The following is a 67,205-nucleotide window of genomic DNA, read 5'->3' as shown; positions in this document are numbered from 1 at the left end:
AACGGACCACTACAGCGGAAGAGCAGCAGGAAGGATCAGGGAACTCTGAAGGTGATCACTTGGTGGGTCAGGAGGAGAACAGAATACACCACACTCTGTTGGAGGGTGAATCTGAACTCCATTTTTATTCAGCCAGTGAGAACTTATATATCTTTCAGCCTTACATAAACAATATCTGAAACAGAAAGTAAAGCTCATTTCTTGATTAGATGGCCTTGCAGTTTTACACAGTAATGTCGTACTTCATGGGGTGATGCATTTCTGATTAACAGGCTTAGCAGATAGTATTTTACGTAGAGTTTTAACATATTTCATAAGAGGAGGTGAGTAAGTATTATTAAGAATTTTTCCTAAAACTTTCTGTATTTGATGACCCATAACTTTGTCCACCTCATTTCTTGTTCATCTGTATCTAATCTGGGAACAAGGGCTGTTTGTCCCCGATTACACAGCATCATTACCATGTACATAATGAAAACAATAATCAGAGTTTCCAATTTAGATTTGCTCAGGATGCTAAAACCCACTCCCAGAATTCTTCTTCCTTGAAGAGAGTTTTCCTGGGTGCTGACCCTGTCAGACCCATCATTCTGGAGTTGAGTGGGGCATGGCATTGCCTCCTTTTTTATTTAATTTATTTGATAATAATTTAATGAGATGAATTTTTGTCTAGAGTTGTTTGAGGGATCTCAACAGGAATTTGAAGATGACTGGTGAACAGAGAACAAGAATTAGCACTAGAGTAACAGTTCCAATCATGATAAAATAATCCAATTTATAGGATTAAGTGAAATGATTTTATCTTAATCCATCTAAAGAAATCCTCTGCTGCAAAGCATGGGGACTCCTCTCTGGCCAACTCCCGCACATATGAAAGTTCACCAACCCCCAGCCAACGAGTTCACTTACTCTTACCACACAATCACTTACTCTTGCCCACACAAGTTCACTTACTCTTACCCACACATCTTATTTACATCAAACCTCATTTATCAGAGCCTCTTTCTAATTTCACTTTAGTTTTCTTTTTACTTTCACCTTACTGTAACATTCTTTTAGTTTTATCTACACACTCTCAAGTATGATTATCTCTCTTAAAAACTTAGTACAAGGAGGAAAGGAATAACAGAAAATTTACTCTAAGCATCATTAAATCTTTTGTATCTCAACATCATCAATTTTAAAATCTAAAAAATCTTTTGTTACTATTTAAATTAGAGGGAGTTGATGAAGTCTTTTGTTGGATCAGCTGTTGTATCTGTCAAGTGAGCTGCTTTGTGGCAGGGGTGGAGGTCTCCTCAGGTCCTTTGAAGTTCCAAACACCCAGTAACATTAGTTTCATTGTTGGTATGAAGGCAGATGGGCACATCGGAGCTAATCTCTTCAAAATCAAAATGATTGTTCTGTTCCCATCTTATGTGTTTAGCATAATGTCATCTTTTCTATGCTGGTCACCATCTCTCTCAGGTTCTTCCGTTCTCAGGCATTCTGAATCCTTTTCTTTTCCACTTGCTGGACGCACCTTTCTGGTAGCCAGCGGGCTTCATTATCTGGTCGGTCTTCCTTCATGTCCCTGTTTGGGCACCACCCAAGATCAGCAGAATCATACCAACACCAAGTCCAACAATAACGTTGGTCACAAAAAATATAAGAAATAAAATAAAGTGGTCCGGGAGGTGGCGCAGTGGATAAAGCATCGGACTCTCAGGCAGTAGATCCTGAGTTCAGTCCCCGGCAGCACAGGTACTAGAGTGATGTCTGGTTCTTTCTCTCTCTCCTCTTACCTTTCTCATTAATGAATAAATAAAATCTTTTAAAAAAGAAGAAAGAAGGTACTCTTAAAAAAAAGAAAAGAAACAAAGAAAGAAAGCAGGGCCAGGTGGTGGCACACCTGGTTGAGCGCACATGTTGCAATGTACAAGGACCCAGGTTCGAGCTCCCAGTCCCCACCTGCAGAGGGAAAGCTTTGTGAGTGGTAAAGCAGGGCTGCAGGTGTCTCTCTTTGTCTCTCTCCTTCTCTATCTCCCCCTTCTCTCTCAATTTCTGACTGTCTCTATCCAATAAATAAATAAAGATTAAAAATTAAAATAAAATAAATAAAATAAAGCCACACATACAAGTTAGAGAATTTAACCTGGGCCACATTTTCTATTTTTCTCTATATTTCATTTATTTATTTTTAATGAGAGAGAGATACAGAAAGAAACACACAAAGAGCTAACAGAGCTTTGCTCAGCTCTGATTTATGGTGGTGCTGGGGATTGAACCTGGGCCTTTGGAGCCTCATTCATGAACATCTTTTTCATAACCATTATTGCTGTCTCCCCAGCCCTTCACCTTCTTCATTGATGACTATAGTTCAGCAAAGCAACGTTATTCATCAGTGTAAATGAGCAATAATGTGAATTGTCTTTAAATTTTTGGTTATTTAATTTTAAACTTACTCCCGTTTTGTTTTATAAACACTATAAACAATGAGTTTATAAATCATCTATGCATGCAGGTGACATTTTGATAAAAATAACTTGTCAATGTTGAGAAGGGACTATTTTTCTGTTCAAAACAGGATAAACAAAATGAAAACATAAATGTTACTTACAAATTAGGACTGAACATTCCTCTGTTAACTTATTTTGAGTCATGTCTTCTCTGAGGCTTCGTACCTGATTCCCCTTTGTTTCTGTCTCTTTAATTCCCTTTTTAAAAATATTTCTTTATTCCCTTTTGTTGACCTTCTTGTTTTATTGTTGTAGTTATTATTGTTGTTGTTATTGATGTCATCGTTGTTGGATAGGACAGAGAGAAATAGAGAGAGGAGGGAAAGACAGAGAGGGGGAGAGAAAGAGAGACACCTGCAGACCTGCTTCACCACTTTTGAAGCGACTTCCCTGCTGGTGGGGAGTGGGGGGCTCGAACCAGGATTCTAACACCGTCCTCTCATATGGTGAGCAGTGACTCAAACCTGGGTCCTCTTGCATGGTAAATGTGCACTTTATCAGGTGAGTTATCTCCCATAACTTCCCAGGCATTTTTTTTAAATGCTAATATACCAAAATCTTCTTTATGCCCCAATTAGAATAAATTGGGCTTGCTATCTGAGTCCCATAATTTTGGATAGAATTGTGAGAAACAGATTCAAACCATAAAGTACAAAATGGATGTGAGACACTTGCGAGTGACTTCTTGAAAACTGGAAATTCTAGAAGTCTCTTTTGATCAGGGCCTTAAAATTGACATTGTCTAAAAAAAGAAAAAAGAAAAAAAATGGGTGAGGGTAGATAGCATAATGATTATGCAAAGAGACTCATTTCTGAGGCTTCAAAGTCCCAGGTTCAATCCCCTACCATAAGCCACCGCTGAGCAGTGCACTGGTTTAAAAAAAAAAAAAAAAGGAGTTGGGTGGTAGGGCAGCCAGCTAAGCACAGGTGTCGCAAAACGCAAGGATCTGTGTTAAGGATGTAAGGTCTAGGCCCTGGCTCGGCACCTACAGGGGTGTCGCTTCACAAGCAGTGAAGCAGGTCTGCAGGTGTCTTTCTTTCTCTTCCCCTCCTCTCTCCATTTCTCTCTGTCCTATCCAACAATGATGATATCAATAACCACAACAATAAAACAACAAGGGCAAGAAAGGGAATAAATAAAGATTAAAAAAAAATTTTTTTTAATTGACATCGTCTGAACAACTCTTGTGTGTCAAGTTCTGGGGAGCAATAGAAAAAGAGACAAAATGTCTACCATACACAAACACACATATAAATACATCTATAGAATATATATTTTAGAAATAAGAGTATATACATGATGTTTATACAAATATACAGCTACAGGAGCCAAGTGATGGTGTGCCTGGTTAAGCACTCATATCACAGTGCACAAGAACCCAGGTTCAAGCCCCTAGCCCCCACCTGCAGGGGAAAAACTTCACGAGTGGTGAAGCGGGACTGCAGGTGTCTCTCTGTCTCCCTCCCTTTCAATCTCCCCCTTCCCTCTCAATTTCTCTCTATCTCTGTCCAATAATAAATAAATAAAATATTTTTAAAAGCTTACATTACAAATATACATCTACATAGTTGTTTAGGTCCAACTCTTGGAACTGTCCTAGAAATATATTCTCTCACCTGACAGAAAAAAACACCAGCCCAGTCATAACAACCAAAAACAGCTCCAGAAATTGCCAAGTGTTCCCTGGGAGGCAAAATAAACAAATCGTACCCATTTGAGAACTACTAAGCCATAATACAAGAGGGGAGATAGTATCAGAGCTTGATAACACAAGTACTCAATATATGAAATGATAAGACAAAGCAGATTGCATTACTCACAAGAGACAGTGAGAGCTATCCTGGGCACATATAGGCATCAGGCAAATAAGGCAGCTAATCTTCTATTGGATTAAAAAAAAAAAACAGGTTGTTTAGGGATTGAAGAACTTTTAAAAAAAGAGACAGAGAGAAATTGAGAGGGGAGGGGAGATAGAAAGGGAGAGAGATACCTACAGCCCTGCTTCATCACTTATGAAGCTTTCTCCGTGCAGGTGCAGAATAGGGGCTTGAACCCAGATCTTTATGCACTGTAATGTGAGTGCTTAACCAGGTGCACCACCACCTGGCCCCCGGAATGGAGACCTTTTAGAATGAATCTGAGGCTCCAGAGTGCTGCTCAGCTCTGGTTTATGGTGATGTGGTATGGAGGGCTGAATCTGGAACTTTGGATTCTAAGGCATGAAAGTCTTTATTTTTTAATTTTTTTATTTTCCCTTTTGTTGCCCTTGTTGTTTTTTAATTATTGTTGTAGTTATTATTGTTGTTGTTTTTGATGTTATTGTTGTTGGATAGGACAGAGAGAAATGGAGAGAGGAGAGGAAGACAGAGAGGGGGAGAGAAAGATAGACACCTGCAGACCTGCTTCACCACCTGTGAAGCGACTCCCCTGTAGGTGGGGAGCCGGGTTCGAACTTGGACCCAGTCCTTGCGCTTCGTGCCATGTGGCTTAACCTGCTGCGCTACCACCAGACTCTCGAATGTCTTTTTGCATAATTATTATACTATCTTCCCTACCAACCTACTTTTTAATTTTTTTAAATATCTATTTGTGGTCCAGGAGGTGACACAGAAGATAAAGCACTGGACTCTCAAGCATGAGGCCTTCAGTTCAGTTGTTGGCATTGCATGTGCTAGAATGATGCTATAATTCTCTTTCTGTGTGTGATTCTCTTTTAAGTTAATGACTAAATAAATATATTTTTAAAAGTGGATTCAGGAAATAAAAGGATAGCATCAGAGACTTACATCTCTGTTCCTTTTTTATTTTTATTTATTTATTATTAAGATTTTATTTTATTTATTCTTGAAGAAGATAGGTTGTGAGAAAGAGAAAGAACCAGACATCACTCTGATACATGTGCTGCCGGGGATTTAATGTGGGACCTCATGCTTGAGAGTCCAATGAGTTATCCACTGTGTCACCTCCCAGACCACTTATTATTTTTATTTTTAGATTTAAAAAAATTTTTAATTATCTTTATTTTCTTACTGGATAGAGACAGCCAGAAATCAAGAAGGAAGGGGGTAATAGGAAGAAGGAGAGAGACAGAGAGACACCTGCAGCCCTTCTTCACCACTCGTGAAGCTTTTTCCCCTGCAGATGGGGACTGTGGGCTCGAACCCAGGTCCTTGCGCACTGTAACATGTGCGCTCAGCCAGGTGCGTCACAACCAGGCCCAAGACCACTTATTACTTATTTTTTTGACAGAGACAGATAGGTAGAGAAGGATCACCGCATCAAAGTTTCTTTCACTGTGGTGGGGGCTGGACTTGAACCTACTTTACAAACAGGGTAAAGGAGAGAACGATCCAGGTGAGCTCTGTTACTGGCCCCCTCACCCTCTTCCTGATAAGCTTTGTCCCTTGAAATAACAAAGAATAAAAGATTGATTGTAAGTTTTGTTTTAGAAGCAAGTGCAATCAAGCCATGATCCAAGAGGCAGAAAGATTTGGAGCCCTCCAGCCCCACCCTCTTTGCCCAGAAACCAGCACCTGCTTTCCCAGCCGCTCCCCACTGCTATCCACAGGTATAATTATCCTGTTTAGAGGGCGAGAGGCTGATTTGAGTAAAAACTCTTTCCTCTACTGCATATTTGAAATGACTATAAAGTTTTTTTCCCTTTGTTGGGGTTACTTCGTTTGGTTTTCTGTGGTACTAAGCCATAGGTCTTAAGTATGTCATTATAACCTATTGTTAGCTTTTACAAGCGTGTTAACATCACTTGTAGCAACGATAGTTTGGTGAGACTATTGTTGGTTGGTTAGCAATCAGAGAAGTGTTTGTTGAATGAGTCTCTGTGATTGACTGATTCTCAGAACCATAGACTGAACCTGCAAAATAATGTTCACTGTGGGGACCGGGTGGTGGTGCACCTGGTTAAGTGCACAAAGTACTAAGTGCAAGGATCTGCACAAGGACCTGGGTTCAATCCCTCGCCCTCACCTATAGTAGGGATCCTTTGTGAGTGGCCAAACAGGTCTGCAGGTACTTTTTTTCTCTCTCTCCCTTTATCCACCCTCCTGTCTCAATTTTCTTTGTCTTGTTGAGTAAAATGGAAAAGGAGAGAAGAAAAAGGAGAAGGAGAAGAAAAAGAAGTAGAAGGAGGAGGAGGAAGAGGAGGAAGAGAAGGAAGAGGAGGAGGAAAAATGGCCCCTGGGAGCAGTGGATTCGCAGTGCTGGCACCAAGCCCCATCAATAATCCTGGAGGCAAAATAACAATAATAATGTTGAAATTGGCTCTGACTTCTGACTGTTACCATAGGGATAAGGGGACTTTAAAAATCCTTAGTATTCTATATGCAAGTGTGTAGATGGGATAGTAGAAATTTGTGGTTCTTTTCTATTTTGTTTTATTTATTTACTAATTTTGAGATAGAGAGGAAAGAGATTGAGAGACACCTGAAGCCCTCCCTCACCACTTGTGAAGCTTCCCCCCTGCAGATGGGGAGCAGGGGCTTGCACACTGTAATGTGTGCATTTAACCAGATGTGCCACTGCCTGGCCCCTTTACTTTTTTTTAATGTAGTACTAGGGCTTTGCATGCTCAGTGACCTTCCTTGAGTCAATTTTCCCATTCTTCTATTTTAGATAAAGAGGGAGGGAGGTAGAGAAAAAGAAGGGAGAGGGAAAGCCAGAGAGGAGAGATATCTTTTTTTTAAATTATTTTATATTTATTTATTTATTTATTTATTTTCCCTTTTGTTGCTATTGTTGTTGTATTTATTATTGTTGTTGTTATTGATGTCATCATTGTTGGATAGGACAGAGAGGGGGAGAGAAAGACACCTGCAGACCTGCTTCAATGCTTATGAAGGGACTCTCCTGCAGGTGGGGAGCTGGGGCTTGAACCGGGATCCTTATGCCAGTCCTTGTGCTTTGTGCCACCTGCACTTAACCCGCTGTGCTACCACCCGACTCCCGAGGAGAGATATCTTAGCATTGCTTCACCATCCAGTGCCAGGCTTCAACCCAGAGCCTCACTCACTGTAAGGCCCATGGTGAGGTATGTCCTAACCACCACCAGCCCCTACCCACTTTTTGGTTTTGATAAGGGAGATACTAAAGCCTAACTCCATCATCATGGAGTTTTACTTGTTTCTATCCTTGGTATTTTCAAGTGGTGCTGTGGATCAGACTCAGGGCCTCACACGTGGAAGTCATGGTTGTCTAGCCGCTGAACCACTTTACCCCACACATATGTGACATAGGAAACAAGATCATCAGTAGATAGGGAAGTTGGATGGGTGGAGGGATTGAAAGTCTGAGAGAGAGATAAAGTAGACATCCATGAAAGTGGAAGGATTAGGGTAATGAATATGATTATTGGGCATAATTTAGAGTCTTCTTGGAGGTCAATAGTATAATTAACAACTCAGCATATCCTGCCTTTTTCTTTAACTACATCTAGCTGAATGGATGCAGGAGCAGCAAGGTGGATAGTTGAATTCAATTGTAATTAAGTTTTTACCACATGAATACCATAACATATGAAGGGTTTAAGGAAATTGAGAGGCTATTCAGGAAGATGTATTATTATTTTTAGCATATTTTTTCTGTGACATTGCCAAACATCCTCAGTAGTAGAAATATAATAAACTCCCAAGTCTATCACCCAAATACAACAACTACAGACGTTTTGTAATCTTCTTTATATTTTTTACTTATTTTCTTTTCCTGGAGAAAATTTTTTTTAATTTTATTTTTTAACATTTATTTATTATTGGGTAGAATCAGAGAAATTGAGAGGAGGGAGGGGGAGGTAGAAAGGGAGAGAGACAGAGAGACACCTGCAGCCTTATTTCACCACTCACGAAGCTTTCCCCCTGCAGGTGGGCACCTGGGGCTTGAACCTGCGTCTTTGAGCACCGTAATGTGAGCTCTTAACCAGGTGCGCCACCACATGGCCACCTTTCTGGAGGATTTTTTAAAAATTTCTTTATTGAGGAATTAATGTTTTACATTTAACAGTAAATTCAATAGTTTGTACATACATAACATTTCTTCCTGGCGGATTTTATTTATTTATTTTTATTTAAGAAAGGATTAATTAAAAAAACCATAGGGTAGGAGGGGTACAACTCCACACAATTCCCACCGCCCAATCTCCATATCCCCTCCCCTCCCCTGATAGCTTTCCCATTCTCTATCCCTCTGGGAGCATGGACCCAGGGTCATTGTGGGTTGCAGAAGGTAGAAGGTCTGGCTTCTGTAATTGCTTCCCCGCTGAACATGGGCGTTGACTGGTCGGTCCATACTCCCAGTCTACCTTCCTGGAGGATTTTAAAGAAAACCTCAGACATCATACTAGCTCACTCATAAATGCTCAAAATGGTCTCTACTATATAACGACTTCGATTTGGTTTCTTTTTAAAAAAAAAAAATATTGGGAGTCTGGCGGTGGCATAGCAGGTTAAGCGCACGTGGTGCAAAGCACAAGGACCGGTCAGGTATAAGGATCCCAGTTCGAGCCCCCTGGCTCCCCACATGCAGGGGAGTTGCTTCACAGGCGGTGAAGCAGGTCTGCAGGTGTGTATCTTTCTCTCCCCTTCTGTCTTCTCCTCTCTCCATTTCTCTCTGTCCTATCCAACAACGACAATAATAATAATAACTACAATAAAAAAACAAGGGCAACAAAAGGGAATAAATAAATATTTAAAAATATATTTATTTATATAAAATAAATATTTTAAAATATTTATTTATACTTATTTATTTGGGTAATACATTCAAGGCCTTGTGTATCCAAGATACTGCTTAACCACCTCCTAGCTCAGTTTTTCTTTTCTTTCTTTCTTCCTTTCTTTCTTCCTTTCACCTCCAGGGTTAGAGGATCGGTGCCAGCACTACGAATCCACGGCTACGGAAGACCATTTTTCCATATTTGACATGAAATTGAAAGGAGGGGGAGATAGAGATGAGATGTATATAGAGAGAGCCCTGCAGACTTGCTTTGCCACATGTGAAGCTTACCCTCTTTCGGTGGAAGAGTGGTGAGGAAGAGGGGCTTGAATCCCATTACTTGCACTTAGTACTATATACACCACCGTCTGGCCCCTTAACTTGGTCTCTAAGGTTTCTCAACTATTTACTCTTAGATGACACCATCACTGCCTCATTTGTAAAGAGACAGAATTTAGCAGAGCCATAAGAGTTAACTAATTTAAGACTGAAGTGGGCCTCTCATTACTGCTGGTTTTGGAGAGATAGCATTAAATAACAACTCTGGCCCTTAAAGGTGGCATAAGGGATTAAAGCATTGAGCTTTTGAGCATGAGGTCCATGGTTCAGATTTCCACATCCCATGAACCAAAGTGGTGCTCTAGTTCTCCCTCCCACTAGCAATAAATACATCTTAAAAAAAAAAAAAAAAGGAGTCAGGTGGTAGCCCAGCCTGTTAGGTGCACGTGGCGCAAAGCACAAGGACCAGCGCAAGGATCCTGGTTGGAGCTCCCAACTCCCCACCTGTAGGGGGTCGCTTCACAAGTAGTGAAGCAGGTCTGTAGGTGTCTTTCTCTCCCCCTACCCCGTCTTCCCCTCCTCTCTTCATTTCTCTCTGTCCTAACAACGACTACATCAATAACAACAACAATAATACTACAACAACAATAAAAGTCTTTTTAAAAAAAAAAAAAAAAAAAGGCAACAACAACAACAAAAATTGGCGGTCCAGGTAGGTGGTGGCGCACCTGGTTGAGCGCACATGTTACAGTGCGCAAGAACCCAGGTTTGAGCCCCCGTCCCCACCTGCAAGGGGAAAACTTCACAAGCGGTGAAGCAGTGTCTCGCTGAACAAGTGTCTCGCTGCCTCTCTCCCTCTCTATCACCCTCTTCTCTCTCAATTTCTGACTGTCTCTATCCACCAAATAAAAAAAAAAATCGGTAAGGAGGAGAAGGGGGTGGGGTTCCAGGTCCTGGTACAGGATAATGGAACTAATTTAGGAGTAAGAATGTTTTGTAGAGGGAGTCGGGCGGTAGCGCAGCGGGTTAAGCGCAGGCGGAAGGATCCCAGTTCGAGCCCCCGGCTCCCCACCTGCAGGGGAGTCACTTCACAGGCGGTGAAGCAAGTCTGCAGGTGTCTGTCTTTCTCTCCCCTTCTCTGTCTTCCCCTCCTCTCTCTATTTCTCTCTGTCCTATCCAACAACAATGACATCCATAATAACTACAACAACAAAACAACAAAGGCAACAAAAGGAATAAATTAATTAATTAATAAAAAAAAGAATGTTTTGTAGACATCTATGTTGATGAGGTGAGAACTTGTACCCATGTGCCAACAACTGCTACCACAAACCTACCAATAAAAAAAAAAAAAGGAAAAATAAAATAACATAAATTGGGGTTGGGGAGATAGCATAAAGATTAAAAGCTTTTACAGCAGAGGCAACAGATTCAATATCCCTTCCCTGGCCCCCACCACCACCAAAAGCCAGAGTTAAGTAGTGGGGAAGGGAGGGAAGGGAAAAGGGGAGGGAGGGGGGGAAGGGGAGGGAGGTAGGAAGGGGCGAGAAGGGATAATGAAAGAGAGGAAGGAAGAAAGGAAGATCCTTATCAGCTCAGATGTACTCATGCACAAAGAAGTTATACATCTAGAGTTAATTCTAAGCACCACAGTTCTGCATTGGTGGTCTGCCTCATTTGCTATTAGGTAACTCAAAGAGAGCAGGTGCCGCCGTCAATCTCCAGATTTTTCCGTCTGACTAGTGGGAGACCCGCTGGCTGGAAGAGGAAGATCTTAACCGCCCAGAACGGAACTTCCTGAGCCTTCAAACCCGCGGGGAAGCAACTCGGCAACGGACCAAGATGGCGGCGCCCAGTGAGGAGCTTGCGTTTGCCCCAGGGTTTGAAAAGAATTGGGGGGCAGTTGTTCGCTCCCCAGAAGGAACTCCGCAGAAAATCCGGCAGCTGATAGATGAAGGGATCGCCCCGGAAGAAGGAGGCGCAGAAGAGTGAGTTCGCGAGTCCACGCTGAGTCTGGCGCTGGCAGAGTGGAGAGGGTTTGGGGGCCGCAGGCCTGATGGGGGATGCCCGGAATCGGCGACCCGGGCTGTGGGGAGGACTTCTCCCTGGGAGCTGACACAGACTGGGGTTGCACACTTCATTCGATTTTAATCTCCTCGGGACAAAGTCGTGAGTCTGCACCAGTGGTGGAATTTTGCCTTAAGAAAGGTTGGGGGGGGGGAGAAAAAGCAAACCCACCGACCGTGTATACCTGACTTCTCTTAGATCGAGCTTCTTAACCCTTTTGAGCTTTCCATACCTTTGGCAGTCGGGGAAACACTTAGGCGTCCTTCCTCGTAAGAATACTGCGAGCTTTCACAATATTTCCAAATGCACAGAGTAAGTGACATGGGACTGTAAAGGAAACTCGTTAAGTTGGACTGCACTTAATTTAGGCAGTAAAAGAGATAAGGGATGTCATCCCGTGCGTCAGTGTTAGACTTAAACAATATCTAGAAGTACATCTAATACCTACCATAATTTTGAGATATTGACGAACTTTAATGATATATATATATATATATATATATATATATATTTGCTTTTAAAATAAATACTTTATTTACAGTTCGAGCCCCTGGCTCCCCACCTGCAGGTGTCTTTCTCTCCCCCTGTCTTCCCCCTCCTCTCTCCATTTCTCTCTGTCCTAACAACGAGACGACATCAATAACAACAATAACTACAACAACAATGAAAAACAAGGGCAACACAAGGGAAGATAAATATAAAAAAATTTTAAAAAGAAATACTTTGCGGAGGGTAGATAGTAAATAGACTGTCATGCCTGAGGCTCCTAAATCCCAGGTTAATCCCCCGCATCACCATAAGCCAGAGCTGAATAGTGCTCTAGTATACAAAACTTAAAAAGCAGCAAAAATAGTCTGGGAGTATGGGTCGACCTGTCAACACGCATGTTTAGTGGGGAAGCAATTATGGAAGCCAGACCTTTCACCTTCTGCATTCCACAATGACCTCTTGGGTCCATTCTCCCAGAGGGTTAAAGAATAGGAAAGCTATCAGGGGAGGGGATGGGATACGGAATTCTGGTGGTGGGAATTGTGTGGAGTTGTACCCCTCTTATCCTATGGTTTTGTCAGTGTTTCCTTTTTATAAATAAAATAAATAAAAATAAAAGACCTTTTACAAAAAAAGTAATAAAAGTATTCATAATTTCTTTTGAGTTAGGATTGTTGGTATAATCCTCTTTTTAAAAAAATTTTTTTTTTTGTTTAAATAATAGAGGTACATAGAGAGACCAGACCACAGCTCCACAGCTCAGCTCTGGTTTATTTTGTTGCTGGGGACTGAACCAGAGACCTCAGAGCCTCAGGCATGAAAATATTTTTGCATTATGCTTTCTCCCAGCCCTATAAACTCATTTCTTTAAAACAAACAAAATTCTGCTTGCCTTGAGCAGTTCCTCCCCCTCCTCCCTACATGGCATTGTTGAATGGCTTTTGACTGAAAATGAGACAACTAGTTTGCTGGATTTTTTTTTCTTTCTAAATTTTTTCCATTAAGTTTCCTTTTTTATATTTATATTTTATTTTTTATTATATTTATTTATTTATTGGATAGAGACATCCAACAGTCCAAAGGGAAGGGGAGATAGGGAGAGAGATGGAGAAACATCTGCAACACTGCTTCACGACTTGCAAAGCTTTCCCCCTGCAGGTAGTAAGTAACTGGGGGCTCAATCCTGGTTCCTTTTTTTTTTTTTTTGCCTCCAGGGTTATTGCTGGGGCTAGTTGCCTACACCACTAATCCACTGCTCCTGGAGGCCATTTTTTCCCCTTTTGTTGCCCTAGTTGTTTTATCATTGTTGTGGTTATTATTATTGTTGTTACTAATGTCGTTGTTGTTGTATAGGACAGAGAGAAATCGAGAGAGGAGGAAAAGACAAAGGGGGAGAGAAAGATAGACACCTACAGAACTGCTTCACTTCACCGCTTGCCAGGTACTCCAACCCGGATCCTTACGCGGGTCCTTGCGCGGGTCCTTGCGCTTTGCCACATGCGCTTAACCTACTGCGCTACACCCTACCCCCAAACCTGTTTCCTTTCTATTTGTAACATACATGCTCAACCAGGTGCGCCAGCACCCACCCCTCATTAAATTTCCTTAAAGGCCTAAGAAGTGGCTCAGTGAATAAAATATTGAACTCAAAACCATGAGGGGTTTTTTTGTTTTGTTTTTTACACCTGAGCACTGCTCAACTCTGTTTATAGGGGATTGAGCCTGGGACTTTGGAGCCTCAGGTGTGAGAATCTCTTTGTATAACCATTATGCTGTCTACCCCCACCCCAACCATGAGGTTTTGAGTTCAATCATAGGCATTACATGTGCCCAAGTGATGCTCTGGTTCCTTCTCTCTCTCATTAATTAATTTTGTAGAGGTCTAAAAAACTTCCTAAATATTTTTACTTTCATTTGAGCTTCTAATTAGTTCTTTCTTGAGAGAGCTAATTCAATTAAATTTATCATCAAGGACTGTTCCAGTTACAGATAATAAATTTGTTTCTGCTGTTACGGGTTAAACTTTTTTTTTTTTTTTTTTTTAACCAGAGCAGTGCTTAGCTATGGCTTATGGTGGAACCGGGATTGAATTTGGGACTTTGGAGCCTCAGGGATGAGAGTCCCTTGCATAACCATTATGCTATCTACCTCCGCCCAAGAGTTAAACTCTGTGATAGTTCAAATCTATAATGCACAGAAGCGTTGAGTTTTATTTTGTGTTTACTAAGGTTGAGTGAGACTGATGGGAGACCGGTAAGTGAACTAAAATCATTTGTTAGTATAGAATTACTTGAACACAGTTGTAGAAGTAGTAAGTACTTGAAACTTTAGTATGACCAAACTAGACTGAAGGATTTGGACTCTGTTTAGTAAGTTTTATGACACTATTGAAAATGTCAAACAAGGGAATGACAAGACTGAAATTACTTTTAGAAAAAGTAAAATTCTCTGATCATATGTTTAACAGGGTAGCAACATACAAAATATTTAGAGTAATAAAATGGCAGGTTTACTAACAGTTCTGCTACTTTATTTTAGGAAGGACACATCTGCCACATTCCAGTCAGTTAATGGATCCCCCCAAGCTGAACAACCTCCTTTGGAATCTACAAGGAAAGAAGCCTTCTTTAATAGAGTTGAAACATTTTCTATATCCTTTCTTAATTCATGTAATTGTACTTTTTACCTGCTTTTGAATTTTTTTTTTTTAATCTTTATTTATTGGATAGAAACAGCCATAAATCGAGAGGGTAGGGGGGATAGAGAGGGAGACAGAGACACACCTGCAGCACGGTTTCACCCTTAGCAAAGATTTCCTCCTGTAGGTGGGGGGTGAGGGTCTTGAAATTGTTAATTATTGCTCTAGGGCATTCCATCATTATCACATAAAGCTGATAAGGAATTTTATAGGAAAAATAACATTATACATGGTTATCCTTCGAAGAAGTTATTTTGTTTTGCTTTGCCACCAGAGTTTTTCAGTAGGGCTAGGTACTATTATTATAAAAAGATACTATTATTATACTCATTTGGTAGAAGAGGAAACAGTTTTAGGTAGATTAAATGACTTGTCCGAGGTCAACTACTACCAAATACGTTATATAGACTTACTTATAATCATAATTATACTCTATTTGTATAATCATAGTTATAATTGCTTATATTCCTGCAGGCCAATTATAGCTGAAGATTGAACCCAAATCTAATGTTTTTTGAACATGTACAGCACTTCCTATCTCTTTCTAGACTTTCCTCTATATTGATTATTGTGTAACAGATTATCCTAAAATTTAGTGACTTAAACAGCACTTACTGGGGCAGGTGGCGGCTCACTAAGTTACGCACACCTAGTATGAAGAGGAAGAACCCAGGTTTGAGCCCCTGGCTCCCCTCCTGCAGGAGGGACACTTCACAAGCAGTGAAGCAGATCTTTCTCTCTGTCTCTGCCTCTCCTCTGAATTTCATTTATTTACTTATTTATTTTCCCTTTTGTTGCCTTGTTTTTTGTATTGTTGTAGTTATTTTTGTTGTTGTTATAGATGTTGTTGTTGTTGGGTAGGACAGAGAAATGGAGAGAGGAGGGGAAGACAGCGTGAGAGAAAGACACCTGCAGACCTGTTTCACTGCTTGTGAAGCGACCCCCCTGCAGGTGGGGAGCCAGGGGCTCGAACCAGGATCCTTACGCCAGTCCTTGCGTCCCGCACCACCTGTGCTTAACCTGCTGCGCTACCGCCCAACTCCCTCCTCTCAATTTCTAACTGTCCTATCCAATAAAATGAGAAAAAAATGTGAAGCTTTCCTCCTGCCAGTGGGGACCAGAGGGTTGAACCTGGGTCTTTGCACACTGTAATGTGTGTGCTTAACCAATTTGTCACCACCTGATCTTTGGAATATTAATTTCACTGACTCCTATGGAAAGTAAAAGTGAATGTAGTAAACAGGAGAGCATAGATGGAAGACTGAAAATATTTCTGCTTGTTTGTCACCACCCATTGCTGCTCAGGCAAATCCCAGGCTTTTGCTAGAGTTTTTCAGCCTGTGGTAGTTCAGGCTGAAAAAAAAGTTTAAAAAAAGTTACGGCTTCTCTGTTCTACCCTCTAACCAGTAATGAACACTTTTAAATGTTTAAAAATATAAGGTTTATGAGGTTCAGGAGGTGGCGCAGTGGAAAAAGCAGCAGACTCTCAAGCATGAGGTCCTGAGTTCAATCCCCGGCAGCACATGTACCAGAGTGATGTCTGGTTCTTTCCTCCTATATTTCTCATGAGTAAATAAATTCCTAAAAAAAAATATATATATATATATATATATATATATATATATATATATATATATATATATGGTTTAGTGGTCCAGGAGGTGGTGCAGTGGATAAAGCATCGGATTCTCAAGCATGAGGTCCTGAATTCAATCCCTGGCAGCACATGTACCAGAGTAATGTCTGGCTCTTTCTCTCTCCTCCTAAGTTTCTCATTAATAAATAAAATCTTTTAAAAAATAAAGGGGCCAGGCAGTGGCATACCTGGTGAAGCACACACATTACAGTGCACAAGGTCCCAGGTTCAAGCCCCTGGTCCCCGCCTGTAGGGGGAAAGCTTCACAAGTGGTGAAGCAGGGCTTCAGGTGTCTCTGTCTTCCTCTCCCTCTCTATCTCCCCAACTCCTCTCAATTTCTCTCTATCTCTATCCAATAGTAAGTAAATATTTAAAAAATAAAATAAAAATATAAGGTTTATACATTTTTTAAAATTCTTTATTTTCCCTTTTGTTGCCCTTGTTGTCTTTTTATTGTTGTTGTAGTTATTATTGTTGTTGTTATTGATGTCGTTGTTGTTGGATAAGACAGAAATGGAGAGAGGAGGGGAAGACAGAGAGGGGGAGAGAAAGACACCTGCAGACCTGCTTCACCGCCTGTGAAACGACTCCCCTGCAGATGGGGAACCGGTGGCTCGAACCGGGATCCTTATGCCGGTTCTTGTGCTTTGCGCCACATGTGCTTAACCTGCTGCGCTACCGCCCGACTCCCGGTTTATAAATTTTTATCCTCTACCTTTGACTACTCAGAGGATAGTCATCATTCTATGAAGTGTATACCTGTACTTTTAAAATAGTTTTTAGGGACTGAAAGAGCATATACCTTCCATGCATGAGCCCCTGGGTTCAGTCTTAGCACATTAGGACACTAAGGACAAAAACAGGCAGAACTCCACAGAGGGTCACGTAATGCTTTGTTGTGTCCCTCTCTCTTTCTTTCATAAAAGTACAAAATGAAATTTGACCTGGGAAAGTGTTTCAGTGGTCAGGTTCATGCTCAAGGCCCTGGCTTTGACCCTCATCACTTCATCAGAAATAACAATAAAGGGGCCAGGCCATGGTACAACCAGTAAAACATGCATAAGGACCTGGATTCAGGCCCTCAGACCCCAATTGCAGGTGTCTCTACCTTTGTATCTCTCTTTGTTTCTCACCTTCTGTCAGAAAGAAAGGGAAAAAATGATTATCAAGTATAGCAATGGAGTTGTGCAGAGATAACCCTGGTGGCAGAAAGAAAGAAAAAAAAAAGACAGTAGAAGTAGTTGTTGACACATTTCTTACTGTGTTTTCTCTTAGTGGGCTTACTCCTATATAAGAATGCAGTGCAGTCTTTTTAAAGGTGCTTAGTTTATTATTTTATGTGTTTCTTTTGTTTTTCAATTTGATCAGAAAGAAATTGAAAGGGTGAGGGAGGGAGGGAGGGAAAGAGAGATCTGTAGACCTGCTTTTCCCTCTGTGCATGGGGACTAGAGGTTTGAACCCAGTTCCGTTAGCCTGATAACGTGTGCACTCAGTCGGGTGCGCCATTGCCTGGCTCTGGAGTAAAGTTGTAATTTCTGACTTACCGTCGTAATATTCTTGCAGCGCTGTTTTCCTTAACATGCATACTCTTTGAAATGGGCAGGTAAGCCCCTAGAACTGTCCCCACTCGTCTGTGCCAAGTATGGCTGGGTCACAGTAGAATGTGACATGCTCAAGTGCTCCAGCTGTCAAGCTTTTCTCTGTGCCACCTTACAACCAGCTTTTGATTTTGACAGATGTAAGTATAAAGTACAAACAGCATTGCTCTAAATATTGAAAGATACACTATACTGTTTTCTTTTTTTTTGCAAAGATCCAATACTCTTATGTTTGATCAAAATATGTTTTACTGTTATATGTAGTAAGGTCAATTTGATTATTTTACCCTAATTAATCTCAATCATTGCCTTTTTTTTTTTTTTTTACCAGAGTACTGCTCAGCTCTGGCTTGGGGTGGGTGGTGCAGGGGATTGAATCAGGGACTTTGGAGCCCCAGGCATGAGAATCTTTTTGCATAACTATTATGCTACCTTCCTCCATCTGATCATTACTTATTTTATTTTTGCCTTCAGGGTTATTGCTGGGGCTCAGTGCTTGCACTATGAATCCACTGCTCCTGGAGGCTATTTTTTCCATTTTGTTGCCCTTATTGTTATGCTTGTTGTAGTTGTTATTGTTACTGTTGTCATAGCTGTTGTTGTTGTTGGATAGGACAGAGAGAAATGGAGAGAGGAGGAAAGAAAGAAAGACACCTGCAGACCTGCTTCACCACCTGTGAAGCAACCCCTCTGCTGGTGGGGAGCCGGGGGCTTGAACTGGGATCCTTCACGCTGGCCCTTGTGCTTTGCGCCATAACCTGCTGCGCTATCGCCCAGCCCCCGTCATTACTTTTTTTAAAAACCAACTTTAGAGTGAATTTGACTTAATGCATTTAGGGAAACTAACAGCATTATGTTTATTGTTCCAAAATTTATACTTGGGCAAGGAGACACAGTTATTTTGTGAAAGCTTATCCTTTGAAATGCCCTGTCTTTAAGATACACGCTATCTCCTTTGCTATTCATCTTAGAATGTTGATCTGGAACTTGTTTTGTGGAAATGATAGAGATGGTCATCCGGGGTTGGTGAAATAGTTCGCTTGGATAGTGCTCTGCTTTGCCATGTACACAGCCCAGGTTGAGCCTGGCCAACAGCACATTGAAGGAAGCTTCAGTGCTGTGGTCTCTTTTTCTTTCTGCCTGTCTCTATCTTTAAAAAAAAAGGGGGGGGGTTAGGCGGGGGCACAGCGGGTTAAGCGCACGTGCCGCAAAGTGCAAGGACTCTGTAAGGATCCCGGTTGAAGCCCCCAGCTCCCCACCTGCAGGGGAGTTGCTTCACAGGCGGTGAAGCAGGTCTGCAGGTGTCTATCTTTCTCTCCCCCTCTGCCTTCCCCTCCTCTCTCCATTTCTCTCTGTCCTATCCAACAACAATGGCATCAAGAACAACAATAATAACTACAACAATAAAACAACAAGGGACACAAAGGGGAAAATAAATAAATATAAAAAAAGATAAAGAAAAGAATGCATTTGTTAATATTTTCTTTTTTTAAAGACATCTTTATTATTTATTTATTTATTTTGCCAGCACACTGCTCAGATCTGGCTTATGGTGGTGCAGGGGATTGAACCTGGGCCTTTGAAGCCTCAGGCATGAGAGTTTCTTTGCATAACCATTATGCTGTCTACCCCTGCCTGTTAATATTTTCGTATCATTTTCATTCACTTAGTTATTATGTTCTCTGAAAGGCCACTGGTGTTTGAGTGTACATAATGTATGCTAAGACATTCCTATCTCTCTGGGTTTCAGATAAGGAGCGATGTGCTGAACTGAAGAAAGCCTTGTGTACTGCCCATGAGAAGTTCTGTTTCTGGCCAGACAGCCCGTCTCCAGGTACTTGCCACTCCCTTCCTGGTCACTGCATTTCTTTGTCAGAGGGTTAGTGTGGCAGTAAGCACCAGCGATTAAACCAGGGCCTCCTACCTGCAGAGCGTGTGCTGTGCCCCTGAGCTCTACCCCCTGCCCTCTGCATTTCTAATGTTTTTTCCTTGTGGTATCTTCCCCCCCCCCCCCCCAACCCCCAGCGGTGTTTTTCAAGGAAGTTTATACTCATTATACTTACTTAACTTTATGGAGTACATTCGATGGGACAGCAATTCAGCCATGCATATGTTACCCTGTTTAATCCTTCTAGGGATTCTAGAAAACAGATACTATCAACCAAAACATTTTTTTTATTATTAGTGACTAATGAAATTACAAAATCACAAGGATCCAAGAGGTGGCCTAACATGAGTCAGGCTCTGGGTTCAATTCCCAGCATTACACAGGAGCATTTGTTTTGTAGAAATTATAAAGATGGGAGTCAGGCGGTAGCGCAGCTGGTTAAGCGCAGGTGGCACAAAGTGCAAGGACTGGCGTAAGGATCCCGGTTTAAGCCCCCGGCTCCCCACCTGCAGGGGAGTCGCTTCACAAGCAGGTCTGCAGGTGTCTTATCTTTCTCTCCCCCTCTCTGTCTTCCCCTCCTCTCTCCATTTCTCTCTGTCCTATCCAACAACAGTGACATCAAGAACAACAACAATAATAACTACAACAATAAAACAACAAGGGCAATAAAAGGAAAAATAAATACATATTTAAAAAAAATTATAAAGATGGTCATCTGGGGTTGGTGAAATAGCTCCCTTGGACAGTGAACAGCACCAAGGGAACTCCCTGGCTGTGGAGTGATGCTTTCTCGTCTGCCAAGCCCCAGTGATAACCCTGGTGACAGTAACAAATAAAAAGTCATTGTGCTTCACACTGTGTGCACTTAACTGGGTGCACCAACATCCAGCTCTGTGCATATTTAATTTTTAGCAACAGCAGGATATTCCAAACCCAACTTGATTTTCCCAGTGCTGAGGTGGAATCACCAACTCTCCAAAGAGTTTGATCCTTGAAGATTAGAAATCAACATCTGGTTGCTGGCGATGCAATATGGGGTAGGGGAAGTGTTGTTACTGTATGGTGCTCCTGCTAATAGCATCACTGGAAAAGGATCTTTTTTTTTATTATTCCCTGTTGTTACCCTTGTTGCTCTATTGTTGTAGTTATTGTTGTTGTTGTTGTTGCATAGGACAGAGAGAAATGGAGAGAAGCGGGGAAGACAGAGAGGGGGAGAGAAAGATAGACACCTGCAGACCTGCTTCACCGCCTGTGAAGTGACTCCCCTCCAGGTGGGGAGCTGGGGGCTCGAACGGAGATCCTTATGCCAGTCCTTCCTCTTTGTGCCACCTGCGCTTAACCCACTGTGCTACCGCTGGACTCCCTTTTTTTTTGTCTTGTTTTGTTTTGTTTTTTAATAGTTATTAAAACATACCTGACATGAAATAGCACATATGTAGGTTTATAGTTTGATAAGTTTTGACATATTTATACACTTATGCATTACTGCTGCTAGGTTTCTACTTAACCTTATAAGTTTGTATTCATTTTCTAAATCTAAGGCTGCATATTATTATATCCTATTTTTCATAGGAGGTTTCATTGATCATTAAGAGTCTTAACAACACTGATACTCTTCTTTCTTGGGCCATTGATATATTACAGGGTTTATTACTTTAGATCACTTCAGTTTTCTAAGCTTGTTTCTCTGCACCTAGACTGACCCCTGAATCTCTAAATGCAAGTGATCTATAATATCATTTCCTCATTTAAAAAAAAGAAGAAGAAGAGTGGAGCAAAGCACAAGGACCGGCGTAAGGATCCCGGTTCAAACCCCCGGCTCCCCACCTGCAGGGGAGTCGCTTCACAGGCGGTAAAGCAGGTCTGCAGGTGTCTCTCTTTCTCTCCTCCCTCTCTGTCTTCCCCTCCTCTCTCCATTTCTCTGTCCTATCTAATAACAATGATATCAATAACAACAATAGTAATAACTACAACAACAGTAAAAAAAGAAGAAGATGATGGAAGGATGACAGAGGACCTAGTGGGGGTTGTATTGTTATATGGAAAACTGAGAAGTGTTATACATGTACAAACTATTGTATTTACTGTTGAATGTAAAACATTAATTCCCCAATAAAGAAATTTTAAAAAAAGAAGAAGAAAAAAGGGGGAGAAAAAAACAGGAGGTGGGCAGTAGCATGTATAATAGAACACGTTACTATATACAAGGACCCAGCTTTAAGCCCCTGCTCCCCACCTGCGGCGGGGGGTGGGAATGATGATTCACAAGTGGTGAAACAGGTGTGTCTCTTTCTCTCTCCCTCTCCTCCCATCAGCCCCCAATTTCTCTCTGTCTTACCAAATAATAAATAGAATAATATTGATGATAATAATAATAAATAGAAAGGAGAAAAAGGAGAGGTTAGGGAATGGCTACCTGGATCAGTGGATTCATAGTGGTAACACTGAGCCCCAGCAATAACCCTAGTGGAAATAAAAAATAAATAATTAAAAAGAGACAGCCTCTCAATATTTTCTTATCATACACATTAATAAAATCGTGGTCTAGACTCTCTACACTTTCTCCTTATTTTCTGCTATTGCCCTCCCAGGCAGACTGTTCTAGCCCTGTGAAACTAATTCCTCAAATGCATTTTCCTTTTGAAGTCATCCCATAGGACTCTGTTGTTGTTTTCAGCATCTCTTAATCTCTTTTTGAGATCTCTTACTTCTTCTTTAGTTGTCTCTAATTCATCTTCAATCTTGCTAATTCTGTCTTCAGCCTCATTGATTCTATTCTCTCTGCCCTCTACTGCTTTCTGGAGTTCATCTATTTTGTTGCCCTGCTCTGATACTGTTTGAGCTTGTTCAGCTAGTTGCCTTCTTAGCTCAGCAATTTCAGCTTTCAGCTCTCTAATAACCATGAGATTATTAGAATTTTCTTCCATATTCTCATTTGTTGTTCCTGCAGTTCTGATTACAATTTTTTCAAATTCTTTACTCACTCCTGTTATTATTTCCTTAGCTAATGTTTGGATGTTGAACTCGTTGTTTTGTGCTTCGCCCTCTGGAGGACTTTTAGCTGGACTCTTGTCCTGGTTCGAGTCTCCATTATTTTTTCTTGTTGTTTTAACCATTTTATATAAGTTAAGAGGTTTTTCAATCCCTGAGTTGGAGTTCAGTGGTGTAAAAGCCTTTTTTTTTTTCCCCTGTAGGCTATGGTAGCCTGAAGGCTTTTAAACTATCAATAGGCTTCTTGGCTTAATCAATGACACCTGACCAAGAGATAAAGCAGGGTGTGGCAGAGATAATCCAGTGGTTATGCAAAGAGACTTTCACAGCCCTTCAGCTATGCCACTGAGGTATAGGTCTTCTCCTGAGTTTCCCGGTTAGATCTCTGTGCCCTGGTGTCCCTCCCTGTTGCTGCTCCAGATTCTGAGGGTAGTAGCAATGGAGACTCAGAGTTGTACTTGGTGAGTCTCTGGGGAGTCCTTTCCTCCCTTCAGCTGTCCCCTTGTTGGTGGAGCAGACTGGAGGTGGTGTCTCCACTGACAAACTGTGGAACTGTTAGCAGTCACTTAATCTCTCCTTAGGCCCCTCTCTCCTCTCTGTCACCAGCCACGCGTGTTTGTACTCACGGGTGATTTACTGGGTTTCTGTGGTCATTCTAGTCCTGTCTTATTTTGGTCCGGGTGGTCTCCTTTGGTATTCCTAGTTGATCCCGGAGAGGAGAGGAGAGGAGAGGAGAGAAACTCAAATGCATTTTCCTTCGGCACTTTGCTTTTTATTTTGCATACTATTGTTGGTCTTTTAAATTCAGTTTGAATCATACTACTTCGGAAAAGTCTTTACTGAGGCTGATTTTTAGATATAATCATTAATCTTCCCGTTTACTTGTTCACAGATCGATTCGGAATGTTGCCATTGGATGAGCCGACTGTCCTTGTTAATGAATTCCTAGATCGTTTTCAGAGCCTTTGTCACTTGGACCTCCAACTTCCTTCTCTGAAGCCTGAGGACTTGAAAACTATGGTGTGTTTATTTTGGCCATTCCACAGCTGCTACCAATATTTCTACATGAGGCCTCTCAATCCCAAAAGGATGCAGGTTGAATGCAGAGACCTATTTGTCTCTCAGCCAACCTTTTTCAACCCTTAATAGAAAGGTCAGAGGTTAAGTATATGGGCTCTATTGAAACTTTAGGTGTGATTTTAAAAAATATTAGGGGGCCAGGCGGTAGCGCAACGGGTTAAGCACATGTGGTGCAATGTGCAAGGACCGGCACAAGGATCCTGGTTTGAGCCCCGCCTCCCCTCCCCACCTTTGGGGGGACCCGCCTTACACAAGCAGTGAAGCAGGTCTGCAGGTGTCTTGTCTTTCTGTCCCCCTCTCTGTCTTCCCCATCTCTCTCGATTTCTTTCTGTCCTATCCAACAGTAACGACAGCAATAAGAATAACAATAATAACAACAATAACAAGAGCAACAAAAAGAGAAAAATAGCCTCCAGGAGCACTGGATTCGTAGTGCAGGCACCGAGCCCCAGCAATAACCCTGGAGGCAAAAAAAAAATTCTTTATTATTGGGGGCCAGGTGGTGACACACCTGCTTAAGTGCACACACCCGAGTGCAAGGACCCGAGTTTGAGCCCCCGGTCCCCACCTGCAGAGAGGAAGCTTCACAAGTGGTGAATCAGGGCTGCAGGTGTCTCTGTCTCTCTTCCTCTCTATCATCCCCTTCCCTCTCAATTTCTGGCTGTCTCTATCCAATAAATAAAGACAATAGGAAAATTTTGTAAAGCTTTATTATCAGATAGAGAAATTGAGAGGGGTGGGAGAGATAGAGAGGAAAAGAGACAGAGAGAAACCTGAAGCCCTGCTTCATCACTTGTGAAGCTTTCCTCCTGCAGATGAGGAACCAAGGGCTTGAACCCAGATTTCTGCACACTGTACTGTACACAGCCAAGTACACCACTGCTGGCTCTTTCGATGTGGTCCTTTAAATGATACAAAATCAATTTTATTTTGATTTATTACCCAAACTATTTAGCAAAAAGTATTGAATGTGACTTCATTAGGATCAATTGCACATCATCCAAAGAAAGTATGAGAAACTATAAACTGATTTCTTCCTTTCAAATGGAAATTTTAATACAGCACCAAAGAATGACTTCAGAACTTCAGGCATTTGTGATACCACTGAACAGTCTTTCTGGTCCAATTTTGTATTCCTGTTTTTGTTTGTTTGTTTTTTTAGAGAGGGAGAGAGATAAACAGAAGAGAGAGGGCAGGCAGAGTGGTGGTCCACCAGGTTGAGTGCATTTATTACCAGTCATAAGGACCCAGGTTCAAGCCTCTGCTTCCCACCTGCAGTGTGTCCACTTCACGAACGGTGAAGCAGATCCATGGGTATCTATGTTTCTTTCTCTTTCTTTATCTTGTCCTGGCCTCTCAATTTCTCTTTGTCCTATCTAGTAAAAATTAAGAGAAAGAAAAAGGCCACCAGGAGCAGTGGATTTGTAGTGCTAACAGCAAGCCCCAGCAATAACCCTGGTTATTAACAAAAGAAAAAAAAGAAAGAAAGAAGAAAACAGATTAAGAGAGACACCACAGCACCATTCCACTGTCCATGAAAACCTCTTGCACTATCTGTGATGTTCCCATGTGGTGCCAGGACTCAAACCCAGAGCCTCATGAGTAGAAATGTTGAAATGATCTGGCCCATTTATACTCTGAAACTGAATACTTACTATCCCATTTCATCATTCTCTGGGTACTCAACATAGATCAACTTTATCATAGAAAATAGAAGTTGGGAGTCGGGCAGTGACACAGTGGGTTAAGCGCACGTGGCGCAAAGCTCAAGGACCCGCATAAGGATCCCAGTTTGAGCTGCAGGCTCCCCACCTGCAGGGGAGTCACTTCACAGGCGGTGAAGCAGGTCTGCAGGTGTCTGTCTTTCTCTCTCCCTCTCTGTCTTCCCCTCCTCTCTCCATTTCTCTCTGTCCTATCCAACAACAACCACATCAATAACCACAACAATGTTAAACAATAAGGGCAACAAAAGGGAAAATAAAATAAATATTTTTTTTAAATCTTAAAAAAAAAAAAAGAAAATAGAAGTTAGGGAGTCGGGCATTAGTGCAGAGGGTTAAGCTCATGGGGCGCGAAGTGCAAGGACCAGTGTAAGGATCCCAGTTTGAGCCCCCGGCTCCCCACCTGCAGGGGAGTCACTTCATAAACAGTGAAGCAGGTCTGCAGGTGTCTTATCTTTCTCTTCCCCTCTCTGTCTTCCCCTCCTCTCTCCATTTCTCTCTGTCCTATTCAACAATGACAACAACGATGACAACAACTACAACAATACAAAAAGGAAAAAAAAAACCCAACAACAAAAAAAAGTAAATAGAGGTTATGGGTAGGAGTAGATAGCATAACGGTTATGCAAAGAGACTCTCATGCCTGAGGCTCCAAAGTGCTAGGTTCAATCCCCTGTACTACCATCAACCAAAGCTGAGCAGTGCTCTGGTTTAAAAAAAAGAAAAGAGAATATAAGTTATTATTTTGCTTCTTCAGGTTGAAAAACTTGTAAATTTCAACACCAAACTGTTACCCTTTGATATCTGTTACAAATATCACCCTTTTCCTAGCCAAAGCATATGCTTTTTCACCCTGTCAATTTTTTTATTTTTAAACTAAAAGCAAAGATTGTGGTAAGCTCTGTTCTCTTGAAAAGTAAACTCATTGTCATGCCAAGACATAAACAGCGATCTGTTTTCATTACTTGAGTTTGAAGTTTACTTGTTTCAGGGGAGAAATCTGCAAGTGATAAATTGAAAACAAGTTTAGTGCCGAGAAAAGATTTGGCAATACAGGACACTTTGATGATCAGCTTTTAAAATCAGCAAATCGAAGGCAGTTCAGAAAGCTTCTGTGTAATACCTTAGCTCTGTCCTGGGAGTACAGTTCTTCTCTAATGAAGAGGATTGTCTTCATGCTTTGTCTCTCCTTATTTTTGCCATGTGCCATTTATGTTACACCATTATCATAACTTTTCATTCCATAATAGTTTTAAGTATTTTATCTCGGTTCATTTGCAGTGCTTAACAGAAGACAAGATCAGTCTTCTCCTACACCTGCTTGAAGATGAGCTTGATGGCCAAGGCGATGAGAAACAAACTACAACCAAACTAAGCTCAGATATCCAAGTCCACATCACTGCCTGTATTCTCTCTCTCTGCGGCTGGGCATGCAGGTGAGTCAGTAATTAACCTGGGCGGTGTGAACTGTCACAGAGTCACACGCCCATACACATCAGTGACTCAGAGCGTTGGAGATCCCATGGTGCTTGGTATGAGAGAGACCAAGCGTGAAAAAAGATGGAGGGGAGACATCAGGAATCAGTAATAAAATCAGAATTAGAACTCAACTCTGGTTTTAGCTCTTGAGCACACCTGCACTTTATTTCTTTTACTGTTGCTCCCCAATTGAGACTGGTATTCCCATGAAGCTCCTTTCTATTTTTTAGAAAGAAAGAAGAAACAGTTTAATTGATTAAAAAGTACCAAAGAGGGGGTCGGGCGGTGGCACAGTGGGTTAAGCGCATGTGGTGCAAAGCGCAAGGACCGGCGTAAGGATCCCGGTTCGAGCCCCCGGCTCCCTACCTGCAGGGGAGTCTCTTCACAGGCGGTGAAGCAGGTCTGCAGGTGTCTATCTTTCTCTCCCCCACTCTGTCTTCCCCTCCTCTCTCCATTTCTCTCTGTCCTATCCAATAACGAATAGCGTCAACAAGGGCAATAATAATAACCACAACGAGGCTACAACAACAAGGGCAACAAAAGGGGGAAAAAATGGCCTCCAGGAGCGGTGGATTCATGGTGCAGGCACCGAGCCCAGCAATAACCCTGAAGAAAAAAAAAAAAAAGTACCAAAGAAAATACCAATTGGAGCTTTCTGAGCCCCCTTGTGGGTCTTCCATTACAGCTACTACTCCTGGTCTCTGCTGCCTCTGAGACAGAAGACAGTCAGAACCATTCTTGATTTACTTTATTTTTTTAAAAAAATATTTTGTTTTATTTATTTTATTAAGTCTCCCCCCCTCCCCCCATCAGAGCACTGCTCAGCTCTGGCTTATGATGGTATAGGGGATAGAACCTGGGACTTTGGAGCTTCAGGCAATAGAGTCTGTTAACATAACTGTTATGCTATCTGTCCCTGCCCTTGACTTATCTTACATATGCTTTTTTTTTTGGGGGGGGGGTTAATATCTTGGATATTCACATTCTTTTGGATAATTTTAATTTTTTTTTTAATTTTAGTGTATATGGCAGAGAATAATTGAGAGGGGAGGGTAGAGGAGGAGATACTTACAGTACTGCTTCACCACTTATGAAGTTTCCCCTTGCAGGCAGATGGGGACTAGAACCTGGGTCTTTGTGTACTTTAACCAGTTTTGCCATGACCCAGCCCCTGGAATAATTTTCAGTTAAAAGGTATTTTAGGAGAAATTTATAAAGTAGTCATTTAAAGCAGTTTTGCCAAAGAGAACACACCAACAGCCAAATATATTCTCTCTCTCTTTAACTGAATAAAGACAGAAATTGAGTGACCCAGGAGGTGGTGAAATGAATAAAGCACTGGATTCTCAAGCAAGAGGTACCGAGTTCAGTCCCCAGCAGCACATGTACCAGAATGATATCTGGTTCTTTCTCTCTTTCCTCCTATCTTTCTCATTAATAAAATCTTAAAAAAAAAAAAAAAAAAAGAAATTGAGAGGGAAGGAAGAAAGAAAAATATACCTGCAGCACTACTTCACCACTTGTGAAACCCTCCCTGCAGGTGAGGAGCAGAAGCCTAAACCCAGGCCTTTGTGTGTTGTAAAATGTAGCCTCTACTGAGAGTGCCACTACCTGGCCTCACAAGATAGACTTTTTTTTTTTTCAAATCACTACCAGGGTTATCACTGGAGCTTGTTGCCTGCACACCATTTTTTCCTTTTTAAATTTTATTTATTTTTATTGAGGGGATTAATGATTTACAGTACATACAGATGTTGATACATGTGTAAAATGTCACAGTTTTCTGCAACACACTCTCACCCCCAGGCTAGGTCCTCCTCCACCATCATTCACAAGGACCTAACCACCCCCCCCCCCACCTCTAGTCTTTTCCTTTGGTGCAATACACCACACTCAGTTCATTTCTGTTTTGTGCTTCCCCTTTCTGTTCTTATTTTTCAATTTTTATCCATGAGTGAGATCATCCCATATTCACCCTTTTCTCTATGGCATATCTCACTTGACATGATTCCTTCAAGATCCATCCAAGATGAAGTGAAGAAGTTGAAATTACCATTTTTAAAAGCTGAGGAGTAGTATTCCACTGTGTATATATACCACAACTTTCTCAGCCACTCATCTGTTGTTGGACACCTAGGTTGCTTCCAGGTTTTGACTATTACAAATTGTACTGCTATGAATATAAGTGAAAAGAGATCTTTTTTGGATGAGTGTGTTTAATTCCTTGGGATATATCCCCAAGATATATTGCCAGGTAATAGGGTGGGTTCATTTCTATCCTTCTGAGAGTTCTCCAGACTGCTCTCCACAGGGGTTGGACCTATTTACATTCCCATCAGCAGTGCAGGAGGGTTCCTTTGTCCCCACAAGCTCTCCAGCATTTGCTGCTGTTACCTTTTCTATGTATGACATTCTCACAGGAGTGAAATGGTATCTCATTGTTGTCTTTATTTGCATTTCTCTGACAAAGACTTGGAGCATTTTTTCATGTGTGTTGGCCTTTTGGATCTCTTCTGTGGTGAATATTCTGTTCATAACCTTTCCCCATTGGGTGGGGTCGACCATTTGTTTTTGTATTGCTGAGCTTGGGGAGCTCTTTATATATTTTGGTTGTTAGCCTTTTTGTCTGATATATGGCATGTAAAGATCTTCTCCCAGTCTGTGAGTCCCTTGTTTCTTTTGCTGTGCAGAAATTTATTTTATTTTATTTTTTTATATTTATTTATTCCCTTTTGTTGCCCTTGTTTTATTGTTGTAGATATTATTGATATCATTATTGTTGGATAGGAAAGAAAGAAATAGAGAGAGGAGGAGAAGACAGAGACGGGGAGAGAAAGATAGACACCTGCAGACCTGCGTCACCACTTGTGAAGCTACTTCTCTGCAGGTGGGGAGCCTGAGGCTCTAACCGGGATCCTTCCACCGATCATTGCGCTTTGCACCATGTGCGTTTAACCTGCTGCACTACTGCCCAACTCCCTGTGCAGAAACTTTTTTTTTTTTAATATTTTATTTTTAAGAGAGATTCAGAGAGAGAGAGACATACAGAAACACCAGAGCACTGCTCAGCTCTGGCTTATGGTGGTGCGGGGGATTGAACCTGGGATTTAGGAGCCTCAGGCATGAGAGTCTGTTTGCATAACCATCATCCTATCTCCCCACCCCAGAAACTTTTCAATTTGATATAGTCTCATTGGTTTATTTTTGTCTTTGTCTTCCTTGCAATTGGCCTTGTGTGTCATTGAAGATGCATGTAAAATTTCGATGGAAAAGAGTTCTTCTGCCAGTATTTTCCTCTAAATTAGTTGGTAGTTTCTAGTCTAACATCCAAGCCCTTGATCTCTTTGGAGTTTACTTTTGTGTGTGGTAAAATATGGTTGTTTGGTTTCATGCTTCTGCGTGTTTCAACCCAATTTTTCCAACAACATTAATTGAAGAGACTCTCCCTTCTCTATTTAATAGTTTGGATCCCCTTGTCCAAAATTAGATGTCCATAATTGTGGGGCTTTAAAATTTTTTTGTATTATTTGATAGGACAGAGAGAAATTGAGAGGGGAGGTGAGATAGAGAAGAGGAGAAGGAGCTGGGTGGTGGTGCACCTGGTTGAGCGCATGTATTGCAATGTGCAAGGACCCAGGTTCGAGCCCCTAGTCCCCACCTTGCAGGGGGAAAGCTTTGCGACTGTCGAAGCAGTGCTGCAGGTGTCTCTATCTCTCTCCCTCTCTACCACCCACTTCCCTCTTGATTTCTGGCTATCTCTATCCAATAAATAAAGATAATAATTTTTTTTTTTAATTAAAAGAAAAGAGGGGAAGAGAGAAACAGATGCCTGCAGCCCTGCTTCACTACTCATGAAGCTTCCCCGTCCACAGTGGGGAGTGGGAGCTCAAACATGAGTCCTTGGACGTGGTGACATGTGTACCCAACAGGGTGTGCCACTGTCTACTCCTCTCCCCCAAAATATCCTTATAGGAGATAAGAGATAGTTAACTTGGACTCCTGAGATCAGAGAACAGGGCCCTGAGCAGATGTGACTCCTGGCCCACTGGGCTGTGCCAGACATTCTTTGGATGAGACAGAGCATAGTCACAGATCCTTACACTTACTCCCTGAGAAACTGCGCTTTGAGAAAACTCATGTTCTTTTCGCTTCTTCCCCAGCTCTTCCTTAGAGCCCCTGCAACTCTCCTTGATAACATGTGCACAGTGTACGAGGAAGGTAGGGCTGTGGGGCTTCCAGCAGCTCGAGTCATCCATGACTGACCTGGATGCATCATTTGGCCTGACCAGCTCCCCCAGCTCAGGACCTGATGGGCGCTCAGAGCGCTTCCTTCTGGTGCCTGAGTCTCCTCGGAGGATGATGACGAGGAGCCAGGACACCACATTTTCCCCAGGCTTGGAGCAGGTATCGACTCCGTTGGCTTCATTGAGGTGGACTGTTTGAAAGTGTTGTGGATTGGTAGGCCAGGTGGTAGCGCAGCTGGTTAAGCGCACGTGGCGGTGAAGCAGGTCTGCAGGTGTCTGTCTATCTTTCTCTCCCCCCTCTGTCTTCCCTTCCCCTCTCGATTATTCTCTGTCCTATCCAACAACAATGAGGGCAATAACAACAACAATGATAAACAACAAGGGCAACAAAAGAGAAAAAATAGCCTCCAGGAGCAGTGGATTCATAGTGTAGGCACTGAGCCCCAGCAATAACCCTGGAGGCAAAAAAAAAGTGTTGTGGATGGAGAAGTTGGAGATGAACTTATGTGGGTAGGCTTCACCTCTGTCCACACTGATTAGAATACTGCATAGGGGTAGAGGTAGATAGCGTGATGGTTATGCAAATTGACCCTCATCCCTGAGGCTTCAAAGTCCTAGATTCAATCCCCTGCACCACCATAAGCCAGAGCTGAGCAGTACTTTGGTAAAAATAAAATTATCATCATCATCCTAAAATGATTATTAAAAACAAAAAAGACAAGTCCAAAATCAGTTTTTGCAACCCAGATCTTACCTGAACTGCTCTGCTCTACAATACAGAATTTAAAAAAAAAAAAGGGGGGGGGGGAGTCAGGCAATAGTGCAGTGGGTTAAGCGTAGGTGGAGCAAAGCGCAAGGATCGGCATAAGGATCCTGGTTCAGGCTCCCTGCTCCCCACCTTCAGGGGGCCCCACCTTACACAAACAGTGAAGCAGGTCTGCAGGTGTCTTTCTGACCTCCTCTCTGTCTTCCCCTCCTCTCTCTATTTCTCTCTGTCCTATCCAACAACAATGAATCAGTAACAACAACAATAACTAAAACAATAAAACAACAAGGGCAACAAAAGGGAATAAATAAATATTAAAAAAAAAAAATACCGGGAGTCGGGCGGTAGCGCAGCGGGTTAAGTGCACGTGGCGCAAAGCACAAGGACCGGCATAAGGATCCCAGTTCGAGCCCCTGGCTTCCCACCTGCAGGGGAGTCGCATCACAAGTGGTAAAGCAGGTCTGCAGGTGTCTTTCTCTCCCCTCTCTGTCTTCCCCTTCTCTCTTCATTTCTCTCTGTCCTATCCAACAAAGACATCAATAACAATAGTAACTACAGGGAGTCAGGCTGTAGCACAGAGGGTTAAGCGCAGGTGGTGCAAAGCACAAAGACCGGCATAAGGATCCCGGTTCGAACCCCGGCTCCCCACCTGCAGGGGAGTCGCTTCATAGGCAGTGAAGCAGGTCTGCAGGTGTCTGTCTTTCTCTCCTCCTCTCTGTCTTCCCCTCCTGTCTCCATTTCTCTCTGTCCTATCCAACAACAACAACAATAATAACTACAACAATAAAACAACAAGGGCAACAAAAGGGAATAAATAAATAAAATAAATATTAAAAAAAAACAATAGTAACTACAACAACAATGGAAACAATAAGGGCAACAAAAAGGAAATAAATAAATATTTTTTAAAATACCACTTAGTGTTTTCTTTTTCTTTTTTTACCCATTGCCACCAAGATTGTCACTGGGGCTCAGTGCCTGAATAAATTCACCATTCTTGGTGATCATTTCTTTCCCCGCCTTTTTTTATTAGATAAGACAGAATTTGAGAGGGAGAGGGAGACAGAAAGAGAAAGAGAGAAACACCTATAGACCTGCTTTACCATTCGTGAAGCTTTCCCCCTGCAAGTGGGGAGCAGGGGCTCAAACCCAGGACCTTGTGCATAATAATGTGTGTACTCAGCTGGTATGCCACTTCCCGGTCCCCATCACATATTGTGACAAAGCCACTCACCAAGTTGATTATTTTGTTTAGAAGCTCAATATTCTCTGAAGAGCTTAGTTCTGCAGGTAGCTGGGAAATCAAATCCTTACAGTGTAAACTAGAAAAGATTCAGGTTTTCTTTCTTTCTCTCTCTTTCTTTCTTTTTTTAATTGCCACCAGGGTTGCTGCTGGGACTCGGTGCTAGCACTACAAATCCACTGCTCCTGGCAGCCATTTTCTTCCTTTCCATTTTTTATTTGGTAGGACAGAGAGAAATTAGGGTGGGAGCAATAGACAGAGAGAGAGAGAGAGAAAAGATACCTACAGACCTGCTTCATGGTTTGTGAAGCTTTTCCCCTGCAGGTAGGGTAGCAGAGGCCTAAACCTCAGTCCTTGCACTTAACAGGGTACACCAACACCCTTTCCCCCAAAAGTACAGTTTTTACCTGCTTCTAGAAATGTTTCTCCGGCCCATAACCATTAGTATCATCTCCTCTTTCCCTAAGGCTGAAAGGAGCCCAGGCCCCATTGTCTCCCGATCTCGAAGCTGGGACTCTTCCAATCCACTGGACCGTCCTGACCCAGAGGCGGCCAGCCCCACCACCAGGAGCCGCCCAGTGACCCGAAGCATGGGAACAGGAGACACCACTGGCCTGGAAGTGCCATCCAGCCCCCTCCGGAAAGCCAAACGAGCTCGCCTCTGCTCCTCCAGCAGCTCGGTGAGTGAGTTCACCTTTACGTGTACAGCGCCCAATAGCTCACTGGGCCCTTGCTGTACGGCACAGAGCAGCGGGCCTGAGCCTTGCACTGGCATCCCATGGCTCCAAGTAGATCATGTGAATAGTACAAAGATAAGACAGGTGACCAAAGTGTGTGTGTGTGTGTGTGGGGGAGCAGCCAAGTGTTTTATCATTAGTTTCTTTGGAATAAATTGTAGAGAGGTAGTAATTATTTTCAGATACAGAATGGGGTAATAGCATAATCATTATGCAAAAACTCTTGCATGCCTGAGGCTCTAAAATCCCAGGTTCAACCCCCTCCACACACACACACCACCATAAACTAGAGCTGAGCACTAATCTGATAGAAACAATAATAATAATAATAATTTAATTAGATAAAATACTTCAGGCACACGGGACATCCGTGTTGTTAGGACAGAGTTGATGGGGTATAGTTTATTTTACATGAAGGGAGTGAGAGAATGTTAACACTGAGGGAAATATGTAGACAGAATTTAAAGAACAGTGTCAAGAGAGGTTGGTGGTTAGGAGATTCTGGGCTGAACAGCCCACAATAGCAGCATCTCTGTGACCTGACATAGCTTCTGCCCTTCATTAACAAGACCACCACCACCACCCCCAGGACACATCTTCCCGAAGCTTCTTTGATCCCACCTCTCAGCATAGAGACTGGTGTCCATGGGTGAACATCACAGTTGATGAAGAAAACAGGGAGAATGGTGGCAGCGAGGTGGAAGCCAGCCCCCCAGCGGAGCCAGGCTGGAAGCTGGTGCTGAACCTGCTCTTGGCCCACAGACAGTCCCATCAGCCAGCGGATACCAACTCCTTGGTGAGATAAGCTGGGGAGCAGGGGGTGCGCTCGTGCTTGTGTGCATGTGTCTGTGCGTGCTTGTGTGCGTCTGTGCGTGCATGCATCTGCGTTCTCGTGTGTGTGCATGCTGGAGTGTGTGCATGCTCGTGTGTGCGTGTGTGTGTGTGTGTGTGTGTGCGCGCGCACGCGTGTGTGTGCGCGTGCTCACAGGGTGAGGATGGCCCTGTGCTACTCACAGGGTGAGGATGGTGCTGTGACCAGCATCCCTGTCTACCCTCAGGTTTTTCTAAGTCAGGTTTCATCCTAGAGTCCAGGCAAGGGACCAGTGCACCTTCCTGACATTTACCATGTGGTATTCCATCAGATTCTAGTAAAGCCTTGGCCTTCTCAACCAAAATGCCTCAAAGAGGAAAAGAGGTACAGACACAGAAGTAGATGAGCTGTCTGCTCTCTAGAGCGCTGACATCCAGACAACAGTTTCATTCCTCACTTTGTGCACACACTGCCTCGCTCTGTTCCACAGCCCCAGAATGAGCCCAGCTTCATGCACCAGATCTTGGCTAGTCATCACTGAAGTGATGGCCGATGGTTAAACACATAGTTAAGAGCACATTTCTGACAAAATGTGTAAAAGCCAGTCATCAAGCGTTTGTTCTCTGAAGGAAGGAAGTGATGGGATGGGCACTAGGGAGTCATATGCACTGGGTTCCCTTTCTGGTGCTGACTTATTCCCAGATTTGCCCTGTGGCTTCCCTGGTGAATGAAATAATTTCTGGCTTCTGTTCTTTTCAGTGACAAAGCAAAAGAAAAAGAAAAGCTTCAGGATTCCACTACTGGGAATTATGGTGATGCCAAAAGCCCATGAATAAACCTTTGTAACCTTATGTAAATGAAGGTTTATTCCAAGGTGTTATTTTTTCTTTTAAAGAAAAATAACTTCATTTTTCCTATTTGAAATATAGAAAGAGTCAAGGAAATGGCATTAGTTACGCAAAAAGACTTATATGCCCAAAACTTCAAAGTCCCAGAATCAACTTCCAGCACCACTATAAGCCATTGCTAATCAGTACTCTGGTAAGAAAGAGAGAAAGAGTGGTCCGGGAGGTGGTGCAGTGGATAAAGCATTGGATTCTCAGCCCTGAGGTCCTGAGTTCAATCCTTGGCAGCACATGTACCAGAGTGATGTCTCTGGTTCATTCTCTCTCTCTGCCTGTCTTTCTCATGAATAAGTAAATAAATTATTGAAAAGAGAAAAAAAAGAAAGAAAGAAAGAAAGAAAGGAAACAGAAGAAAAGAAAAGAAGGGAATCGGGTGGTAGCGCAGCGGGTTATGCGCAGGTGGCACAAAGCACAAGGACCAGCTTAAGGATCCTGGTTCGAGCCCCTGGCCCCCCACCTGCAGGGAAGTCGCTTCACAAGCAGTGAAGCAGGTCTGCAGGTGTCTATCTTTCTCTCCCCCTCTGTCTTCTCCTCCTCTCTCCATTTCTCTCTGTCCTATCCAACAATGACATTAATAATAACTACAACAATAAAACAAGGGCAACAAAAGGGGATAAATAAGTAAATAAATATTAAAAAAAAAAAAAAGGAAAGACAAGAAGAAAAAAAAAACATGGTCTAGGAGGTAGTGCAGTCGATAAAGCATTGGATTCTCAAGCATGAGGTCCCGAGTTCAATCCCCGGCAGCACATGAACCAGAGTAATGTCTGGTTCTTTCTCTCTCCTCCAATCTTTATTAATAAATAAATAAATTCTTAAAAAGAACCAATGGGAAATATAGGAAGATATCTGAGGGGCCAGGTGGTGGCACACCTGGTTGAGCGCACACATTACAATGTGCAGGGACCCAGGTTGATGCCCCCAGTCCCCACCTGCAGAGAGGAAACTTCACAAGTGGTAAAGCGGTGCTGCAAGTGTCTCTCTGTCTCTTCCTCTCTCACCCTCTTAATCTCTCCCACCCCTCCCAATTTCTCTCTGTCTCTCCAAAATAAATAAACTGCATAGAGATTTAAGAAGAAGGTATCTGAAGTCAAAGATTTCACCACTTGTCAAACTGAAGAGATTGGATTTATCTTTGCCCATAAATTCTCTCTGCCTAGATCCTGAAATAGTGTACTGGCAAGATTCAATATTTACTGCTTGTCCTTTGTCACTGTCATACTAACAAGGTGATCTCATAATTGGCCCTGCATCCAGGATTTTTAAAAAAATATTTATTTATTCCCTTTTGTTGCCCTTGTTGTAGTTATTATTGTTGTTGTTGTTGATGTCATTGTTGTTGGATAGGACAGAGAGAAACAGAGAGAGGAGGGGAAGACGGAGGGAGGGGAGACACCTGCAGACATGCTTAACCGCCTGTGAACAACCCCCTACAAGTGGGGAGCTGGGGGCTCGAACCGGGATCCTTGTGCTTTGTGCTTTGCGCCACCTGCGCTTAACCTGCTGTGCTACCGCCCGACTCCCACGTCCAGGATTTTAAAAAATCTTTATTGGATAAGAGATAGCCAGAAATTGAGAGGGAAGGGAGAGCTAGAGACAGAGATAGACAGAAAGACACCTGCAGCCCCGCTTTACCACTTGTAAAGCTTTCCCCCTGCCAGTGGGGACCTTGCACATTGTAACATGTGCACTCAATCAGGTGCGCCACCACCATGACATCTCGTTACGTACTTTTTTTTTTTTTTAATGTTTATTTTCTCTCTCTCTCTTTCCTTCTCTTAATGAGAAAGTGTATGTGTGTGTGTTTGAGAGAGAGAGGGAGAGACAGAGACGAAAGCATCACTGTCCATATTCAATGCCAAGGGTCAAACCTGGGGCCTCAGATTTGCAAAGCATGCACTGTGCTGGCGGCCCCAGCTCCCTAACCACAGTAGCTAGCCTTTTAGCTTTTCTACAAGTGCTCTAGTTGGAAATACAAAATTTACAAAGGCTGTGGTAGAGGAACTTGATGTCAGAAAAAAAAAAAAAAAAAACATTGATGCTGTTTTTTTCCACTTAAGTTTCTTTCAACTTTGTCATTACATTTTAACTGAATTCCCCTTAGTCATCAGTAAGAGCTCAAACTTTTCCTCCGTGGGACTTACTATCATTGTTTAACATGGCCAGAACCTCACACAGGCATGATTTCTCCACCCCCGGGTTAATTTTTCCCCTCTAAGGGGTTGGGGAGGGCGGGGAGAGAATGAGAACCCAGGTCTATGTGCACTGTCTTGTTTGCACTTAGCTGTGTGTGCCACCACCTGTTCCCTTCACAGTGACTCTTAGAGAACCAAGTGTTTAATTTAATGAGAACTTTTATCTTTTAATGATTTGCATTATTTCTCAAAAAGCTTGCATCACTTTTTAGGCATGAGCAAAGGCTGTGGGATTCTTCCTGCTCGAGCTACTGGCTCAGTTATTCAACTAAGAATACCAGGCTCACAGTTTAAACTCTTCATGTGTCATTTAACTTAGTTATATAGCTGGCCTTGTACTGTACTTTTTTAGTAGAGGGAGTAGAGAGGGAGAGGAAAAATATGCAGATCTACTTAAAAATTCATGAGGTTTTCTCCTTTGTAGATGGGGACTGGGGGCTTGAACCTGGGTCCTTGAGCACCATCTGAGTCCTCAGATTTGTACAGTTGCCTTCACATAGGCATCATGTAAATGTGAATCCCTGAATGTAAGAAATAGTTAAAATAGTTAAGATAGCAGTTATAATTTAGGAATCATGATTAGGAATCATGAGTGTGTTGGCAGTGGTTTGACAGTAGAGCAGAGGGTTTTTTGGGTGTAGAGCTCAGGGATAGAACATTTCACTTCCTGGACTTTGTGATTTTTAGTCTGGCTTTAGGTGCATATTAAGTCTAGATTGCACAGTATAAAGTTGACTTGTTTTACTCAGTCCTAGCGCTCTCTACATGATGGATGACAGGAGAAATTTACAGGCCAAGCCTGCAAGCTTATCCACCTCCTATCTCTATAGGAGATTTTTTTTTTCAACCAGAACACTGTTCAGTTCTGGCTTATGGTGGTGTGGGGGATTGAACCTGGGATATTGGAGTCTCAGGCATGAGAGTGTGTTTGCATGACCATTATGCTATCTACCCTCCACCCCTCTGTAGAAGAATTTTATTTCTAACAATCTTTCCCATCCAGAACCTGTCTGAAAAATCAAGGAAGGTATTCCGAATATTCCGGCAGTGGGAATCTCTGTGCTCATCCTGAAGATCTCCAGTCCTTCCTGCTGAGAAGTGGAACATGCAACTCCGTAAAAACAAAGTGTTAGGTCTCCTTTTGGTCAGCTTTCCTCTGTTCTGGCTTAATTCTAGAGAGTCCCTACTGTGTAGTAACAATGAGTGTCCAGAATTGGTTACAGGAACCCAAGGACAGGGAAGAGCCAGTAAGCCTGGCTGTGTTACCAGAGCTGGGGGCTGTGACATAGATGCCAAGGACTCGAGCACTTGCAATGTCATGAGCACAGGGCGGTATCTCACCACTTACATCCAAGAAATATAACAGCGTGTATTAATGAAATGTTTGTTAAGATTCTTAACTGCTCAGACTGTTTTCTTTTCTATCCACTGGGCTGATCTAAAGGCGGCTTCAGTGGCATTGTCAACAAAGTTTGAATATTCGGCCTACTAAAAACGTATGTGTGATTCTGTTGTCAAGAGGAGGTGCTCCCAGGAGTCGGGCGGTAGCGCAGCGGGTTAAGCACAGGTGGTGCAAAGCACAAGGACCGGTGTAAGGATCTCGGTTCAAGCCCTCAGCTCCCCACCTGCAGGAGAGTCGCTTCACAAGCGGTGAAGCAGGTCTGCAGGTGTCTGTCTTTCTCTCCCCCTCTCTGTTTTCCCCTCCTCTCTCCATTTCTCTCTATCCTATCTAACAACGATGACATCAATAACAGCAATAATAACTACAACAACAATAAAAAACAAGGGCAACAAAAGGGAAAATAAAAGAAAATAACCATTAAAAAACAAAAAAGGAGGTGCTCCCAAGCCAAAGGCAAAATGATTTTCATTCTGTCACCAGGAGATCTCTCCTAATGTATTGCAGTGTAATGTATTGTAGTGTCAAGCGAATCATTCTTTCTCCCCTTTGATGATGGCGGGATAAGAGACTATTAAAACTACAAACAGGAAGAAAGGTTCTTCAGAAGAGACTCCTCTCTGTGAACCTTCTAGCTTAGAATTCCCTAGTTGGGGCTCCCCAACACTATTGTCCTGCTGATGTGAGTATCCATCTGCATAGTAAAGAAGCCTGGGGGCTGGGCTTAGCACAGCAGGTTAAACACACATGGTGCAAAGCACAAGGACCCATGCAAGGATCCCAGTTTGAGCCCCTGGCTCCCTATCTGCAGGGGGATCGATTCACAAGTGGTAAAGCAGGTGTGCAAGTGTTTATCTTTCTCTCCCCCTCTCTATCTTCCCCTCCTCTCTCAGTTTCTCTCTAGCCTATCCAATAAAACAACAGGAGCAGTGGATTTGTAGTGCCAATACCAAGCCCTAGCGATAACCCTGGAGGCAAAAGAAAAGAATAAAAGAAAGAAAGTGTTGCTTCAGGGATATTGGTATTGCACATGTACAAGACCTTAGCATTAAAAAAAAAAAAAAGGGAAGTGAAAGCATGACTGTAGGCAATAAAAATGAGCAAAAAATATATAGGAATATAGATGTACAGAGTCAACTATATCTGTGACATTGGGAGAACTGTTGCAGTTTCCACTGGAGGGCTATGGAGACATAGAACTCTGGTGGTGGGAATGGCTTGGAACTATACCCCTCATTGGCAAGGCCATAGGATAAGAGGGGTACAGTTCCACACAATTCCCACCACCAGAACTCCGTATCCCATCCTCTCCCTTGAGAGCTTTCCTATTCTTTATCCCTCTGGGAATGTGGACCCAGGATCATTGTGGAAAGTCTGGCTTCTGTAATTGCTTCCCTGCCGAAAATGGGCATTGACAGGTGGATCCATAATCCCAGTCTGTCTCTCTCTTTCCCTAGTGGGGTGGGGCTCTGGGGAGGTGGGTCTCCAGGACACATTGGCGGGGTCGCCTGCCCAGGAAAGTCAGGTTGGCATCATGGTATCATCTGGAACCTGGTGACTGAAAAAGAGTTAAGATATAAAGCAAAACAAATTGTTGACTGATCATGAACCGAAAGGCAAGAATATTGTAGATGAAGATTTGGGGTCTCCATTTTGAAAAAAGCTGTAGGTCTATTTTAGGTATATTCCAAGGGGCCATGACTAGTTTTTGCCTGAGCCTGATAACTGATATGCAAGTGGACCCAAGTTATTGTCTGGGGAGATGGTGTCATAGTTGGGAAAAGGACTAGAAAGCTGGATCAGGGAAGAGAGTAGCTCCCAAATATGGGAAAAGTATAAATATTGACTGTAAACCCCATCAATTTGATCTGGGGCCCATATTCAGTTTAGGAGCCTATGTAACCCCTGCATCCCTGTAGATCTGAGCTGGAATTCTGTGGTCATGGCTAGGAACATTCCAGGCTGCACTAATTCAGGACCCATCTTCCTCGGGTGATAGGTAGAGTATGTTATCCAACCTCTCTTCAGAGAATGGACCAGTCCCTACTGTTGTTGATCCACATTGAAGACAAGGTCCTATAGGGGCCCACAAAAGGATCCATTATGTTGTTCCTGATGGAGATGACCAGTGACCGTGGAGAGAGGGTCTGTTAGAGGTCTAGGCCCATCATGTCTGTGTGGGAATCCCAGGACTCCATGACTAGGGCCCCAGTTGATGGGGTGGCCCAGCAGTGACTGAAGAGTCATCATTAGGGAGTCAGGTGGTAGCACAGCGGGTTAGGTGCAGGTGGCGCAAAGCGCAAGGACCTGTGTAAGGATCCCGGTTCAATCCTCCGGCTCCCCACCTGCAGGGGAGTCGCTTCACAAGCAGTGAAACAGGTCTTTGGGTGTCTTTCTCTCCCCCTCTCTGTCTTTCCCTCCTCTCTCCATTTCTGTCTGTCCTATCCAACAATGACAACATCAATAACAACAACAATAAAAAAAAACAAGGGCAACAAAAAAGGAATAACAAAAAAAAGTCATCATTAAAGTATGTCAGTCTCTTGCCCTTATTCAGCTTTTGTAGTCCTTACTTTGTCTAACAAGGTTAGCTTTGGAGTGATTGAGGGACGTGTAATAGGTGAGGGAGGGTATCTAGGTCTAAGTAGAAACTATAGGTACTTTATGGTGTCTTTTTAGGTCTTCCTAGGACTGGAAGAAATCTGGGCTTTATAGAGAAAGGGGACGGTTTCTGCTGTCTTAGGGTTTACGAAGGCAGTAGATGGGGGCTGGATGGGTTAAGCACACATGGCTTAAAGCACAAGGACCTGCGTAAGGATCCTGGTTCAAGCTCCCAGCTCCCCACCTGCAGGGGGGTCGCTTTGCAAGTGGGGATGCAGGTGTCTATCTTTCTCTCCTCCTCTCTGTCTTCCCATACCCTCTCGATTTCTCTCTGTCCTAACCAGCAACAACAGCTATAACCACAACAAGGACAACAAAATGGGGAAAATGGCCTCCAGGAGCAGTGGATTCATAGTGCTGGCACCAAACCCCAGTGAGAACTCTGGAGAGAAAAAAAAAGAAAAAGGCAGTAGATGGTTATTGCTATAACCAAATTATTTCACAATTGGTTTAACTTTGAAAATCCCATTGTTAGGATTTGCTGTAGCATACAAGACCTCACCATAATTTAGGTTCTTTGATATTATTTGTATACGACTGTATACTATGAAGTAACGCCACCAGTTGCTTCCGTTCTCCCTGGTCTTAGGTTTTAGGAGATTTAATATTTCAAAGAATAAGTCATTATTAGAAATGTATTAACAGTTTGAGCCCACTGTTAAAATTCAATCTAATTACCAATTTGAAGACTTAAGTGCTTAGATTGAACGAATATATACCCAGAGCTATGGTCTGTGCATCAAAAAGTTTCTGAGACATTTGAACCATTCTTCCCCCTCATATTTATTAAATAGTGATTTGTGAGACTATAAATTAATAGGAGTATATATTAACACCATTCCCACCACCAAAGGTATATATTAACACACCCCCACCCCGTGAAATTGAATATCTACTTTCATCATCCACCCAGAGATTTTTACTTTGGTGCCCTACTCCATTTATGAATATTTTTATTATCTTCATTTATTGGATAGACAGCCAGAAATCGAGAGGGAAGGGGGTGGCAGAGAGAGACAGACACCTGAAACACTGCTTCACCACTTGAACTCAGCCTCTGGTGGTGCATATTAAGGGGCTTTCCCCCTGCAGGTGGGGACTGGGGCCTCAAACCCAGGTCCTTGCACATTGTAACACTGGCATGCAACCAGATGCACCACCACCTGGCTCATTATTTTATAATTTTGTAAATTAGTAATTAAAAAATCTTTGTTTAAGTCATCTTGGATCTGTGAAGCCCCTGAGTGCCTAAATATGTATTCACATCTCCCTCTCTCTCTCTTCTGATGGAACCCAAGCCTCATACATGAGCATGCGCTCTACCACTTAGCTACAGCCTAGCCACTTTGGCCAGTATTCACATTTCTTGAAAGTAGACAAAACACAAGTTTTTTATTTATTTATTTATTTTTAATATTTATTTCCTTTTGTTGCCCTTGTTATTTTATTGTTATAGTGATTTTTGTTGTTGTTGTTATTGATGTCGTTGTTGTTGGATAGGACAGAGAGAAATGGAGAGAGGAGGGGAAGACAGAGAAGGGGAGAAAGATAGACACCTGCAGACCTACTTCACCACATGTGAAGCGACGCCCCTGCAGGTGGGGAGCCGGGGGCTCTAACCAGGATCCTTCGCTGGTCTTTGCACTTTGCTACCACCTGACTCCCTGTTTTTTTTTCTGTTTTGTTTTTGTTTTTTAAGATTTTATTTATTTATTCTTGAGAAAGATAGGAGGAGAGAGAGAAAGAACCAGACATCACTCTGGCACATGTGCTGCCGGGGACCAAACCCAGGACCTCATGCTTGAAAGTCTGATGCTTTATCCACTGCGCCACCTCCCGGACCACCATCACAGGTTTTTATTTGCTTTTATATTCTTTCAGTCATAAGTAAAAACAGGTTGGGATAAACCTGGGATAATTCAAGAAACGTTAAGTGGCTTCCATATGTGAGGCCCTCACGTAACACAAGGATGTATGGCTACCTGGTTTGGACTCCCAAGTTTACCAGCCAAGCTGGGAGACACATTTTTACACAAATGTTGCAGAAGACATAGAATGCCACATACCCCTGCTTCACCGCCTGTGAAGTGACTCCCCTGCAGGTGGGGAGCCTGGGGCTGGAACCCGGATCCTTATGGCTGTCAGTGCACTTTCCGCCAGGTGCGCTTAACCCACTGCGCCACCGCCCTGCTCCCAACTCTTACCTCTTGTTGGGAGCAGGGGAGTTACTTCACAGGCGGTGAAGCAGCTCTTTCTCTCCCCCTCTCTGTCTTCCCCTCCCCTCTCCATTTCTCTGTCTTATCCAACAACAACAATAACAGTAATGACTACAACACACCAAGGGCAACAAAAGAGAATAAATATTTTTTAAAAAAGGGGAGTCTAGTGTTAGCGCAGCAGGTTAAGTGCAAGTGGCGCAAAGCACAAGGACCGGCATAAGGATCCCGGTTTGAGCCCTCGGCTCCCCACCTGCAGGGGAGTCGCTTCACAGGCGGTGAAGCAGGTCTGCAGGTGTCTGTCTTTCTCTCCCCCTCTCTGTCTTCCCCTCCTCTCTCCATTTCTCTCTGTCCTATCCAACAACAACGACATCAATCATAACTACAACAATAAAACAACAAGGGCAACAAAAGGGAATAAAAAATAATTTCCAAAAAAAAAAAAAAAAAGAGTTCTCAGGTATGGAGCAGTAGAAACTTTCAAGAAAGCAGTATATATGAATGGACCTTAAAGGTGAGTGGAAAAACCTTTCAGCTGGAGCAGTCATCTTCCAGTACGTCACCAAAAATGACAAACACAAAGGGAAAGAGGGAAGGAGCCTTTGAGAAAACATGGAGTTAATTCCTTTGGCCACATACAGGAGGATCTATAAGGAAAGTGGTATTATAGACTTAAAGGGGGTGGGGACTGTTCAAAAAGGAATGCCCCACAAAAGTTACTGTGGGGAAACAGGAAGAGTCTGTAGTGTTACCCAGCATGCTATTGGCCTTGTTGTAAACAAGTAAAGGGCAAGATTCTTGCCAAGAGAATGTTGGCATTGAGCGTATTAAGCACTCTAAGAGCAGAGACAGCTTCTTGAAATGTGTGAAGGAAAATGATCAGAAAGGAGAGAGAGAAAAAAAAAGAAGCCAAAGAGAAGGGTACTTGGATTTAACTGAATCTGCTTCACCTAGAGCAACACACTTTGAGAGAACCAGTGAGAAGGAACCAGAACTGCCGAAACCCATTTCATGGCTTGGTCAACATAAAAAATGTAATAAAATATCTGGAATATATATATATAGAAAAGATGAGTGGGAGAACAGGGATTATGTTAGTCTTGCTAATAATCTCAACACTTAAAACAGTGCCTTCTGCCCTGGGATTTAACATTGTGGATAAAGCATTGAACTTGCAAGCATGAGGTCCCAAGTTCAATCCCCAGCATCACAAAGGTCAAAGTGATACCCTGATATTCACTCATTAATATCTTTTTTAATGAGGTAGTGCCTGGCACATGGTAGACAATTTGAAAGGTTGCTGAAGGAACATTTTAAGTAAATGAGCAGAATTTCACGGGCTTCAGAAAGAGTTAGGACTGTCTATGGCTCTAAGGTTTAGGTTGAGGGGCAGAAGAGAAAGGATGAACAGAATTCAGGCCAGACTGGAGCTTGTGTGTTCTACTGAAGAGTTTGACCTTGAACCTGTGATCAAAGGGAAGCTGGGGAAGAATGTTTGAGCAGGGAAGTGTTATATACTTTTAATTGTTTTATTTTAATGAGAGACACAGAGTGACCAGAACACTGCTTGACTCTGGTTTATCGTGGGGCTGGGGATTGAACCTGGGAGCTCAGAGACCCAGGCAGGAACGTCTTTTGCATGACCATTATGCTGTCTCTCCAGCCTGGGAAGGGTTATTTGTATCCAGGAAGATGATTCTAGTATTTGTGTACAGCTGGCATTAAGAGAGAAAGGAATTTGAATGAAGTCTTACAATGATTTGAGAAAAATGTCAGCAATGATTTCATGACCTGTTTGGGTTTAAGGAAAGGGGAGTGCAGAGGGAATTAGGGATGATCTTAAGGTTTGGGGACTGACTGGCCAAGACAGAAAAGTCAAAAAAAATTATTATTTTTTTAATATTTATTCCCTTTCACCCTTGTTTTTTTATTGTAGTTATTATTATTATTGTTATTGATGTCGTCATTGCTGGATAGGATAGAGAGAAATGGAGAGAGAGGGGGAGAGAAAGATAGACACCTGCAGACATGCTTCACCGCCAGTGAAGCGACTCCCCTGCAGGTGGGGAGCCAGGGGCTTGAATCAGGATCCTTATGCGGGACCTTGCACTTTGCGCCACGTGTGCTTAACCCGCTGCACTACTGCCCGACTCCCAAAATTATTTTTTAATTGCTTCCAGAGTTATCTCTGGGGCTCAGTGCCTGCACAATGAATCCAACACTCCCATTAACTGGGTTTTTTTTTTTTTTTATCTTTCTTTTGTTTGATAGGACAGAGAGAAATTGAGAGTGGAGGAAGAGAGAGAAAGAGAGATACCTGCAGCCCAGACCTGTTTCACCACTTGTGAAGCGACTCCCCTGCAGATAGGGAGCCGGGGACTCAAACTGGCATTCTCACACCGGTCCTTGCATTTTGTACCATGCATGCTTAACCCATTCTGCTACAGCCCGGCCCCTAAAAAATTTTTTTTATGTATTTATTCATAAGCAACAGAGAAAGAGAGATGGGAGAGAGAGAGAGAGGGAGGGAGAGAGAGAGAGAGATCCACAGCACCACTCTGTCAAATGCATTATCTGGGATTGAACTCAGGACCTTGTGTCTGGAGCCCGCGTGCTTTTTATCCACCACCTCCTGGGCCGAGACAGCTTTATTTTTATTTAATTTATTTATTTGTACTGGGGGGATTGATGGTTTACACTCAACAATAAAATACAGTAACAAAAAAGTAAAATACAATAATTTACATATAACATTTCTCAGTTTTCCACATGATAATTCAACCCCCTGGCCCTCGAGGTCCTCTGTTCCAGGACCTGGACAGCCCCCACCCCGAGTCTTTTACTTTGGTGCAATACACCAAATCCAGTCCAAGTTCTGCTTTGTGTTTTCTTATTTTTCAACTTCTTTTTTAAATTTAAATTTAATTTTTAAAAAAAATTTTGCCTTCAGAGTTATCACTGGAACTCAGTGCCTTCACTGTGGATCCACTGCTCCTGGAGGCCATTTTTTCCCATTTTTTTGTTGTCCTTGTTATGCCCTTATTGTAGTTTTTATTGTTGTTGGATAGGACAGAAAAATTGAGAGAGGAGGGGAAGACAGAGAAGAGAAAGAAGACACCTGCAGACCTGCTTCAGTTTCTTTTTTATTATTATTTATTATTGGTGATTTAATAATGATTGACAAGATTGTGGAGTAAGAGGGGTACAATTCACACAGTTCCTACCACCTGCGTGCCATATCCCACCCCCTACATTGAAAGGTTCCCTATTCTTTATCCCTCTGGGAGTATGGACCAAAGATCTCTAAGGGGTGCAGAAGGTTAAAGGTCTGGTTTCTGTAATTTCTTCTCCGCTGGATATGGGCATTTTGGCAGGTCGATTCATAGCTTAGCCAAGACAGCTTTATTTTTAACATTTTGCACTCAATTATATGTAAAAATACGAGTCTGTAAAATGGCCTTCTAGAGATCAGGAGACAAGGATTCAGTGTAATAAAGCCAAGGGTTGTTGTCTCAAATGCTCAGAGTCTGTAGACGTTTGTAGAGTGATGCTATCAAGCTTAGCATCTCTCACAGGGATCTTAGTGTCAGCCATTTGAACTCTCTTCCTGAGGGTCTGAGTCTTTCTGCTGGAGTTTCTGATAAATTTACTGCTAGGCTGGATTGAATTGACTTTCAGACAATGATGGATGTTCTCAGAGGGGGTGATGATGGTTCATTTTTTAAGTTAAATTATTGGTTGGATTGAGATAGAGAGAAATTGAGAGGGAAGGTGAAAATAAAGACAGCGGAGGTGAGGGGTGGAAAGAGAAAGAGAGACTTGCGTCACTGCTTCCCTGCTTGCAAAGCTTCCTCCCTGCAGTTGGGGACTAGGGGCTTGACCCCTGGTCCTGGTGCCTTGTGACACATGTGCTCAACTGAGTGTGAAACCACCTGGCCCCAGTGGCCCATTTTTTAAAAGATCTGTTTTTTTTTATTTCATTTTAATAGTTGTGATTGTAAGATTACAGGGTGTAGTTCCACACTGCAGCCACCACCGAGATCTATTTGTTAACATGAGAGAAGTCTGGACAGGGGGCAGGCAGTGGCCCAGTTCAAGCCCCACCCAGTCCCCACCTGCAGGGAGGAAGCTTCATGAGTAGTGAAGCAGGGCTGCAGGTGTCTCTCTTTCTCTCTCCTTCTCTATTTCCTCCTTCCCTCTCAATTTCTCTCTGTCTCTATTCAATAAATAATAAAATATCTTAGAGAGAGAGAGAGAGAGGAGGCTGGGAAAACAAAGAGTTCGCTGCTTTGCCATGTGGCTCAGGTCCGGCCCTCACAGCATTGAAGGTAGCTTCAGTGATGTGGCCTCTCTACCTCTAAGAGAAAACAATATATATATGAGAGAGAGAAACAACATTCTGGGACAGGTAATGATAGGGATCAAATTCAAGACCTCATGCTTTAAAGTCCAACACTCTAGCCACTGTACCACTTCTGGGCTACAGACAATGGGTTTTTAAAAAATATTTATTTATTTATTTATTTATTTTCCCTTCTGTTGCCCTTGTTTTTTATTGTTGTAGTTATTATTGTTGTTATTGATGTCATCGTTGTTGGATAGGACGGAGAGAAATGGAGGGGGAGGGGAAGACAGAGAGGGGGAGCGAAAGATGCCTGTAGACCTGCTTCACCGCCTCTGAAGCTACTCCCCTGCAGGTGGGGAGCTGGGGGCTCGAACGGGGATCCTTACGCCAGCCCTTGAGCTTTGCACCACGTGCACTTAACCGACTGTGCTACCACTGGACTCCCGACAATGGGTTGTTTTATGTCAGTATAACAGAGCTAAGAGTGTCCAGCTAAATGCTGAAACATTACCTCTGGATGTGCCTGTGAGGGTGTTTCTGGAAGAAATAGGCGTTTTGATGAGTCAAATAAGGAAAGAATATATATTCTCACCAATGCAAGTGGGCATCATGCACTTCACTAAGGACCTGAACAGAACTGGAAGGAGGTGGCACAGTGAATAAAAGCATTGGACTGTAAAGCATGAGGTCCCAAGTTCAATTCCTAGTACTGCATGTACCAGAGTGATGCTCTGGTTCTCTTTCCTCTTCTCTCTCTTTCATTAACAAATAAATCTTAAATAAATAAGTAGGGGGCAGCAGGCAGTGGTGTACTCAGTCGAACACACGTTACTGTGTATATGGACCCGGGTTTGAGCACTTCTCCCCGCCTGCTGCTGTGATCTGAGGAAGCAGATCTGCAAGTGTCTACTTTTCTCACTTCCTCTCTATCTCTCCCTCCCCCTCAATTTCTTTCTGTTCTATCAAACAAAATAGAAAGGGAAAAAAATGGGGAAAATGGATGCCAGGAGCACTGGATTAGTAGTGCTGGCACCAAGCCTCAGAGATAACCCTGGTGACAATTAAAAAAAAAAAAAAAAGCAGAAGAACTGGAAGGTGAAGGGCAAATGTGCTTTCTTCTTGGAATGAAACACCCACCCATCCATCTTCTGCCCCCGGCCATCAGAACAGGAGTCCTCAGAAGGCCAGGAAATGTGACTGGAACTACACAGCTCGCTGCCCTGGGCCTCCAGCTGGCATGTGGCAGATAAGGAACTTCTGGGCCTCTGCAATCCTGTGGGTCAATTCCCATAATAAATCTGTCTGTGAACACATCTTGGTTCTGTTTCCCTGGACTACTCCAACATAAGCTAAGTGTCCCAAGATAAAGCTTTGTAAATGGGAGGAGTTCAGAGACTTCCTTTCCCAAACTACCCATCCTCCTCGACACCCTAAACATCAACCCCGGGCCATTATTCATGCTTCTTGTGGGCTGTTCCTATTAGGTTATGGAGTTGGCCTTTCTGGGAACTCAGTTTTCCTGATCTGATTACTTGAAAATAAACAAAGTATTTTTTTTTTTCTTTTGGCAGTTCCTTTTGAAAAAACATAATTGCCTGTGGCCTGGGAAATGGTGCAGTAGATAAAATGTTAGACTCTCAAACATGGGGTCCTAACTTCAAGACCCAGCATTGGGTGTGCCTGAGTGCTGGAGTGCTGGCTCTATTGCCGCCCCCCACAAATACATTAGTGAATTTAAAGAGATAATTGCCTGAAATGTTATTTTCTTCTACTTTGCAGTCCACAAAATTAGCACTATAAAAATTATTCTTTTGAGGGTTGGGGTATAGCATAATGGTTATGCAAAGAGACTTTTATTCCTGAAGCTCTCAAACCACAGGTTCAATCCCCCACACTGCTATAAGCCAGAGCTGAGTAGTGCTCTGGTAAAAAAAAAATTATTATGGGGGACAGGTGGTGGTTCACTTGATTGAACACACACATTACAATGCACAAGGACCTGGGTTCAAGCCCCTGGTTTCCACCTTCAGACGGAAAGTTTCACAAGTGGTAAAGCAGTGTTGAAGGTATCTCTCTCCCTCTCTATCTCACCTTCCCCACTTGATTTCTATCTCTATCCAAAATAATAATAATTATTATTACTATTGTTATTTGCCTCCAAGGTTATTGCTGGGGCTCGGTGCCTGCACCACAGATCCTCTGCTCCTGGAGGCCATTTTTCCCATCTGTGTTGCCCTTGTTGTTTTTATTGTTATTGTTGATATAGCTGTTGTTGTTGGATAGTTCAGAGAGAAATGGAGAGAGGAGGGGAAGACAGAGGGGGAGAGACAGATAGACACCTGCAGACCTGCTTCACTGCTTGTGAAGTGACACCACTGCAAGTGGGGAGTCAGGGCCTCAAACCTTATGCCGATCCTTATGCTGGTCCTTGTGCTTCGTGCCGTGCACTTAACCCACTGCACTACCACTTGGCCCCCTATTATTGTTTTTAACTCATTTTTTCAAAAATATTTACTTATTTATTAACGGGAAAGAACTGGAGCATTGCTCTAGAATATGGAGTGCCAGGAATTGAACTCAGTACTTCATGCTTGCAAGTCTGCTATTTGACCCATTGATAGACCTGGTCTGCCCTATAATACGACATCACTCCCAGGGCTTTTCCCATATATTTTAGGTAGCTCTGCAGATTACTGTATGATCTCTGTGTTAACTGTCTCCTTCCAGCACCTGCCTCTCCAACTTCCAGGTCAGAACCTTCTCTGACCCCGTGGTCGGAGCAGTCAGTCATCCTGAAGACCCTCTGCTCCTGAGGGACTGCACTAAGTTGACCAGCCTTTTCCTGTTTGTCTCCACCATGACCTCTCGAATTCTTGCACTTTTCTTTTTTTTTTTTTAAAAATATTTTATTTTATTTATTTATTCCCTTTTGTTGCCCTTGTTGTTTTATTGTTGTAGTTATTGTTGTTGTTGTCGTCGTTGTTGGATAGGACAGAGAGAAATGGAGAGAGGAGGGGAAGACAGAGAGGAGGAGAGAAAGAGAGACACCTGCACACCTGCTTCACCGCCTGTGAAGTGACACCCTGCAGGTGGGGAGCCGGGTTCGAACCGGGATCCTTATGCCGGTCCTTGTGCTTAGCGCCACCTGCGCTTAACCCGCTGCGCTACAGCCCGACTCCCTCTTGCACTTTTCTTAATAGGAAGATTTCATTTCCCATCCGAGCAGACTTTGCTTTCTCAGAGGTGCAGATTGAAGTTCAACAACTATTTATTAATTTATTATTTTTAGAAAATGAAACTAAGTGTATTCAGTGAAGCCTGTGGGACGAGAGAAGCAGGAGAACTAGGAGCAACTTTCCACGTGATGATGTTTTGCTTTCCTCTCCCAAACACATACAGTGCTGGGGAGATAGCATAAGGGTGATACAAAAACCTTTGCCTATGCTTGAGGCTCTGAGGTCCCAGGTTCAATTCCCAGCACCACAGTAAACCAGAGCTGAGCAGTGCGTTGGCTTAAAAAAAAAAAAAAAAAGATAAAATAATAATAAACAAAACAGTGGTTCAGGAGGTGGCACAGTGGAGAAAGCATCGGACTCTCAAGCATGAGGTCCTGAGTTCAGTCCCCGGCAGCACATGTACCAGATGATGTCTGGTTGGTTCTCTCTCCCCTCCTATCTTTCTCATGAATAAATAAATAAAATCCTTAAATAATCATAAACAAAACAAAAGATCTGCCTCTCCCTACAGGAAGGACAGCCTTGCAACCCCTCCTAGGTACCAGGACTCAGAAAGGAGTCATTCAGCCAGATAGTTTGAGGTGCTAGTCACCTTGAACTGACTCAGTGGGTGGGGCTTCAGGGACTTTCCTTACTGCTCATCCGACTCTTCAATCCCTTGTGGCTGCCTGGGAGTCAGCCTTTAAAGCCTCTCTGCCCTGTTCCATCTTAGCAACAAAACAGCTGCATGTACAGCCTGACCAACAACAAAAAGACAAACACTTCCTCCTCCCTCTCCCCCTCCTCTTCCGTGTTCTTTGCTATTTTTAGTTTTATTCCTATTCTGAATTTTCTTTGGCTTTTGAACATTGCCATCTGGGCCAGCTGACCCGAGCCCTCAGCCATGACCGCTGACTCTGAACCTTTTCATTAGAGTCCATTCACTCCACTTTTATCCCAGGCTCTCTCATCTCATATTCTGCTCTTGGTTGGGCCTAAGTGGTGGTGGCCACTCTGGTTGAACCGTCTGTGGAATAGCTGCAATCTACAGAGAAGGGAGGGGAGGAGGAGGGGGGCGGGGAGGAGGAAACAAAGTTTCTTTTTTTTTTTTTATTTAAATAATTTATTTCTTTATTGGGGAATTAATGCTTTACATTCAACAGTAAATACAATAGTTTGTACATGCATAACATTCCCCAGATTCCCATTTAACAATACAACCCCCACTATGTCATTCATCATCTTTCATGGACCTGTATTCTCCCCACCCACCCAGCCACCCACCCCAGAGTCTTTTACTTTGGTGTAATACTCCAATTCCATTTCAGGTTCGACTTGTGTTTTCTTTTCTAATCTTGTTTTGGAAACAAAGTTTCTATGAAGGTCTTTAGGAGGACTGATAAACTGGTGGAGACCTCACACTATATCCAGAGATCACCCATTTCAATTCATTTCAGTAATCTGGCCTCTGGCTTCAGTTTTCTTTCCCCTCCCTCCCTTCCATCCTTTCTTCCCTCCTTCCTTCTGCCCTCTCTTTCTCTCTTCCTTTTTCCTACCAGAGTTTTCTGCTGGAGTTTTCATGCCTATGTGATTCCACTGCTCCTATCCAATTAAAAAAAAAAAAGGCTGCCAAGAGCAGGGGATTCATAGTGTAGGCACCAAGCGCCATTGATAACCCTGGAGGCAAAATAAATAATTAAAATGACGTGTGGCAGGGCTGGGCAGTGGTGCGCCTGGTTGAGTGCACTCATTACTGTGCCCAAGGACCTGGGTTAAACCCCTGATGCCCACCTGCAGGGCACAGAGGTGAACAGTGCTCCAGGTGTCTCTCTTTCACCCCCCCTCCCTTTCTTTTCTTTTTTCTGCCTCCAGGGTTATGGTGCCTTCACCCTGAATCCAATGCTCCCGGTGACCATTCTTTCCCCCACTGTTGTTACTGTTGCTGCTGCTGCTGGATAGGAAGGGAAGACAGAGAGGGGGGTGAGAGAAAGACATCTGCAGACCAACTTCATCGCTTGCAAAGCAACCCCTCTGCAAGTGGGGAGCGGAGGGCTGGAACCCAGATCCTTGAGCTGGTCTGTGCATCATTGAGCTGTGTGTGCTTAATTCGGTTCACTACCACCGGCCCTCTCCCCTCCCTCCCTCCCTCCCTCCCTCCCTCCCTTCCTTCCTTCCTTCCTTCCTTCCTTCCTTCCCTTTTGCTGCCTTTGTTGTTTTTTCATTGTTGTAGTTCTTTTTTTTTTAAATATTTTATTTTATTTATTTATTCCCTTTTGTTGCCCTTGTTGTTTTATTGTTGTAGTTATTATTGTTGTTGTCGTTGTTGGATAGGACAGAGAGAAATGGAGAGAGGAGGGGAAGGCAGAGAGGAGGAGAGAAAGACACCTGCAGACCTGCTTCACCGCCTGTGAAGCGACTCCCCTGCAGGTGGGGAGCCGGGGTTCGAACCGGGATCCTTATGCCGGTCCTTGCACTCTGCACCACATATGTTTAACCCGCAGCACTAATGCCTGGCATGCCCCCTTCTATTCTCCCTTCCCTCTCAATTTCTCTCTCTATCCAAAATAAATATAAAATATCAAAAAAAAAATTCAAAGAAAGAAAATGTATCATATGCATGCAGTGGAATATCATTCACCTTCACAAAAGAAAGAAAGAAAGAAAAAAAGAAAGAAAGAAAGAAAAAAGGGAAATCTTGGATGTGGAGAGAAAGCAGCAATTCTGATAATCTGTTGGTGGGGATGCAAACTCGTGCGGCCCCATGTGGAAAACAGCATGGAGTCTCCCTACACAAATGAGCATGGAAATACCTTATGATCCAGTAATACTACTCCTAGGCATGTGTCTAAAGGACATGGAAGCACTAATTCGAATGACGTGAAAGGATATAGTCATAGCCGCACTGTTTCCCAATAGATGGACACAATGTAAATGCCCAGTGGTAGGTGGCTGAATAAAGAGCCTGCAGAATACACACACCACTCTGCAACCAAAAAGCATGAGGTTGTAGCATTTGGAACAAAATGGATAGACCTGGAGGTGAGGGGTTGGGGGTGGCAGACCCAGCTAAGTGCACACAGTACTGTACACAAGGACCCGGCTTCAAGCCCCGACTTCCCACTTGCAGAGAGAAAGCCTCACAGGTGGTGAAGCAAGTCTGCAGCTGTCTATCTTTCTCTCTCCCTATCTCCCCCTCCCCTCTCTATTTCTCTTGGTCTTGTCAAATAAAATAGAAAAGAAAAATGGAAAGGAAGTGAGAAAAGGGGAAAAAATGGCTGCTAGGAGTGGGGGATTCATAGTGCTGGCATCAAGCCTCGTGGATAACCCTGGCGGCAATTGGAAACAAAACAGAACTTGAAGTGATTATGGTGAGACAAGTAAAGAGGTAAAGGACAACTACGGGATGGTTTCACGCATATGTGGATTACAGCGGAAAGCACATGAATTTGAAAAAAAAAAGATAACTATAACCAGATGACTCTGACTTGTGAAACTAATGTGTCTCCCAAGAGGTGGTATTGGGGGTGGGTGGGTGGGACACAGAGCTTTGGTAGGGGGTGGTAACATACATACCATGTGTGAATATGAAAATACTCCTGAAATCTTATAATTTAGCAGTTAAATCACTAGTGAAAAAAAGCAGGGGTAGATAGCATAATGGTTAAGCAAAGAGATTCTCACGCCTGGGGCTCCGAAGTCCCAGGTTCGATCCCCTGCACCACCATAAGCCAGAGCTGAGCAGTGCTCTGGTGTTTCTCTCTGTATCTTTCTCTTTCTGCAACTCTCTCAAAAATAAAATAAATAAAATACAAAACAAAACCAAAAAACAAGTAAAACAAACAAACACCAGCAACCAAAAAAAAAAAAAAAAAACCAGGAAAGCCTCGATACAGGGATAGTTGACATGGTAGAGCAAGCACGTTTTGCAATGAGTAAGGGCCTGGGGTGGAACCCAGACACCATATGGGAGCAGCACAGCACCCAGGGAAGCTCCACAGATGGTGAAGCAGTGCTGTGGTCTCACTCCCTCTTTTTCTGTCTTTCTGTCTCTCCCTTTCTCTGACTAAAAAAAAAAAGAATAGAAGAGTGAAATGCACTGACACCTATGCTGGGGAAATAAATGTATACTTGTGGCAACAAAACTCCTATAAATCAATATCTCCTTGAAAATTGATATGGGGCGTGGGTGATGGTGCACCTGGTTGAGCGCACATGTTACAGTGAGCATGGACCCGGGTTCAAGCTCCCAGTCCCCACCTGCAGGGGGAAAGCTTTGTAAGTGATGAAGCAGGGCTGCAGGTGTCTCTCTGTCTCTCGCCCTCTCTATCACCTCCTTCCCTCTCGATTTCTGGCTGTCTCTAGCAGTGGGCAAAGCGTTGGACTCTCAAGCATGAGGTCCTGAGTTCAATTCCCGGCAGCACATGTACCAGAGTGATGTCTGGTTCTTTCTCTCTCTTCTATCTTTCTAATAAATAAATCTTAAAATAAATAAATAAAAAAAATAAAAATCTGTGCACAGCCGGGAGGTGGTACACTTGATTAAGCACACACATCACAGTGCACAAGGACTTGGGTTCAAGTCCCTGGTCCCCACTTGCAGGGGGAAAGCTTCACAGTGGTGAAACAGGGCTGCAGGTGTCTCTCTGTCTCCCTCCCTCCCTATATCCCCCTCCCCTCTCAATTTCTCTGTCTCTGTCCAGTAATAAAGATTTTTTTTTAAAGTTTTAAAAATCTGTGCAAAACAACATACCTGTATTCAACACTACTTCATTATTTTTAAAATGTTTTGATTTATTATTGAATAGAGACAGAGAAATTGAGAGGGTAGGAGGGTGATAGGGAGGGAGAGAAACAGACACCTTCAGCCATGCTTCACCACTTGTGAAGCTTTCCCCCTGCAGGGACCAGGGACTTGAACCTGGATCCTTGTGCACTGTAGTGTATGCACTTAGCCATGTGTGCCTTCACCTGGGCCCCAACTACTTCATTCTTTCAAGTGTGCTGAACTTCTGTAGGAGAGACAGCTCACTTGAATAGTGTACTGATTTGCCCTGTGTGTACCCAGGCTCAAGCCTAGCCCCCACCACACTGAAGGAAGCGTTGGAGCTATAGTCTCTCCCTCTCCCTCTCCCATCTCTCTCTCTCTCTCAAAATATTTTATTCATTTTATTTTAATGAGAGAAAGAAGATAGAGAGAGAGAGAAGGACCAGAATGCGCCTCAGTTCCGGCTTATAGTGGTGCAGCAGACTGAACCTAGGACTGTGAAGCCTTGGGCATGAGAGTCTCTTAGGGGTCAAATGCATACATTGTGTGTTTGTGTGTGAAGCCTTAGCTTCAATCCCAGTCACCAAAACATAGCAGGAACCACAAGGCAAGTGCAGCCCTGAGGATGGTGGAGTGGTGTACTGGGCTTTCTTTAAAAAAAAAAAAAAAGTAGTCGGGAGGTGGCACAGCGGGTTAAGTGCACGTGGCGCAAAGCGCAAGGACCGGAGTAAGAATCCAGGTTCAGGCCCCTGGCTCTGGCAGGGGAGTCGCTTCAAAAGCGGTGAGGCAGGTCTGCTTTCACTCCTCCTCTCTGTCTTCACCTCCTCTCTCCATTTCTCTCTGTTTCCAACAACAACGACATCAATAACCACAACAATGTTAAACAACAAGGGCAACAAAAGAAAAAGTAGATTCGACTTCCGGAGGCGGAGATACGAGCAGCAGATCGCTTTCTCTCCTCTCCTCTCCTCTCCCGGATCAACTAGGAATACCAAAGGAGACCACCCGGGACTGAAACAAGACAGGACTAGAATGACCACAGAAACCCAGTAAATCACCGGTGAGTACAAACACGTGTGGCTGGTGACAGAGAGGAGAGAGGGGCCTAAGGAGAGATTAAGTGACTGCTAACAGTTCAGCAGTTTATCAGTTGAGACACCACCTCCAGTCTGCTCCACCAACAAGGGGACAGCTGAAGGGAGGAAAGGACTCCCCAGAGACTCACCAAGTGCAACTCTGAGTCTCCATTGCTACTACCCTCAGAATCTGGAGCAGCGACAGGAAGGGACACCAGGGGACAGAGATCTAACCAGGAAACTCAGGAGAAGACCTATACCTCGGTGGCATAGCTGAGGGGCTGTGAAAGTCTTTTTGCATAACCACTGGATTATCTCTGCCACACCCTGCTTTATCTCTTGGTCAGGAGTCAGTGATTAAGCTAAGAAGCCTACTGATAGTTTAAAAGCCCTCAGGCTCCCATAGCCTACAGGGAAGAAAAAAAAAAGAGGCTTTTACACCACTGAGCTCCAACTCAGGGATTGAAAAAACTGTTAACTTCCACCACTGTAAACCCTTTAATTAACTTACTTAGACACAAGTCAATCCAGGCAATAGTGATCAATAATTTGAAAAGTACTGATAAAGGGAACTCATAACATAATATATAAAATGGTTAAAACAACAAGAAAAAATATTGGAGAATCGAACCAGGACAAGAGTCCAGCTAAAAGTCCTCCAGAGGGTGAAGCACAAAATAACGAGTTCAACATCCAAACATTAGCTAAGGAAATAATAACAGGAGTGAGTAAATAATTTGAAAAAATTGTAACCAGAAATGCAGGAACAACAAATGAGAATATGGAAGTAAATACTAATTATCTCATGGTTATTAGAGAGCTGAAAGCTGAAATCTCTGAGCTAAGAATGCAACTAGCTGAACAAGCTAAAACAGTATCAGAGCAGGGCAACAAAATAGATGAACTCCAGAAAACAGTAGAGGGCAGAGAGAATAGAATCGATGAGGCTAAAGACAGAATTAGCAAGATTGAGGATGAATTAGAGACAACTAAAAAAGAAGTAAGAGATCTCAAAAAGAGATTAAGAGATGCTGAAAACAACAACAGAGTCCTATGGGATGACTTCAAAAGAAACAATATACGCATTATTGGCTTACCAGAGGAAGAAAGAGAAGGAGAGGAAGAAAGCATTCTCCAGGCCATAATAGCTGAAAATTTCTCTAGTCTAGACAACACCAAAGACATAAAGATTCAAGAAGCCCAGAGGGTCCTAAACAGAATTAACCCAGACCTAAAGACACCAAGACATGTCATACTTAGATTGGAAAGGAATAAGGATAAAGAAAGGATCCTCAAGGCTGCAAGAGAAAAACAAAGAGTCACCTACAAAGGAAAACCCATAAGATTAGCAGCAGACTTCTCCATACAAACACTACAGGCCAGAAGAGAATGGCAAGATATCTATCGAGTGCTCAATGAGAAAGGCTTTCAGCCAAGAATGCTATATCCTGCTAGACTGTCATTCAGACTAGATGGAGGCATCAAAACCTTCTCAGACAAGCAACAGTTGAAGGAATCAACCATCACCAAGCCTGCCCTGAAAGAAGTTCTGAAAGGTCTCCTATAAACAACCAGACCACCACAAATAGGACATATATCAAAACACTCTAAAACTCTACAAGAATGGCGTTAAAATATCTTCAATCTTTGATATCAATAAATGTCAATGGTCTGAATTCACCTATTAAAAGACACAGAGTAGGAAGATGGATCAGAAAACACAACCCAACTATATGCTGTCTACAGGAAACTCACCTAACTCAACAAGACAAACACAGACTTAAAGTGAAAGGATGGAAAACTATCATACAAGCCAATGGCCCACAAAAAAGGGCAGGAGCAGCTATTCTCATATCTGACATGATAGACTTTAAAATAGATAAGATTAAAAAAGATAGGAATGGACACCACTGTTGTTAAAATTCGGAGGCTCCAGCTGGCCGAGCTAACTTCACGGGCGGGTAACAGAGATGACCAGAGACATATGGCTGGGCAGAGAAGCTGTATTTCTTTATTCAGGAACAACGATTCATAAACTAAACCAAACTAATCACCAAACAGAACTCTGCCACCTCTTTCCCCCGCGGTGGCGCCAAGCACTCTCGAACTCTGGAACTCTGGAACTCTCTCGGGGTTCCTTGGGGCGGGGACAAACGGGACCGCGAAAACTAGCAGGACTGAACCAATTTTCTTGGCAGGGGGAGAGCTAGAACAACCCAATGTAAAGCATACAACACACTACTTAATGCTCAGAGGATCAGTCAATCAAGAGGACTTAACAGTTATTAACATCTATGCACCCAATGAGAAGCCATCTAAATACATGAAACTTCTACTGAAAGAGCTACAGCAATATATTAACAGTAACACAATCATAGTAGGGGACTTCAACACCCCACTCTCTCAAATTGACAGATCATCCAGGCAGAAAATCAATAAAGACATAAGGGAGCTAAATGAAGAGATAGATAAACTAGAACTATTGGACATTTTCAGAGTCATTCATCCCAAGAAACTGGAATACACATTTTACTCAAATCCACATGGGTCATTCACAAGGATAGACCATATGTTAGGCCACAAAGACAGCATCAGCCAATTCAAGAGCACTGAAATCATCCCAAGCATCTTCTCAGACCACAGTGGAATTAAACTAACACTTAACAATCAACAAAAGATTAGTAACAGTGCCAAAATGTGGAAACTCAACAGTACACTTCTTAACAACTTCTGGGTCAAAGAGGAAATCAAGGAAGAAATCAAAATGTTTCGAGAGTTCAATGAAAATGAAGACACAAGCTGTCAAAATATTTGGGACACAGCTAAAGCAGTCCTAAGAGGGAAGTTCATAGCTATACAAGCACACATTAGGGAACAAGAAAAAGCACAAATAAACAGCCTGATCTTAAAGACCTAGAAGAAGAACAACAAAGGAACCCTAAAGCAACCAAAAGGACAGAAATCACTAAAGTTAGGGCAGAAATAAATAACATTGAGAATAGGAAAACCATACAAAAGATAAACGAAAGTAAATGTTGGTTCTTCGAAAGAATAAACAAAATTGACAAACCTTTATTTATTTATTTTTTTTAACATTTTTTTTTAATTTAAGAAAGGATTAATTAACAAAACCATAGGGTAGGAGGGGTACAACTCCACACAATTCCCACCGCCCAATCTCCATATCCCACCCCCTCCCCAGTAGCTTTCCCATTCTCTATCCCTCTGGGAGCATGGACCCAGGGTCATTGAGGGTGGCAGAAGGTAGAAGGTCTGGCTTCTGTAATTGCTTCCCTGCTGAACATGGGTGTTGACTGGTCGGTCCATACTCCCAGTCTGCCTCTCTCTTTCCCTAGTAGGGTGGGTCTCTGGGGAAGCGGAGCTCCAGGACACATTGGTGGGGTCTTCAATCCAGGGAAGCCTGGCTAGCATCCTGATGGCATCTGGAACCTGGTGACTGAAAAGAGAGTTAACATACAAAGCCAAACAAATTGTTGAGCAATCATGGACCCAAAGCTTGGAATAGTGGAGAGGAAGTGTTAGGGAGGGTACTCACTGCAAACTCTAGTATACTTCTGCTTTCTTACTTTGGTGCCATACTCCAAACTCAGTCAAAAATTGACAAACCTTTAGCCAGACTCACAAAACAAAAAAGGGAGAAGACCCAAATAAATCAGATAGTAAATGAAAGAGGAGATATCACAACAGACACCGCAGAAGTTCAACATATCATGTGAGGCTTCTATGAACAACTATATACCACCAAGCTAGAGAACCTGGAAGAAATGGACGATTTCCTAGATACCTACCAACTTCCAAAACTAAGTAAAGAGGAAGTGGATAACATGAACAGGCCCATCACAGCTAATGAAATTGAAACAGTTATCAAAAATCTCCCCAAAAATAAAAGTCCTGGACCAGATGGTTTTACAAATGAATTCTACAAAACCTTCAAAGAAGAACTAATACCTCTACTTTTAAAAGTCTTCCAGAAGATTGAAGACACTGGAATACTCCTTGCCAGCTTCTATGAAGCCAACATTACTCTGATACCAAAAACAGACAGGGACACAACCAAAAAAGAAAACTACAGACCAATATCTCTGATGAACATAGATGCGAAAATATTGAACAAAATTCTAGCCAACCGGATACAGCAGTATATCAAAAAGATTGTTCATCATGACTAAGTGGGGTTTATCCCAGGCATGCAAGGTTGGTTTAATATACGTAAATCAATCAACGTGATCCAGCACATCAATAAAAGGAAGACCAAAAACCACATGGTCATATCAATAGATGCAGAGAAAGCCTTTGACAAAATACAACATCCCTTTATGATCAAAATACTACAAAAAATGGGAACAGATGGAAAATTCCTCAAGATAGTGGAGTCTGTATATAGCAAACCTACAGCCAACATCATACTCAATGGTGAAAAACTGGAAGCATTTCCACTCAGATCAGGTACTAGACAGGGATGCCCACTATCACCATTAATATTCAACATAGTGTTGGAAGTTCTTGCCATAGCAATCAGGATGGAACAGGGAATTAAAGGGATACAGATTGGAAGAGAAGAAGTCAAACTCTCCTTATTTGCAGATGACATGATAGTATACATGGAAAAACCTAAGGAATCCAGCAAGAAGCTTTTGGAAATCATCAGGCAATACAGTAAGGTGTCAGGCTACAAAATTAACATTCAAAAGTCAGTGGCATTCCTCTATGCAAACACTAAGTTAGAAGAAATTGAAATCCAGAAAACAATTCCTTTTACTATAGCAACTAAAACAACAAAATATCTAGGAGTAAACCTAACCAAAGAAGTGCAAGACTTGTATACTGAAAATTATGAGTCACTACTCAAAGAAATTGAAAAAGACACAAAGAAGTGGAAAGATATTCATGGGTTGGAAGAATTAACATCACCAAAATGAATATATTACCCAGAGCCATATACAAATTTAATGCTATCCCCATCAAGATCCCAAGCACATTTTTTAGGAGAATAGAAAAAATGCTACAAATGTTTATCTGGAACCAGAAAAGACCTAGAATTGCCAAAAAAATCTTGAGAAAAAAGAACAGAACCGGAGGCATCACACTCCCAGATCTCAAACTGTATTATAGGGCCATTGTCATCAAAACTGCTTGGTACTGGAACATGAATAGATACACTGACCAGTGGAATAGAATTGAGAGCCCAGAAATGAGGCCCCACACCTATGGACATCTAATCTTTGACAAAGGGGCCCAGACTATTACATGGGGAAAGCAAAATCTCTTCAACAAATGGTGTTGGAAACAATGGGTTGAAACATGCAGAAGAATGAAACTGAATCACTGTATTTCACTGAATACAAAAGTAAATTTCAAGTGGATCAAGGACTTGGATGTTAGACCACAAACTATCAAATACTTAGAGGAAAATATTGGCAGACCTTTTTTCTGCATAAATTTTAAAGACATTTTCAATGAAACGAATCCAATTACAAGGAAGACTAAGGCAAGTATAAACCTATGGGACTACATCAGATTAAAAAGCTTCTTCACAGCAAAAGAAACCACTACCCAAACCAAGAGACCCCTCACAGAATGGGAGAAGATCTTTACATGCCATACATCAGACAAGAGTTTACTAACCAACATATATAAAGATCTTGCCAGACTCAACAACAAGACAACAAATAACCCCATCCAAAAATGGGGGGAGGACTTGGACAGAATATTCACCACAGAAGAGATCCAAAAGCCCAAGAAACATATGAAAAAATGCTCCAAGTCTCTGATTGTCAGAGAAATGCAAATCAAGACAACAATGAGATATCACTTCACTCCTGTGAGAATGTCATACATCAGAAAAGGTAACAGCAGCAAATGCTGGAGAGGTTATGGGGTCAAAGGAACCCTCCTGCACTGCTGGTGGGAATGTCAATTGGTCCAACTTCTGTGGAGAACAGTCTGGAGAACTCTCAGAAGGCTAGAAATGGACCTACCCTATGACCCTGCAATTCCCCTCCTGGGGATATATCCTAAGGAATTCAACACATCCATCCAAAAAAATCTGTGTACACATATGTTCTTGGCAGCACAATTTGTCATAGCCAAAACCTGGAAGCAACCCAGGTGTCCAACAACAGATGAGTGGCTGAGCAAGTTGTGGTCTATATACACAATGGAATACTACTCAGCTGTAAAAAATGGTGACTTCAGTGTTTTCAGCCGATCTTGGATGGACCTTGAAAAAATCATGTTGAGTGAAATAAGTCAGAAACAGAAGGATGAATATGGGATGATCTCACTTTCAGGCAGAAGTTGAAAAACAAAATCAGAAAAGAAAACACAAGTAGAACCTGAAATGGAATTGGCGTATTGCACCAAAGTAAAAGACTCTGGGGTAGGTGGGTGGGGAGAATACAGGTCCATGAAGGATGATAAATGACATAGTGGGGGTTGTATTGTTAAATGGGAAACTGGGGAATGTTATGCATGTACAAACTATTGTATTTACTGTTGAATGTAAAACATTAAAAGAATAATAATAATAATAATAAATATATATAAAAAAGAAATAACAAAAAAAACAAGGGCAATAAAGGGAAAATAAAAAATAATAGTCTGGGTGGGGGTATAGCATAATGTTTATGCAAAGACACTTTCATCCCTGAGGCTCTTAAGTCCTGGGTTCAATCCCCCACACCGCCATAAACCAGAGCTGATGCCTGAGGCGCTCAAGTCCCCAGTTCAATCCCTCACACCACCATAAACCAGAGCTGAGCAGTGCTCTGGTTAAAAAAAAAAAAAAAATCACTTAGGTGGCAGGGAGCTGGATGAATGAGTAGATTGCGCACCTTCACTGCATACCTTCAATGTGTGAGGCCAAGGCTGAATCCCTGGCACCATATGGGAGCCCAAGGACATGGGCAAATGGAACTCTGCTCCCTTGATCTTCCCCATCCATTATTGTCTACTTTCCTCCTTTTGACATGTGTGAGCTAGGTTCTTGGCTACTCCCTTTTTTAATATGGGAAGAAAAGAAAGTGGGCAACCAGAAGTGAGCTCTCTCCTCTATAGAGCCAAAGAAATTAGATATCAAGTGAAAGGACACCTGGCACACATTGAGTAACTAGCAAAAACAAACAACAACAAAAAAACCTCTCCTCTCCTCCTCAAAACGGTTTAACAGTGGTCCAGGAGGTGGCGCAGTGGATAAAGCATCAGACTCTCAGGCATGAGATCCAGAGTTCAGTCCCTGGCAGCACATGTACCAGAGTGATGTCTGGTTCTTTCTCTCTCTCCTCCTATCTTTCTCATAAATAAATAAATAAATAAATAAATAAATAAATAAATAAATAAATAAATAAATAAATAAATTCTTTTAACAAAAAAAGTCTAACAACGATGCAGCAATCCCTGAAAAGACCACGAGATGGCGCTCCTGCTTCACATCTGACTTACTTTCCAGCCTGGAAGCTCAGGGCTGGGCAAACCTCACTGCCCCTTGTTATTAGCACATCGACAATGTCTGAGTGTACAGCACTCGGGTTATTCTCATCGTGAGACTCATTCTTCCTCTTTATTCTGTTACAGAGTTTTTCCCAGCCAAGCCAACATTCTTAAAAGGCTGACACTTTTCATTATTTATTATTTTAAAAAACATTTTATTTATTTACTAATAAGGAAGATAGGAGGAGAGAGAAAGAGCCAGACATCACTCTGGCACATGTGCTGCCAGGGATCAAACTCAGGACCTCATGCTTGAGAGTCCAAAGCTTTATCACTGCGCCACCGCCCAGACCACCATTATTATTTATTTTTATTTAGTTAATTATTTAAAGCCTTCTTTAAAATGAGAGAAAGAGAGAATCAGAGCATCACTCTGACACACGAAAAGCCGGGAATCAAACTCCAGATTTTAGACTTGAGAGTTCACTGCTTTAACCACTGTGCCACTTCCTGGGCCACTACTTTCATTTATTTTATTTTAAAATATCTTGTTTTCATTTCTTCATATTTATTTACTTGCTTACTTATTTTACCAGAATACTGCTTAACTCTGGTTTATGGTGGTGCTGGGGGACTGAACCTAGGACCTTGGAGCCTCAGGCATTAGAGTCTGTTTACACACCACTATGATATTTCCTCACTCTTTTTTTTTTTTTGCCTCCAGGTAACCCTGGGGCTCAGTACTGAGCTGCACTATAAATCCACTGCTCCAGGAAGGCCATCTTTTTCCCCATTGTTACTGTTATTATTGTCATTGTTGCTGCTGTTGCTGGATAGGACAGAGAGAAACTGAGAGAAGAGGGGAAGACAGAGAGGAGAAGTGAAAGAGACACCTGCAGACATACTTCATCACTTGAGAAGCCACCCCACTGCAGGTGGGGAGCCGGGGGCTCAAACCTGGGGTCCTTGCACCGATCCTTGTGCTACCAGCTATGTACACTTAACATGGTGCCCTACCACCTGCTCCTGCCCACACTCCATTTTATTTTAAAGAGACAGATACAAAGTGACAAATAGAGCAAGACCAGAGCACTGCTCAGCTCCTTCCCTCTCTATCTCCCCCTCCTCTCTCAATTTTCTCCCTATCAAATAAATGAAAATACTTTTTTAAAAAAATCAAGATGTAATTTATTAATGAGGAAGAGAGAGAACCAGGAGCATCACCCAGGCACAACCTAACCTGGGACCTCATGCTTGAAATTCACTGCATCATCTCCACTAAGCCACCTCCCAGTCTGCTATCATTATTTTTGGAGGGTGAGAGACCAAGAGAGAGAGTGAGAAAGAGAACATCGCAGCACTGCTCCACTGATGACAAAACGTCCACTCTGCAGTGCTTCCATGTGGTGGCCAGAGGCTGGGACCTGCGTCACCGTGCAGGCCATCTACCAGGTGAGCTATCTCCTGTCTCCTGCTCCAGCCTCCTCTCTCTGCTTTAGGCTGCTAGACAGACAGAGAAAGAGAGAGGACGCAAAAGCACCAGTCAGAGGGTAGAGACCGAAGCAGAGAGAACGGACTTAGTAAGGAATCAAAGAAAGAAAATATGATAAGGCTGGGGAGATGGCATAGTGGTTCTGCAAAAGATTTTCATGCCTGAGGTTCTGAGATCCCAGGTTCAGTCCCCAGCACCACCATAAACTAGAGCGGAGCAGTGCTCTGGGCCACTCTCTTCTCTCTCTGTTTTTTTTTTTTTTTTTTTTTTTGCAACCTCTCTCTCTTTCACTAAGATAAATAAAAACAATAATGTGACAAATATAGTGAATTTTTAATTTTAAAATTTATAATATAGGTAAATATTATTCGATCTTTAAAAATAATGAAAAGGCCGGGAAGATAGCTTAAGGGTTATTTACTCAAAAAAACCTTTGATGCCTGAGGCACCAAAGATCCCAGGATCATTCCACCATAAATCAGATCTGAGCAGTGCTCTGAAAGAAGAGAGGAGAGGAGAGGAGAGGAGAGGAGAGGAGAGG

At 42.7% G+C, this 67,205-nt stretch overlaps 1 protein-coding gene across 2 annotated transcripts; it reads left to right on the top strand.

Moving 5' to 3' along the window:
* The first annotated feature begins 11,259 nt into the window (after positions 1–11,259).
* On the top strand, positions 11,260–39,446 carry ZC3HC1 (zinc finger C3HC-type containing 1). Of its 2 annotated transcripts, XM_060184867.1 has the most exons (11): positions 11,324–11,486; positions 13,408–13,495; positions 14,593–14,704; positions 17,976–18,126; positions 19,737–19,820; positions 23,758–23,885; positions 26,948–27,102; positions 31,306–31,549; positions 33,866–34,078; positions 34,725–34,931; positions 39,050–39,446. In XM_060184867.1, the coding sequence occupies exons 1-11, from the start codon at positions 11,450–11,452 to the stop codon at positions 39,116–39,118; spliced, it is 1,488 nt and encodes a 495-aa protein (XP_060040850.1). In that variant the 5' UTR covers positions 11,324–11,449; the 3' UTR covers positions 39,119–39,446. The 2 variants fall into 2 exon arrangements, with proteins under 2 accessions (XP_007524259.1, XP_060040850.1); XM_007524197.3 differs by lacking the exon at positions 13,408–13,495 and having other exon boundaries at positions 11,260–11,486.
* Positions 39,447–67,205: the final 27,759 nt, after the last annotated feature.

This window comes from Erinaceus europaeus, unplaced genomic scaffold, assembly GCF_950295315.1.
Source record: "Erinaceus europaeus unplaced genomic scaffold, mEriEur2.1 scaffold_712, whole genome shotgun sequence".
NCBI lineage: Eukaryota > Metazoa > Chordata > Mammalia > Eulipotyphla > Erinaceidae > Erinaceus > Erinaceus europaeus.
The sequence above is the reverse complement of the archived record's forward strand: the minus strand, read 5'-3'. Positions and strand labels throughout refer to the sequence as shown.

Excerpts from the sequence above, each read along its gene's own strand:
- ZC3HC1 (XM_007524197.3), top strand. The coding sequence starts at position 11,341 with ATGGCGGCGCCCAGTGAGGAGCTTGCGTTTGCCCCAGGGTTTGAAAAG. Across the intron at positions 23,886-26,947 it reads CTGAGGACTTGAAAACTATG|TGCTTAACAGAAGACAAGAT; the intron begins GTGTGTTTATTT and ends GTTCATTTGCAG. Across the intron at positions 31,550-33,865 it reads TTTCCCCAGGCTTGGAGCAG|GCTGAAAGGAGCCCAGGCCC; the intron begins GTATCGACTCCG and ends TCTTTCCCTAAG.